The sequence below is a fragment of the Nuphar pumila genome, chromosome 12 (assembly GCF_984573655.1).
Source record: "Nuphar pumila chromosome 12, dmNupPumi1.hap1.1, whole genome shotgun sequence".
NCBI classification, from domain to species: Eukaryota; Viridiplantae; Streptophyta; class Magnoliopsida; order Nymphaeales; family Nymphaeaceae; genus Nuphar; species Nuphar pumila.
The window spans coordinates 36,748,044-36,808,991 of record NC_143260.1 but is presented as its reverse complement, the minus strand read 5'-3'; the positions used below and the strand labels follow the sequence as shown (position 1 = coordinate 36,808,991).

The following is a 60,948-nucleotide window of genomic DNA, read 5'->3' as shown; positions in this document are numbered from 1 at the left end:
TATTCAATTTTTTGACTGCCTTAGCACACATATGAGCATGATAGAATCACATATAGAGTTTTTTTATTGCCTTAGATCACACATGAGCACATGATAGAATCACATATAGTGTGTAATTTATTTCATTATATTTTGTTTATCAATACTGACTGTTCTTTTCTTGTGTAGGCTGCTAGCGATAATCAGGGTAGTGGAGCTGAAGGGACAGATAAAGACAATGAACAAGAAGACGCACAAAATCTTGGCGATGATTAGAGGACTGTGTTGAAGAAGTTCAATTTTTTTTATTTTTCCTAATTGTAATTGTTGAATTGTAAATAATTAAACTTCTTAGTTTTAAGGTGGAACGATTAATTATTATAGATACTTGTTATATGAATTTTTTTGTGTGGTTTGTTTTTTATTTACAGGAAATATAAATTGTACAGAAAATATAAATTGTACAGTTCTCGGTAATTAAATTTTAAATAATTTTTTTTTGATTTTTTTTCGTTTTTGCGACGGATTAGCGACGGATGATTCCGTCGCTATTCATATTAATCTAGCGCCGGCTTAGCGACGGAATTAAATCCGTCGCCACGCCGTGGTCGCCGTTTAGTACCGGCGGATTGGCGACGGAATATAGCGCTCGTTATTCCGTCGCAATTAGCGACGGACTTGGCGACGAAATTATTCCGTCGCCAGTTAGCGTCGAAATATTCGCGATGTAAGCATACTGTCGCCGCGTTGTCGCTAATCCGTCGCTAACATGGTTAGCGACGGATTAACGACGGATTAGCGACGGAATGTGGTCGTCGCTAATCTACTGCTTTGTTGTAGTGTTACCTATTATTATTATATTATTAGTAAACTTTTTTCTTTTTATGTTTGGTTGTTTATTTAAGGTTTCTCATTAAGGGTAACTGAAATATGTTTATCAACCAAATGTGTTTACGGATATGAATCAAGATTTTCATGGGTATTTTTTTTTACTTTTTTTTCAAAAATTTCATCGTATGTACGAATGCGATCTAGACGTTTGGTTTTAATGAGGTCACCCATCTAAGATCGCAAGACCTCCATAAAGCCCTCGTTGTCCTTTCTAATGCCTTCAGCCTCGCCCTTGCTGTCAAGCCTTTGCTTTTCCAAAGTGGCGACCTATAGAAACAAATTCTTGGATCATTCAATTAAGATGTATTAGAAGGATTTTTTAAGAGTTGAAAATCAATGGCTTAGAATTTTGATAAATATTAAAACATAAAAAATTACATTACTTAGTCCAATTACGATGATTGAACAGTAAATTCCTAACAAATGAACCATGCCGAATGCATCTGCATGGGTGGATTTAAAATCTCGATGCATAACATCAAACATATTTGATCCAAGTTTTCCTTCTTAATAGTGGACGGGCTGTCCTACTAGTACAACTTTAAAACAATTATTTGTATTATAAATAAGCTAATTTGAGCTTAACTCGTAAGTTTAAAATCCAAATTCTATTATTTTCAACTATAAGAAAATTATAATTTTTTGAGAGAGCTATCACGAGCTCAAATAATTTAGCGCAAGCATGCCAAGATCTCAAACTCAACTCATATCGACACAAGAAACGAGTCAAGCTTGAACACCCTTTGTTCGGCTCATTTACCAACCATATATAGTCTCATCCATCTTATCGATCAAATCAACAATGAGGGATCAAGAGTATTTTTATAATGCACAAATTATAAAGCAAAAAGAAAATGAAATAATAAAAAAGTTACGAGGTTCTATGCATATCTGATAAGTTAAGCTGTTTTTCTGCAAATTACAAATAATAAATCCACCTGTTCTGATACACTCCGACACTCGTCATTTATGAGGGGCCACGTGGACAAAGTAGCAGCGGTCATCCCGAGATATTATATTTTCGACCGTCAGATCAGAAGCGAGGAAATATTCGTAATTTGACAAACGCCCTATATCCATAAACACAGGACCTCGTTTCTCTTTTGAGCGGTAGCGGGAGAAAAAAAAGGTACTTTTTTTTTTAAATTTTATTTCTTTTTGTTCTTCTTTGCTGTAAAACCCTAACAAAACCATCCGCTAAATCCTAGAAGCGATCTATCTGTCTCTGTGTGTTGTGAATCTTCTTCCCTTGAGCTGATCGATCTCTTGTTTGACGGTCAACGTTGACGTTTAGTTTAACATTGGTTCTTCGATCGGTTGATGCGAGAAACGCTAGATTCGATCCTTGCCCTAATGACCCCTGAATTTGTTTCGATTGATCGGGTTAGGTGATGGTTTCGTCGATTCTGAGCGCTCGAGAGTTGTTTTCTTCATCGTCGAGATGAATCCGCGATGTGCGAGGGAAGGGATTGGGTTTTCCTTTCTTTGGTTGTTAGTTTCGGAGTCGCGGAATCGTTCTTCTTCGTCAATTAGAGTGGAATTAAGGTTTGATGGTGGTATGGGGCTATGTGCATTGGTTAGACGTGCTATGTGATTTTCTTTCTTTGGTTCTTCTTTAAATTTTTTCTGTTTTTTATACCTTTTTTTCTTGATGATGGTTAGTGGAATGCATCTGCTTGAGCTACATTGCCAGCCTATGGTTAAGGGATGTCTTTGGATCCCAATCTTCCTGTTTATGGTTGTATTCTTCTTTTTTATCTCTCACAAATGTATTGATATGGATCCACATGCATACACACATGAATATATTTATGTAGACATGTAAAATAAACTTTCAAATTTAACTTTGTATAAGAGGAAAATGAAATGGGTTGTTTTGTAGTTGCTTGCTGGGAAGTTGGTGGGAGTTGGAAAGGTTGATACTAAAGATTTTGGTTATTTATGCTTTTTATTGATGTCATGCTCGGCGAGATACTGGTAAAACTAACTGAAACATTGAGAGTGAAATGAATGGATGGAAATTTTATAAAGTCTAGTTTCTGAGATATTTTATATCATTTATAAAGGTTTTGTACATTTGTACAACCTTCGTCTCTAGTACCACAAAATTTGCTGAAGAATGCAAAGGCGAAGAAAAATTGATTGAGAACTTGGTGGTTTTCAATTCATGTGATATCTTCTGGATATCCCTTGAAGAGAAGTAGTGCATAAAATTCATTTATCTAAAGCGAAAATACCTCACTGTCCACAATCCTATCTGTGGAATGGTAACGGATTTCTGAGAGAGCTACCTCATATTCCCGGAAGTAGAAAGTTTAGTTGGCTATATGCTGCATAACCAATCATCCAACAGCTAAAAGAACTTCTTGCATTATTCCTGTTGTATTTTCCTTATGGGTCTGGATTATATGCAGTATGTTATACAATGTTTATTTTTTGTTTTAATATGATTGGTTTGTATATCTATAACTTGCTTTCTAGGTTTAACTGTCATTTTCTTGTTTTATTTTAATTAATTAATTACTCGATTCAACGATTACTTATTATTTGTCTTGTTCCAGTTAGGCGAACCAAACAGCTTTGTTGACTAGCGTTGCTTTTCACGTACGTTTATAGGTCTTGACCTTTTAGAAACTTATGCCTATGTTCAGTATTATCTTATACATTTCAAGAAAAAAATTATGTGTAGCCTTTTATAATTCATCATTTCTTGAAATGTGCTAAGAGGAAAAACGGTATCAGATGCTTACATTTGATATTGTGAGGTTTAGAGCTTTATTGAAAGCAATCCATGCGGATGGTTTTTGTTTCTCTGATAGAGAATGTAATTACGTTTCAAAAAACATTTTTATGCGGCATCACCATTTCATTAATGACTCATAGAGCCTTCTCTTTTGCAGTCCCAAACATGGGCATGCGGAAAATAAGCTGTCCTGGACAAAATCAAAAGAAAGAAATTGAGGAAGGGACCATCAGTTTGCACGTCTTTTCAGATTTATCCTATACTTCCCCAGCGGTTTTTCTGTACCTTTTGAAGGAATGCTATGCTCGAGGTAGGTAGAAATGAACTTGTGTCGGTTGAGTTCAGCCATGTTTTTGGAGCTACAATTCTTATTTTAGAAGTGAAATTGTGTTTTTATGAATTTACAATTTTCAGACTCTCTGCCACTGTTTCCTTGTTCCTTTCGGTTTCTGTGTAAATTAGGTGGCCATTTTACCTATGGATCAATGGCAACCACACATTATAATTTATAAGAATCTGCTGAATGTATTGTCTCTCCCCTTTTTCATCAGCATTATTTGCATTTTCTTGTGATTTTAAGTTTGATTATTGTGTCCTATGAATTTTTGTTGTATTTCATGTAGACTTAACTAATGTACCTCCTTTGCTACTTGGCTGTTAAATCAACGTCTTAAAAACATAAAGTGTCTGTTGCTTGAGCCATCATAGTGGGCTGCTTAGTTCAAAAAAGGTTTGGACTGCTGAAATGGAAGTGTTATATAAATAAGGTTGAGTGCATTCGGATTCCTGATTTTTTTTTTATTATGGGAACAAGTAACTTAGTAAACAATCAAGGTAGTTATTTGTTTGAGAAGACAAAAAAAGTAAGTTCTGTAATAATAAATGATACATGGCAAGAGAAGATTTTGAATTGTTGACCTTTTTGTTGAAAAAGGTTCAAGGTTTATTGGTTGAACCAAGCAGGTGAAAAGGGTCATGATCCGTAGACAAGTTAAGCCACAATGAAGGTACAAGTCGATGAAGAATGAAGTAAGATAAACTTCAGTCTAACTTGCTAACATCGATAGCAACAGTGATTTTTATTTGATTATGTAGAGAACATAATTGGGCAGGTACTAGGCAACTGGTAATCACTCTTGGAAATTTGCTTTCTCAAGTAGCAAAAGAAAGGAAAACACAAAGCATCGTACAACTGATGGGCAATGTATAATCCTATGCTAAAAATCCTAAAACCACATTTAATAGATGTATCTAAAAAGGCTTTATGAGTAGGGGTATGCATGAGCGAACCGAGCTTCGGCTGACAAAGCTTGTCTTGTTCGTGTGGAGCTTGAATGCTCTATATACAAACTCGTCTCGGGTTTGAGATCGAGCCAAATTGATTTATTTAAAAAGTTAGTTGGAATGAGTGCATAGAGGGTGGGATTTAAACCCCAAACCTCACTCGCAAATGACCAACACCCTACCGACTTGAGTGAAACCGCTTTTTGTGCTTATCTTAGTTGTCAAAGGCGATAGGCGGAACCTAGGCGGTGAGCCCCTAAAAAGGCTAAGTGGGATTAGGCAGATTAGTCGTTTCTCCAATTATTATTATTTTTTTAAAATACACAAAATATGTAAACAAACTTGTAAAAATTAATAGCAAATATTTATACAGCATAAAATCAATCAACAATAAGCAATAAACAAAACACATGTCATCAAATATTGTAAAGAAATTATATTAAATAACCTGCTAAAAAAATTAATAATAAACAAACAATTGAATAAACAAACTATACAACTAACAATGTGAATAAACAATATACAAAAAATAAAGTCATGTTACAAAAAAATTAACAACAATACACATAAAATAAGAAATATATATGAAAACAAATTATATATATAACTCAAAAATAGTCAACCGGAAATATAACTCAAACAGATTATATATATATATATATATATATATATATATATATATATATATATATATATATATATATATATATATATCAGACACTCCATTTTTCCCTCTATACACGTGTCCCCGTATCGACACACATCGACACCTGGACACACCATTTTATTCTTTGTACATACAAGTTTGTATTTAATTTATAATTATATTTTCAATTTATAACTTTATATTTTCAGTATATAATATATGTTTTAAATATCATATATATTTATATTATATTCAGTTTATTTTGAATTTATTTTGCATTTAAGTGATATTTAATATATATATATATATATATATATATATATATATATATATATATATATATATATTCCCGTGCCCACATTATTTGGAAATGCCATGTCGTACCCTCCATACTCGTACCCAGGTGACATAAATATATATGAAACACACAAACACAGAATATATATAATATACATATTATAATAACTGAAATACAAAATATAGTATATATACATATAATATAATTGAAATATATATAACCGAAAAACATAAACTATAGAAAAAAGGAAAAAGAAAGAAAAACAGGAAGAAGAAGAAAAAAAAAGGAAAAGCAAGAATACGAAGAAAAAAGGGAAAAAGAAAAAGAATAAGAAGGAAAAAAGGGAGGGAAGAGAAGAACAAAACCGAGAGGGATGGAGACAACAAAACCGAGATCGTAGCCCTCTTCCTTTTTTTATACCTCTCTTTTGGCACAGATGACCAAGTACTCAACCAAGTTAAAAAAATGGACAAACCTAGGCTTTAAGTCTAGGTGGAGTCAGCCTAGGTGTTGCCTAGGTGAGCTAGGCGATGCCTAGGTGGTAAAATAGGGCCCCCACTGCCCAAACCCAAAAGCCCAGGCAATTAGGCTGCCTAGGCACGCCCTTGACAACTAAGGTGCTTATTATTCAACAAAATCTCTACATATCCTAGAACTAGCCATTATACATCTCTATTAGTCGAGCTTAATAGGGCTAATCAAGCTTAATCAAACTTGTATGCCTAATCAAACTCGTCTTGTTTACTTGTTCAGGGCCAAGACGTGTTTAAACGAGTCGACCCCGAGCCGTGCTTGAGCAAGCTCTTTGTGCAGCCTATTTATCAGTACTTCAATATCTCACCTTACTTGGATCAGCTTATAATAAGAGCTAATTATTCTTAACCTGATGCAAGCTCAAACGACTTTGAGATCGATGTTTTGCCATTATGGCATTCATCATCAATAGTAATGACAAGTTCATCAATACGAGTAACATTTATTTAACCTTTTGGTTTATTCATAATTTTCTCAAGCTTCAATGTGCTACCATCCCAGTTGTCCTATTTATGTCACACTGTTCCCATCTTCGTAAGAGTCTAGGACAACAACTGATGCAGCGAGGATCGGAGTTCTGATGCTATTTAACTTATTTATTGAAAGGAACGAATTACAATGAAGAATAATGAAGAAAATATGGAATGAAAGTAATGGTTGCAGAAGAACAAATGCTGGCAGCCAAACAGAAACAATAAAAAATAAAAGAGCAAATCTTCAAAACTTCTCTGCTGCATGCAACCCTAGGAGAGGGTATTTAAAGCGTGCAACTGGATCCGGGTCTCGGGTCCGGCCTTGGGCCCGAGATGACTCCTCTTTGCTGTTGGATCTGGGATGCACGGTCCTGTGCTCGTCTGGAGTAGGTACGCAGGGGTACATCAGCCCTGCGTCTTGGCACCGTGTTCTGGGTCAGATCCACTACTTGGGTTCGATCCTTGGTCCCATCGTGCAAGTCCAATCCCCTCCTGGATCAGGCTGTATAGATTTGGGTCGATCCTGCTCTGCATCATTCTTCCCTGGTTGGGAAGAAGTCAACTCCGACGACTTGTTATTTAAGCATATAGATCAGAAACATTGAAGATAGGCGAAATGTGCCAATCTTCAGGCAGTTCAAGGAGGTAGGCATTTGAACCCAATCGTTGGAGGATCTTGAAAGGGCCATATTTTTTAGGACTCAATTTACCATAAGTACCTACTGGAAAAAGCTCTGAACGCAGGTAAATCCATACTAACTGACCAACTTGAAAATGGACATCTCGACGACCCTGATCCACGAAAGCTTTGTAAGCTTCATAACTCTCAACAAGTTTAGCTCAGACCTGTCTATGTATATCACACATGTACTCAACGACATCAAACACTTCCGGGGTTGGGTCTGGAAGACTAGACACAGGCACAAGATCTACTATTGGTGTCTGCCCATAAACCACTTGAAAAAGAGACTTGCCCGTGGACCGGTTGATGGAACTATTGTAGGCGAACTCGGCTTGCGGCAATACTAGATCCCAAGTTTTTACATTTTTACCAACTAGACTCCTTAGTAGATTCCCTAAGGTACGATTCACAACTTCGGTTTGTCCATCAGTTTGTGGGTGGTATGCACTGCTAAACTGGAGTTTGGTTTGTAATAAGGCCCATAATGATTTCTAAAAATGGCTCATGAAACAAGTGTCACGATCTGAGGTAATCGTGTGAGGCAATCCATGAAAGCGGGCCACGTCCTTGAAGTAGTATGAAGCTACTAACGAGGCGTCAGTGGTAGCCATTTTGGAAAACCGGTCAACCACCACTAAGATGGAATCAAAACTGTAATGAAATGGTGGTCTTCAACAAATGCACAAATAACTCACAAACAAGTGTCTATTGGAGACACTACAAGCATGACCCTTGAAAGGGTATAAAAGGAAGAACACTTGAAAAATAAATAATACTTTATTCATGAACAAAATGCTTAAGAAGCATGGTTATATACATTGAAGGGGTTCACCCCTATATATACAAAAAAGTGGGAGAGAGTTTGAGCTCTCCAAAAGAGACGTTGGATTCCAACATCTCTTAATATAGCTGTTGGACTACAGTCCAACAACATTTATTATTATAACTGTTGGACTATAGTCCAACAACATTTATTATAGCTGTTGGACTACAGTCCAACAGCTATTTGCACAGTCTAAGTTCCAACAGGAACTTGACTGGATCAAATATCTAGTTTCTATTAAACTAGATGCTAAAAAAGAAAATAAAGAAAAATAGAAAAAGAAAATAATAAAAGAAAATATAATAATATTAAATAATATATATATATATATATATATATATATATATATATATATATATATATTACAGTTTACATTTTAACACTCCCCCTCAAACTTACGGTACAATGAGCGAAAGTTTGTCTAAGAGGAAGTGAAATCTGGGAGCAGCGAGAGGCTTGGTGAAGAAGTCTGCTAATTGATATTCTGATGTAACATATGGCAGATCAATGGTTCTATGTAAGTATTCCTCTCTGACATAGTGACAATCCATCTCAATGTGTTTAGTGCGCTCATGGAATGTCCGGTTGCTTGCAATGTAGATCGCACTTTTGTTGTCACAACACATCTTTGAAGCTTGCGTTGCTTTAGCTCCCATATCCGCCAACAATCGTCTGAGCCAAACAACCTCCATAGTGGTGGTTGCCATGGCTCTGTATTCAGCTTCGGTGGATGAAAGAGAGACTTTCTGTTGCTTTTTGCACCTCCACGAAATTAAGGTTTCACCTAGGAACACACAAAAACCAGTAGTTGAGTGTCTATTATTGGGATCACCTCTCCAGTCAGCATCAGTATATGCAATTAAATTTAATGAAGATGAAGCAGACAAGAAGAGTCCTTGTGAAAGAGAGGATTTTAAGTATCTAATAATACGCAAAATCGCTCCCATGTGCACGGAGGTGGGAGCATGCTGAAACTGACTGACTGTATGAACCGCATGAGTTATATCTGGCCTAGTAATGGAAAGATAAGAAAGAGCTCCAACAAGCTGTCTATAAGGAGTAGGATCATCAAGAAGTTCTCCATCATCAATTTTCATTTTAACATTGACCACTTCTGGAGTGTCTACTTTCTTATCATCTGTAATTCCAGACCTGGAAACGATATCAAGAGCAAATTTAGATTGAGATATCAAATACCCCCGAGGGGAATAAGCAACTTCAATGCCTAAAAAATATCTTAATAAACCTAAGTTAGTCATTTCAAAGTGAGTTTTAAGAAGAGATTTGATATTTGCAACTCCCTGTTTGTCGCGTCCGGTGATGATCATATCGTCCACATAGAGAAGAAGAATAATGATGCCTGCATCAGATTTCTTAACAAACAAAGCAGTGTCAGTTAAACAAGGTTGAAAACCAATATCAAGCATAACATGACTAAATCGGTCATACCAGGCTTTTGGAGCCTGTTTAAGACCATAAAGAGCTTTTTCTAGACGAAGAGCTTTACCCTTAGGGATACTAATACCAGGTGGGGCTTCCATGTATACTTCTTCAACGAGATTCCCATTCAAGAAAGCATTTTTGACATCTAATTGAAAGATAGGCCATGTTCTAATGGAGGCCAAGGCTATTAAAGTTCTAACAGTGGTCATACGGGCCACAGGAGCAAATGTTTCTTCATAATCGATGCCATACTCTTGAGCATATCCTTTTGCTACTAAACGGGCCTTATATCTTTCCAGGGTCCCATCACTTTTGGTTTTGACTTTGTATACCCACCTACAACCTATAGGTTTCTTACCCGGAGGAATATCTTGTATCGTCCAAGTATTGGCCTTTTCTAGTGCATCCAATTCTATTTTCATGGCTTCTATCCATTCTATATGATTTTTTGCTTGAGAATAGGATGATGGTTCAACATATGATTGTATTAATGTAATGGCGGCCCTATATGTGGGTGAAAAAGATTCATAAGACACAAATTTTTCTGGAGGTTTAGAGATTCTAGACGTTCTTCTAGGTGAGACTTCATAGTATTTTTGTAATGCACATGGAAGATTTTGCTCTCTACGTCTTGAATATTGTAGACTAACATCCCTATGGATTTGCTCTTCATTATCATCATTTTCAACAACAATAGTACTTTGATCATTGTCAAGGTCACATCCAACATCACATTCATTGGATTTTGAAGTTGGATCAATTAAAAACGAGTATTCAGTGACATCCTTGGATTTTTCAAATTCAAAGAAGCTTTCTTTTTCCAAAAAAGATACATTTCTTGACACATATAATTTGTCATTTTGAAAATCGAAACACATGTAGCCTTTTTTATTATCAGCATATCCTAAAAAGGCACATGGGATTGCACGAGGAGAGAGTTTGTCATTTCTGTTGGTGAAAACAAAACATTTGCATCCAAAGACTCTTAAACTAGAATAATCTGGAGTTAAATTAACAAGCTTTTCTATTGGAGTTGTATTCTTTAATGAGGAAGATGGCATCCTATTAATGAGGTAGGTGGCAGTTAGGACCGCTTCAGCCCAAAAACTTTTTGGAACGTGATTTGCAATTAGCAATGTCCTAGTAGTTTCCATAATGTGCCGATGTTTGCGTTCGGCTAGGCCATTCTGTTGTGGAGTGTGTGGACATGATCTTTGATGTGTAATACCATGTAAATTGAGATAGTCTTTGAATTCGTTGGACATAAATTCTCCCCCTAAATCAGTGCGAAAAACAAAAATATCATTTTGAAACTTATTTTTAACCATTTTATGAAATATTTGGAAGTTAGCAAAGACATCATATTTATGTTTAAGAAAATAAATCCAAGTATGTCTAGAAAAGTCATAAACAAAAATGACATATGTATAACCACCTTTGGAAATAACTGGTGCGGGGCCCCAAACATCCGAATGTATTAACTCAAGTGGTCGTGAGGAAACAAAAGTTCTACTAAGAAATGGTAACCTTTTCATTTTGCCAAGAATGCAGTCTTTACAAGAAAAATTTTCAGAATTACAAAATTTTTCCAAACTTGGAAAATATTGAATTTCAGACATATGAGGATGACCAAGCCTTTTGTGCCATAAATCCAATTCTAATTTCTGAATATTATAACAAAATGCATTCTTGGGTAATTCTAAAAAGTCCATGTAATAAAGTCCTCCTTCTCTATGACCTTCCCCAATCAGCTTCCCTGACTGGCGATCCTGTACCCAACAACCATGAGAAGAGAAAGAGATATTACATCCATAATCAGATATTTGCGAGACAGATAAGAGATTCAAATTAAGTTTAGGGATATATCTAACTTCTGGGATAAAAAATCTTTTGGATTTTTGAAGATTTTCAAAACATCCTATTCCTTTTACTTCGAGAGATGTGCCATCGGCTGTAAAAACCTTTGACACACTTGAGTTATTTTTAAGACATTCGGATAGACTATTAACATTTGGGGTCATATGAAAAGAAGCACCAGAATCTAAAAGCCAAGGAAAGTTACCTGGACCGGAGAAAGATGCAACTGCCGCTCCAGTTGAGGCTTCGGTTGAGGAGGATACCCCTTTGAGAAGAGGTTGAAGGATTTCCATCAGTTGAGCCATAGACACAGGTGCATCTTGATCTTTTGACTCAGATTCAACAGATGCAACTCTTTTTTCTTCTCTTCTTTTTAACTTTGGACATTGAGGCCTATAGTGCCCCGGTTCATGACAATGATGATAAATAACTTTTCTTTTATCAAAGTCGCCGTTTTGCCTTCCAAAATGAGGCGGCTTGTAAGTACGAGTATGATTTCCCGGTCTAGATACAGCTAAAACAGAGTCATCATCAACTTTTGGAGTACTTTTTCTAAGTCTATTTTCCTCCATAGTGAGCTCTTCTATAGTATCAACAATAGAAGGAATTTTTCCACGATGTAAAAGGGCCGATTTGGTGGATTCAAACTCCGGCCTTAGACCATTCACAAATTGATAGAAATGTTCCATATCGAGTTGTTTTTGGCGAAGCTCGATGTCTTCGGCACAATGCCATTTGGGCTCAAGAAGCGCCAACTCTTCCCAAAGTTCGGACAACTCATTATAATATTCTCGAATAGTTTTATCTTTTTGAGTCATTGTCCGAACTTTATCTTGTAAATTGCATACATGTGCAATATCTTTAAGGGAATACATGTTTTTGAGGTATTCCCAAGCCTTATCGGCATGCTCAAACTTAGCTAGACTAGAGCATTTTTTAATGTCTATGCTATTGATGAGCCATGACATAATTTTTGCATGCCCTATCCTCCATTCTTTCCATTTCTTTTCATAAGTGGCTAATGCCTTACTCTTCTCTTCTTCCGTTAGAGGAACCTCTTTATCACCCTCTTTCTTGGTAAGAGATAGTTTAGGTTCCAAATCGAAACCATCCACTATACCCCATAAACCTTTTCCCCAAATGTGGTGCTTCATAATCGAAGCCCACATTACATAGTTAGTATCATTTAGCTTCATAGGAATGATGATGATCTTATCATTGTCATCCATATTTTACAAGGGTAAGAGAGGAATAAATAGGAGGAGAGAGAGAGAAAAATAAAAAGAAAAGAAAAAGAGTAGACAAAGGAATAAGAGAGGATACAAAACCAAAATTTTTTGTAGCACAAGTTCGCCTTTCTTCAAACAAATCTTCTTGAGCCAAGAACAAGGTGATGAAACACCTTTTGTAAATGTGGCACGGAAATCGAGGCGAAGCACTTCAAGATCTAAGGATTTCGTAGCTCTGATACCATGTAATGAAATGGTGGTCTTCAACAAATGCACAAATAACTCACAAACAAGTGTCTATTGGAGACACTACAAGCATGACCCTTGAAAGGGTATAAAAGGAAGAACACTTGAAAAATAAATAATACTTTATTCATGAACAAAATGCTTAAGAAGCATGGTTATATACATTGAAGGGGTTCACCCCTATATATATACAAAAAAGTGGGAGAGAGGAGAGCTCATTTTGAGCTCTCCAAAAGAGACGTTGGATTCCAACGTCTCTTAATATAGCTGTTGGACTACAGTCCAATAGCATTTATTATTATAGCTGTTGGACTATAGTCCAACAACATTTATTATAGCTGTTGGACTACAGTCCAACAACTATTTGCACAGTCAAGTTCCAACAGGAACTTGACTGGATCAAATATCTAGTTTCTATTAAACTAGATGCTAAAAAAAAAAATAAAGAAAAATAGAAAAAGAAAATAATAAAAGAAAATATAATAATATTAAATAATATATATATATATATATATATATATATATTACAGTTTACATTTTAACAAAAACGATGCGAGGTTCTGGGAAGACCCACAATAAAATCCATGAAAACATGTTCCCAAGGTCGCTTGGGGATGGGCAACGGAGTATACAAACCACTATTCTGACGTCGACCTTTGGACACTTGGCACACTCGACAACTTTGAACAAACTTGACAACATCTTTGCGTATTTTGGGCCAAAAGTATCGTTCATCTAACAGTGCGAACGTCTTATCATGTCCAAAATGCCTAGCTAATCCCCCTTCATGTAACTCGGAAATCAATTAAAGTCCAAGAGAGAATGCAGACACACATAACTTATTACCTTGAAAGAGGTAACTGTTATATATACTAAACCGTGGGTTGGCGGTGTCACTAGATGAGAGGCACCTTTCCCAGACTTGCTGGAAATCAGGGTCCGTCGGGTACAACTCCTTGCACTGCTCGAACCCGATGACCTGCACGAACATAGTCATCAAGTGCGTCAGCTACCTTGTTCAGAGTACCTGATTGATGTCGAATAGTGAATGTGTACTCTTGCAAGAAACTGACCCACTTGGCATGTCGAGCACTCAACTTCTTTTGACTATTCAAATATTTCAATGCCTCATGATCCGTGTATAAGATAAACTCCTTATAAATGAGATAATGCCTCCAATAACGAAGGGATTGTACCACGGCATAAAACTCGACATCATAAGTGGAGTACTGACACCTGGCCTGAGTCAACTTTTCACTAAAGAAAGCAATGAGTCTACAGTTCTGACTCAAGATTGCACCAATTTTCACTTTAGAGGCATCACACTCAACCTCAAAGACTACACTAAAATCAGGAAGGGTTAAGATAGGGGCACTAGTCATTTTCTCTTTGATGAGTGTGAAGGCCTTTCCCGCAGCAGACGTCCAATGAAAACTAGTACCCTTTAAGCACTCCGTGATAGGGGCCATGAGGGTGCTGAAGTTTCTCACAAAACGATGGTAGAAAGTGGCTAACCCGTGGAAACTACGGATCTCTCCTATAGTCTTTGGGGTAGGCCATTCTACAATCGCATGGACTTTGGCGGGATCTGCCTTAACTCCATCAGACGACACAATAAAGCCCAAAAATACAACACTTGACGTCATAAACTCACACTTCTTGGCATTCACATACAACTTCTCCTTCCTTAAGATCTCGAGGACTTGACGCAAATGATTTAAATGATCAGACAATGAAGAACTATAGACCAATATATCATCAAAATATACTACGACGAACTTCCCTATACATGGACGCAATACTTGGGTCATCATGTTCATGAAAGTACTCGGGGCTTTCAATAACTCAAATGGCATGACTAACCACTCATACAACCCATCACGGGTCTTGAATGTTGTTTTCCACTCATCCCCCTCTCGGATACGGATTTGGTGGTATCCACTTTTTAAATCGATTTTAGAGAAAGTAGAGGCACCAACCAACATATCAAACATGTCATCCAACCGGAGAATGGGAAAATGGTACTTGACAGTGATGCGATTGATCGCTCTACTGTCGACACACATGCACATGAATCCATCTTTCTTAAGGGTGAGAAGGGCTGGCACTGCGTAAGGGCTCACACTCTCACGAATGAAACCCTTTTGCAGTAACTCTTGAACGTGTCTCAACAGCTTGGCATGCTCTGATGGATTCATGAGATACGCGGGGAGGTTAGGTAGACTCGACCCCAGGACCAAATCGATGGCATGCTGCACCACCCTCATCGACGATAGACCATCAAGAAGGTCGTCTGACATAATGTCGCGAAACTCCTCAACAAGGGGCACGATGTCTGCGAGAACAGGCAACAACGTACTCATAGACGGCTTGACAACCAGAGCATAACAATAACCGTTCTCCTTACAATGGTTCAAGAAAATTCGGTATGATAGGCCCGCGAGCCGGGGAACTCGCTCAGGCTTGTCCACAGTGGGAAAACCGGTCTCCTTGATAGGGAGAAGGATTATTTTATGACCCTTAAAAATAAATGAGTATGTGTTCCTACGGCCATCGTGAATGGTCTTGCGATCAAACTGCCAAGGACGTCCCAAAAGAATGTGACACACACTCATAGGGGCTACATCACTCCACACCTCATCGTAATAATGCTCCCCCATAGAGAACCGAACTAGACAACGCTGGGTAATGGGAACCTCGTTTTCTCTTTTGATCCACACTATCTTGTATGGTTGAGACAATTTCTCTGTTTTCAGGTTCAAGGTTGACACGATACTCTCGGACACCATTTTCTCACATGCCCCAGTATCAATGATAACATCACATGCATGCCCCTCACAGTTGCACCAGGTTCTAAAAATGTTATTTCGTAACCATTTTGCAGGGGTCGACTCTCGGGGTGCGGTCAAAACATGACGGATAGACAATAAAATTTCGATGTTGCTATCGAACTCTACGACTTCCTTCTCGTCATCTCGTTTAACCAACGACTCACCCTCACTCTCACTATCAGACGCTGACTCAACAATACCCTCGATGAAATGGGCATTCTTGCTCGCTGTGGGGCACTTGGACGCAACATGTCCTAACTCTTGACACCTAAAGCAACGGATGGTAGACTCACTAGGCTTGACTTTGGATCGGGTATGGTACGCGGGCCCAGACTGGTCAAGTTTGCTAGGGTCTACTTTAGGGGTGGACTTTGAGTCTTCCTTCCTAGGGGAGCTTGCTCCCCTGGTTGGGAAACTCGACTTGGGTCGACTGGACTGGTCACTTCGGGAGGCTCTATATTCCTGCCTCCTTTTCAAATTTTCTTCTACATTCATGGCATAACTGCTGGCCTGATCTAATGACTCGACTGTGACACAACTGAAGTCATCAGAAATAGCAGGACGGAGACCAGAAATATACCTCGTGACCTACTGGCGGGTGGTCTCCTCGATCTGCACTCACAGGGATAGACGATGAAACTCAACAGTGTATTCTGCCACGGTACAGGTGCCTTGACGCAGGGTTAGGTACTCCTTGTAGGCTCTCTCGGCGTGGTCTGAAGGCACGAACTTAGACTGCATCAACCTCTGCATCTCTTCCCATGTCTGTACACGCTCTTGCCCTTGACGTTCTCTCGACCTTTGCAGCTCCACCCACCATGTCTGTGCTAGGCCCCTTAATCGAGTGGACGCTAGAGAGACACGACGATACTCAGCCACAGTGTGGTAGTCGAAGAAGAACTGCACGATGTAAGCCCAGTCGAAGAACTGCTCGACGTCGAATCATCCCGCGAACTCTGAAAGGTCCAGCTTCACCCCGTAGGTGGTGGAGTGCTCCTGTGCCATGTGCTGACGGCGATTTACGATCCCTGGAGGGTGCTCATGCCAGAAGATGTCGTCCTCCAAGTCAAGAAAACCCTCGTTATTGCTGTCTCGATCAATGCGCTGTTGAGGGCGTCGATCCCTATCACCCTGTGGCTGGCGCTCTGGGCGCGCCGACTCACGTTGTACCTATACTATTGCTGTTGGAAGCGGTCTCAGTCGGGTCTGTAAGGAAACGACTTTGAATATATAAGGTTAAATAATGAACCAATACACATGCACATCAAGTGCGAATATACCCACTAAAGGGGAAAACACAAGCACATAATGTTGCTAACACATAAACTCACAAAGGGGCAAAAATGCCTATAAGGCATAAGTTAATATTATTGAAGAGAGGAAGGGTGTAACACCCATTACATGGAGCAAAAGCTCCTCCAAAGGAGTGAGTAAATTACAAGGGGGAGACCCCTATTTATAACACAAGAGAGGAGCCACACAGGGGGCTCCTAAAAAGAGGAAATGACTAAACTACCCCTATGCCTAATAATAGAGAAATATATATTTTATATATATAATTAGGAAGATACATATGCATATATACCATATATGTATATGTATCATCCTTTATATATATAAAATATATATAAGATTACAAAGATTGAATGATATATTTTAACACCCCCCCCTCAAACTTTGCGTGGGGGAACAAAAAGATTGATGAATGCAAGAGGAAGAATCTCAAGCCTTCAAGCGCCTTTAGTCCGAATGCCTTTAAAATTTGCAAATGTCTTCCTCCAAAGCCTTTAACGATGAGCACCTTTCATGATCTATCCAAGGTACTTCTTTTCCTCTCATTTTCAAGATCCTGTGGAACAAATCAAGAAAAGGTCCAAGTAAAAAATATTTTTGCACTTTAATCAAGTGAAATATTCCAAATAAGATGAATTAACCAAAAATCATATCATATAATTCATCCAAAAGTAATGGTGCAAAAAGATATTCTATGCATAGTAAAAACACAATTATTTTATTTGAAGCACAGGATTTGCTGGAACAAGATAATTACTTATGTATGCAAAATGATTTTAGAAAACCAATTTTTCATAATCATATACTATGTTGAAGAGGGAGCAGAAACAAATTACAAGAATGCATAATGCATTCATAAAGTCCAACATTGGACAAACATAACCTCATAACGAGGAATAACATAATGGTCCACAAGGGACACCACAAGAAGCCTACGAAGAGGCATAAGTTGCACATAATTTATTGCATGAGGGCCAAAAGGCCATAATGAGCATATGCATATAATATCATGAAATGAATCTACACCTAAAAGAGTCATTAATGATTATGCTCCAATCATACTTTAGTCAAGTAATATTATATGAACCGATAAGATAAAAAGACAAGTGTTATTGATTTTAGCAAGTCCTTTGAAAGCGATTTTAAGAGGGAAATGCTCAAAAGAGTGTATAAAACACAAGAGTTCAAAAAGTTTTAAGTCCACTTAAGAGGCAAAATAATGAGAGTTATTTGAGTAGAGAACCTTACACATTTAGGAACATCTCACTCAAATGATTGCAATTACAAAAACTCATTTTGCATATCAAATATAAAAGGTGACCAAAAAATCAATTTGATTTTAAAATATGCATATTAATGATATGATTCACTTGTATCTTTAAAAGACAAAATATGAATGAAATTTCACAAATTTCAACAATAATTCATCCATTACAAACAACTACCTCATTAGTCCTCCAAAACCCCCAAATCAAGTGTGTAAGCTACTAGATCAAGAACATAAATATAATGCCATTAAAGGCCAAGGACACACACAACGGTGTGTAAAAGAACCTCTTGTCTACATGTAATAATACTTGAAATGAGTGCATCAACGATAAGAACAAGAGAATGCACGCCAACATGGATCAAAAGCATCTCTTGTTTACGTAAAAATACACTCAAGACCAAGTATGTTTAGCTACTAGAACAAGAGTATTAAGTCAACCATGGGCTAAAACACAATACATCTCTTGTCTACATAAAATGACACTTGAAATGAGTAAAAGAAGCCAACCATGGGCATACATCTCAGCGACTAGAACAAGGACACAAAAGCCAACATGGAGTAAAATCACACACCATGGTGTGAATCAACGTGCCTTGTCTACATATAATAACACTCAAGACAAGTGTGTTCAGCTACTAGACCAAGAGAACAAAGCCAACAAAGGGCTACCAACACACAATTGTGTAATAATGTCTTGTCTGCATATGATGACACTTAGATAAGAGGTATAAGAGGAGAAGACTTTTGAGACAATAAAACTTGTAATGACAAACATATAAATAAAACTTTGGACAATATTTTGAAAATAAATATGTGCACATATGCACAACAAGAACACTTGGAACACTTGTGCACAAAAGCATGTAAAAGTATCTTTAACAAGATACTATAATCGATGAAACGATATAAATGTAAGAACATACACATACCAAGAACACTTGGAACACTTGTGCACAAAAGCACAAAACACGAGATCACAAATGTGCAAATGCACTCATAAGATTCATAAGCAATAAAAGGTTGGGCAATAATCCCCAACACCCTTGAATTAAATATACCTTAAAACATTTAAGGTTCCAAGACACCATATATCCATCACATTTATATATAAATAAGAGCATCCATAAGATCAATGGCCAAAAGAAAACGAGTGACACACTCATAATTAGAGATCATATAACAAATCATTCTAGAGTCCCAAGGTGCCCATAACTCACCTCAAAAACCATCTTTAATATGGTAATTGGACAATCTAAAATGACATAACACAACGTGCCCTTAACTCACATCAACAATCATCTCTAATATAACAATAAGGCCATACAAAAAGGATTGATGCATCATATAACTTGTGATTGATAAAAATAAATGTCATAATGAATACTTAGGGAAATCATTTTCCAAATATGTGATTTTACAAAGAGGGCCGATTCAAAGGTCCAACATAATTAATCACAACAATATGCCTTCTAATAATTTTGCATAAATACGAAATTATGTTCAATCATGATCATTATCAAAAGACTTAATAAACACATCATGAAATATTTAAGCAATGTCATGTGTGAGGACGGATTTGGAATAATCCAAGAATCAAATCAAGCCTTTATAAATTGCAATTATATGCATACCAAGATGTAGAATGACAATAATCTTAAATGAGCAAATTTAGGACAACATGTAACAAGATATTGCAGAAGCACTTATAATGATAAAAGAAACAATCTCACAAGTCCACTAAGGGACAAAACAAGCCCTAAGGAAGGCAATATATATCATCTCTTTATTGAAAAGAGAGTACCATGTGAAAATGTACACTTGAACAAAATACACAAAAAGCATAATAATAGCAAACATGCAATAATGCATGTATTTTATAAAAGGAGCAAAATGCTTGAGACTCTCAAGCTTTCACAAAGATGGTAATATTTTAAAAAATCTCATAAAAAACCAATATTAAAAAGAAGCTTATAACAATCATGAAATCTTCTCAAAGAGTATATACTCATAAGAAGATTCACAAGGATCAAAAGGCCTCTCAAAGAGAGATCCAACAAACAAAATTCTCAAATGAGGGTACATACGAAAGGAAGAGGGAAAACTTTATTAAAGTGGAGAAAATCCCAAAGAGAATACTAGGATTGCGTTATGGCATAAATCTATAAACAAAAATTCATAATATTATATGACTTAATAGATTATAACCAATGACATGAATATGTTTTAAATATAAGTATGCAACATTAATGAAGACCATAAATCTTATAATAAAACATATTCTTGAAATTGAATTGAAGAATGAAAAGAGAATAACCATATTTTATGAGATCATTTTTAAAACTTAATTCAACCGATATTATAAAAATGTCTTCTTAATCAAACATTGCTTGTATGAAAAAGAGCTCATTAGGTAGGAAAATAAAACATCATTTTTCAAAGACACATGTTATTATGAAAAAACCTCATATAGGACATTTTAGAGGGTAAACACATACCTTTAATATGAAATAATTATGATGAGAGTATGTGAGCAATGCTACATCTCTCACAAACATTTTACTTCTAACATAACTTTCTTTAAAAAAACTTATTTTTCAAGAAAAGACATACGAAAGAGAATAATATAAAAAGTTCAATGGAATTGTTAAGAATCCAAACTCATAATGACATGGAGAAAAAAACATATCTAATTCTTTATAATGCTCAATACTTAAAGAAATATAATGCATACCAAATATTTTTAAGAAGCAAAAGAGAGAAACACATATGCAAAAACATATCTAATTCTTCATAATGCATAATACTTAAAGAAATATAATGCATACCAAATAATTTTAAGAAGCAAAAGAGAGAAACGAGAACTTCACCATTCTTCTTTAAAATTTCTTGAATAGCACGCTTCCCAATGCAACAAAGAGCAACTCGATCCCAACCTTGCTTTGATACCATGTAAGGAAACGACTTTGAATATATAAGGTTTAATAATGAACCAATACACATGCATATGAAGTGCGAATATACCCACTAAAGGGGAAAACACAAGCACATAATGTGCTAACACATAAACCCACAAAGGGGCAAAAATGCCTATAAGGCATAAGTTAATATTATTGAAGAGAGGAAGGGTGTAACACCCATTACATGGAGCAAAAGCTCCTCCAAAGGAGTGAGTAAATTACAAGGGGGAGACCTCTATTTATAACACAAGAGAGGAGCCACATAGGGGGCTCCCAAAGGAGTCGTTGGGAGCCCCCAACGGTCACATTTGTGACCGTTGGGGGCTCCCCAACGACTCTTTGGGGAGCCTCCCTAGGTGGCGCAAACCACAAAAAATGAAAAAGAAAAAAAGAAAAAGAAAAGTAAAATTACAAACACATTCTAAATGGAATATGCGTAAAAAAAGGAAAATGACTAAACTACCCCTATGCCTAATAATAGAGAAATATATATTTTATATATATAATTAGGAAGATACATATGCATATATACCATATATGTATATGTAGCATCCTTTATATATATAAAATATATATAAGATTACAAAGATTGAATGATACATTTTAACGGGGTCCGTGCAGGAAGAGGAACTGGTTGAAATCGTTGCTGAGGATCGGTTGGAGGAGGTGGTCCCAACAAAGGTGGAGGGACTGAGTGTGTATTAGAGTTAGGGTTTGGATTTGGATGATAGGTTTGGTTTTGGTTAGGATTTGGGTTTGGATAATAGTTTGGGGTTGGATTTGGATAAGGTATGTGGACTGGATTTTGGGTTGGAATAGGGGTCTGGATTTGGGAAGAATAATGGGTTCGGATTTGAGTTGGATTTGGTTTTGGGTTTGGGTAGGGGTTTTGGATTTGGTGTTGATTGTAATTTGAATTTGAACCCGATTGGATTTGGATCAGGTGTGACCCTAAAGTAATCGTCGGACCCAGATTTGGATAGGTTGGATATAGGATCGAGTTGTGGGGGTAAAGGGCTTGGTTTGAACTCGATCCACGATCCATATGATTATGGGTCTTGTTTTAACCCGACTCAAAGTAAAACAAGAGCTCTGTCCGGGTTCTGGGTCGGTCTCGGATCTCATGCTAGGGTCAAAACGGTTGGGTTGGGCCAGATCCGGAACAAACCCCGAACCGGGCCCAACTGGGTAGGCTGGACGATGGGGTTCAAGGCTAGGACCCGATCCTGGGGACCCAAAGGGCGGTCCCCCGGACCCTATCGGCCCCGCTATGCCTAATTCTGGACCGGACCCTATCGGGCCCGAACTGGCCCACATGGTTGCATCTCCCCGGCCCACTGATTGGCTGCAAACGACCCCCCACGAGCGGGCCCTAATGGGGGTGGAAAACCAGCACCGTCACCCGTTGTCGGGATCGTGCTGGCGGCTCGACCCGACGTCGGGTTTGGTTCACGTAGGCCATTTCTGGCCTGCGGGATCTAGACCGCCGGTTGGGGCCATGATTTCACGCTCAGGCTGGCTATCGGAGACCCATCGACGGTCGTTCTCCCCGGCGGGTAGACACCACAGTTTTGATTGATCGCTGTCAACGGAAAAGACTGCAAAGATGGTACTGATTGCTGGAGGGTCGTGCGACCGGCATCCCTGTGCAGGCTCGCTTCGATGAACTCCGGTGGCACGGTTGACAGGTGGAGGTTCGCTGGGCATGGGTCGACCGCCACAACACTCGAGAGGCCAACGATGTCGTGTGATGGTAGGGACCTCGCTTGGGTGAAGGCCGTAGAAGCCGACTCGGGGGCGTTGCTTAATCCGGTGCTCCTCTTCAGCATGGCCGCATCGTGCGCCTCCACCGATGATTCGAGGGCCACGATCCTGCCCTCTACTCCATCCAGTTGCTTGGACATACCTGCCACATCCTTACTTACGCACAACATGTTCTCTTGGATCTTTGTCATCATGTCGATCATGCACATCATCGGATCTTCGTTGACGGTACCCGATTCCTCACGCTCCTTTCCGTTCGTAGGATCGTTCCTCGCCTCTTGCACCATGACGTTGACCAAGGAGGAGGCTTGGTGCTTTGATACCACTTTGATGTAGCGAGGATCGGAGTGTGAGAAATCAGATGTGGGAGTCACCTTACTATCGTAGCAAGAGATAGAGAGAGAGAGGTAAGAGGGAAGAGAGAAAAAAATGTTGGGCGGCAATGATGTCTTCTCCCCTTTCCATTGATATTTATATGTTGTACGAGTGGTACAATACAGTACAATAGTACAATACAGTACAGTATGCTGTACAATACAGTACAATACAGTACAATAGTACAATACAGTACAGTATGCTGTACAATACAGTACAATACAGTACAGTAGTACAATACAGTACAGTATGCTGTACAAGTGGTACAATACAGTACAGAAATATATTCATTTACATATACATATTTAACAGCCTCCTTCAAGTTGAGGATGATCTTCAATCATGCTCAACTTGCCCTTAAGTAACCAAAATTGATGACTAACCAATCCTTTGGTGAAGATGTCTGCTACTTGGTCTTCTGATCTGACATACGAAGCCTCAATTTCTTCTGTTTCAATCTTTTGTCTAACAAAATGCTGATCAATCTCAATGTGCTTCGTGCGACAATGATGAATAGGGTTAAAAGAAATATTAATGGCACTTTGATTATCACATAAAAGCAGAGAGGAAGAGATAGGTTCATTCAACTCTTGAAGAAGATGCCGTACCCAAGTGACATCAGCTGTCCCTGCTGCCATTGCCCTGTACTCTGCCTCAGTGCTGGATTTAGCAATGGCCTTTTGTTTCTTACTACTCCAAGTGACAATATTTGGGCCAATAAAAACACAATATCCTGAAACCGACCTACGCTCATCAGGGTCCCCACCCCAATCTGCATCACAATATGTAAGTAAACGGTGTCCTATAGTGAAGCTTTCATCTTTGTGATAGAGCAATCCATCTCCAATAGTCCCTTTCAGATATCTGAGAATACGCTTAATACATTCCATATGACAATCAGTGGGAGCATGCATAAACTGAGATGCTTGATTTACAGCATAAGCAATGTCAGGTCTTGTAAATGTAAGATATTGCAACATACCAACAATGCGGCGATATAAAGTGGAATCATGATATAATTGGCCTTCTTTTGCACTAAACTTATGATTTAAGACAGATGGGGTGCTGAGAGGTTTACAATTAATCATACCAGTGGTGTGAAGAATGTCAAGAGTATACTTGTGTTGACTTAGAGTGAGTCGATCATCTTGTCTATCGACTTCAACTCCCAAGAAGTATCGCAATGGGCCTAAGTCCTTCATCTTGAATTTGGCCATGAGTAAAGACTTGACCAAGACAATATGTGCATCATCACTCCCGGTGATAATGATGTCATCAACATATATAAGAACCCAAGTAGTAACATGATCATTCTTATACATAAATAAAGAATGATCAAGTATACTCTTAGAAAAGCCATGCTGCTGAATTTCCATGGAGAAACTCTCAAACCAAGACCGAGATGCCTGTTTTAAACCATAAAGAGACCTTCTCAATTTACAAACCCATGTAGCCGCATCATGTTCACTATATCCAGGAGGTTGCTCCATATACACCTCTTCCTTCAAGTCCCCATGTAGGAACGCATTCTTGACATCCAACTGGCTAAGAGACCAACCATGCTGAAGTGCCAAAGTGAGGATCACACGAATGGTGCCAATTTTGACAACAGGGCTAAAAGTTTCCTCATAATCTTACCCATATTGTTGTGTGAATCCGCGTGCAACAAGGCGAGCTTTATATCTTTCAATGCTACCATCTGGTTTACGCTTGATCTTGTAAACCCATTTGGAACCAACAACATTTCTATCAATAGGTCGAGGAACAATATCCCATGTATGACATTCATGAAGTGCTGCCATTTCTTCGTTCATAGCTTCAACCCAAGCTCGAGAATGGGCTGCCTGATGGAAAGTAGACGGCTCTTTCTCTTTGGCCACATTGGTTAGAAACAACTGAAAGTCAAGAGAAAAATTGTTGTAACTAACCCAACGATGGATAGGATGCCTTTCACGTGTGGATCGTCGAAGAGGGGGAGCCTCGTGAGATGGAGTTGAAGGGGCTCCTCGACGGGCATAAACCAAACCTGAAAACCGTGAAGGTGCATCCTGGATGATGGAGTTGTCTGCTTCAAACTGAATTGGTTCATCAACAACAGGATCTATGATAGAGTCATATAGCAAAGTATCACAAAGCCATGGATCATAAGTAGTTTGCTCATATACCCGAGAAGTATCACAAGTGCTGAAATGGTCATCATCAAAAACAACATTTCTAGACACCTTAATCTTACCCAAAATAGGATCATAACATCTATATCCTTTATACCCATCGGCATATCCCAGAAATCTGCACTGAACTGCTCTGTCCTGAAACTTGTTACGTAAAGAATGATCCACATGGACATAACAAATGCATCCGAAAGCATGCAAATCATCATAAGAAGGGTGAGAACCGTGAAGCAAATAATAAGGAGACTGATCTCCTAATAATTCCATAGGCAACCTGTTAATGATATGCACTGCAGTGTGAAAGGCCTCAGTCCAAAGAGAGAAAGAAATATCAATATTGTGCATCATACTTAACGCGGTTTCAACAATATGCCGATGCTTACGTTCTGCTACTCCATTCTGTTGTGGAGTGTAAGGGCAAGAGGAGTTACGTGTGATGCCATGGTCCTTTAAATATTCACTAAAATCATGAGATATGTATTCTCCACCACCATCACACTGGAAATAAGTGATATTTGAATTGAAAAGGTTCTGAACAAGAGCATGGAATTGTTTGAAAAGTTTGAACACTTCAGATTTAGATTTCATAAAGTAAATCCAAGTGTAACGAGTGAAAGAGTCAAGAAATAACACATAATAACGAGAGCCAGATAGAGATGAAACAGGAGCTGGGCCCCAAACATCAGAGTGAATAATTTCAAATGGCTTGGAAGCTCTTTTATTGATACTTTGAAAGGGAAGTACATGACTCTTGCAGACATTACAACTAGGACACTTATGATCTAATTTGACTTTGGGAATAAAACCCTGAGAAGACAATTTGTCAAGGAACCCTTGACTACAATGACCTAACCGACGATGCCAAGAAACTGGCTTATTACATTGCATAACAGAAGAAGACTGACTCAAATAAGCAGGAAAAGATGGAGACACGGTAGATGACGTCTTCAAAGTCCCGGGGGCTGCTTCGAAGACGTACATGTTTCCGCGTCGTTCACCCTTAGCGAGCATCTTCTTGGTTCGAAGGTCCTTAAGACAAACAGAAGACGGAGTAAATTCCATGGATGAATTTGTTTCATCAACCAATTTAGAAACAGATAAAATGTTTTTCTCAATGGCAGGAGTGAGTAAGACATTTTTCAATGGTAGTGTAGATTGTGACAAAGAGAGAGATGCATTTCCAGTATGAGAAATAGGGTGGTGGGAACCATCTCCCGTGACAATAGTGCCAGTGCCAATATAAGGAACCATGTTGGAAAGTTTACCTGCATCAGAAGTAACATGTGCGGCTGCTCCAGAATCAATATACCAAACTCCATCATCATTCTGACGCAAATTCATGTTGTTAAATGCAGTCATCAGAATTTGTTGCACATCATGTGGCAACCCTGCACTCTGTCCCTGATCAGTACCCTGATGTGCTCGAAAATTTCCTTGCGGCTGCCCCTGAAACTGTCTAACATTCATCTGTCCAGCTCTTGGTCCTGGCCTCCCTGCCTTGTTGCGATTCTGTGGGTTGTGCCAACAATCTGCTTTCACATGGCCACGCTTGTTGCAATGGAAGCAAGTAGGGACACGGGTACCTCTAGTGGCAGGTGGAGCAGTAGGAGTAGGAAGGAGTCCTCCACGGCCCATATGAGCAGCAGGTGGACGAAATGAGGTAGACCCAGATGTAAACATGACAGGATGAGGATCATCAATAAGATGATCTTGAGTCAAACTAACTTCATACTGTAGGAGTTTGGCCTGTAAATCCTCAAAGCATGGAAGTGTAGAGGCAACCTGTAATGCAGTGCAAAACATACGATATTGGGGCCCAAGGCTTCCCAATACCTGCTGAACAACATCTCTGTCAGAAACAGGATATCCAATAGCGGCCAACTGATCAATGATAATTTTGATATCCCCTAGAAATTCAGTAATGGTCTTAGTTCCCTTTCGCATAGATTGGAACTGCCATTTCAGTTGAAGTGCACGTGATTCAGAAACCTGTGAATAAGAGTGAGCAAGATGTCTCCATAGTTCTGCAGCAGTAAAATGGTCAGAGATAGTTTGTAATATACGATCAGATAACGTGGCAGTCAAATAGGCAACCACAGATTGGTCCTTCTGAAACCAAACATCATACGCAGGATTTGGAATAGCAATGCAACTCACCTTCCCATCATTACCAGTTACCTCTTGCGTAATAGTCATAGGTGGGGCGGGTGATCCCCCATCCAGATGCCCGGAAAGACCATGACTTCGGATAAACGGCAGAATTTGGCGTTTCCAAAGTAAGTAGTTATCATGAGTTAATTTGTGAGAAACAAGTTGAGAAAGAAATCCGGGGCTGATTTTAGAATCCATAAGGAAGAAGATCAAAGATGAATCAAACAGCACGACAGAAATTCGTAGGTTGTACGGACAGAACCGTACGGACAGAAATTTTTGAGTTTTGGAAATCACGATTTTTTAGTTAATCGTGCAGAATGTACGATTTATCAACTATATTGCAAGAAATAGATAAGAAATCACAAGAAGTTTGAGAAAAGAGGCACTTTTGAGAAATGAGGGTTCCCAAATTTGGGGAAAACAGAAATTAGGGTTGATAAAATTGGGGATAACAGAATATGTAAGAAGGAAAAGATGCACGATATGAGGAAATGAAGAAACGACGTCGAAATATAGTGATTCAACGGAGAAACAACAGAGAAAAGATGAAAAAAAAACACTTTCCTTGAGAACGCCAAAAAACGCACGTCAAGGTCCTTAGGGGCCTTCCAGATGATCGTGATTACCACGCCCTTGGCTCTGATACCATGTGAGAAATCAGATGTGGGAGTCACCTTACTATCGTAGCAAGAGATAGAGAGAGAGGTAAGAGGGAAGAGAGAAAAAAATGTTGGGCGGCAATGATGTCTTCTCCCCTTTCCATTGATATTTATATGTTGTACGAGTGGTACAATACAGTACAATAGTACAATACAGTACAATATGCTGTACAATACAGTACAATACAGTACAGTACAGTAGTACAATACAGTACAGTATGCTGTACAAGTGGTACAATACAGTACAGAAATATATTCATTTACATATACATATTTAACACGGAGTTCCGATGCTATTTAACTTATTTATTAAAAGGAACGAATTACAATGAAGAATAATGAAGAAAATAGGGAATGAAAGTAATGGTTGCAGAAGAACAAATGCTGACAGTCAAACAGAAACAAAAACAATAAAAAATAAAAGAGCAAATCTTCAAAACTTCTTTGTTGCATGCAACCCTAGGAGAGGGTATTTAAAGTGTGCAACTAGATCCGGGTCTCAGGTCCGGCCCTGGACCCGAGATGACTCCTCTTTGTTGCTGGATTTGGGATGCACAATCCTGTGCTCGTCTGGAGTAGGTACGTAGGGGTACATCAGCCCTGCGTCTTGGCACTGTGTTCTGGATCGGATTCACTACTTGGGTCTGATCCTCGGTCCCATCGTGCAGGTCCGGTCCCCCGCCTGGGTCAGGCTGTATGGATCTGGGTCGATCCTGCTCTGTATCAACAACATTGTAAGACTTCTGCTTTTTAGGGTTTCAGATGTATGCATCCTTGCGTAGTTTATTTCTGCAATATTTGCTCCTTATCTACGCTGTAAATTCTTATGTTTTCTATAATTTGTGTATATCTATGCCTCTAGTTATGGAATAAAAATATCAGGCTTCCATGAGTTGAATGGTTTATGCTGATGGAAGCTTTCTTTTGTTAGGCACACTTAAGGCAACTACAAAGTTTAGAATTCTTCAACGGCAAGTCTTGAAAGCATTGCATAAAGTTCCCCAACCTGGGCCTGTTTCTTTTGTTGTGAAGTGCCTCTATGTCTTGCCCCTTCATGGACCTCTATATGCTGAGGGATTTAGTCACTTGTTACTATCCTCCTTGAATCGTTTGGAAACTGAATACAAGTCATCTTCAGATCGTTCCATTGCAAAGAGCATTGCTGCAAAGTTATTTCTTGATATACTTGCTTGCTCTGTCATCCATGAAGAGCGAATTCTTGTGAAGATACTAGAATCATTTGATGTCACAATGCAAGACATTGGAAAAGCTTTTTCTGGTTTTGAATTTTGTGATGATAATTCAAGCAGTGAGAGGTCCTTTGTTGAACAGTATATTGTTCGATTAGTGAAGTCCAAATCCTATGCTACTGCTGTCTCCCTTTTAGAAAGGTTTTCCATCAGGGAATGTAGCAGTCAGTCGCTCCTTCTTTCAATGGTGGACAACAAACAATTTAGAGTTGCAGAGAAGTGGGCAAAGTTTATGGGGAAGCCAATGCTGTGTTTGCTCGTTCAAAAGTATATTGATATGAACTTGTTGAAACATGCTTATATTATGATAAAAATGAATGATCTGCGATTGGAGTTTCCAGATACGTGGCGTCTTTATAAGGAGCGGTGCGTGGTTTTATGGTTTGGTTCTCTACTTCCCCTTGTTTGCTGCTATAGCCCTGGGAAAATGAGAATAAATATTGCCTTTGAATTCCTTTATTTTTGCTGATTTTCTTGAATTTGACACTCATAAATTAAGGTAATAGGTATTTTTTGTAGTGCAGGTCATTAAAGAAACTAGTAGAGAAAGGATGCTGGGAAATTGCAGAGACAAAGACCAATAATGATCTGCAGCTTGTGGAATACTTGGTATTATTTGCACACATATGCAAACACATATTTTTCTTTAATTCCCATCTTGTTTTGGTTAAATATGTGTTTGGTATCAGTTTGTTATATCAATTCTTGTGTTAAACTAAAACTTTAATGAAAAAAATCTCTGGTAGAAAATATTGCTAATTACAATTGTAGCTTAGAAGGATTATCTTAATTTCTCTAGTCTCTCCTTGACCATGGTTTCTATGATTCTTCTCTTCTAGGAATTCTGTCAATTGTCTTATCTAGGGAGGCTTGGTGGATAACTTCTTCTTGTTGTTAACTTAATATTGTTAGCTGATGGGTGCTACCGTGCTTCAAAATTGTTTCATTTAGCTGTTGTTTCAAGGATTATTGTGTTACAGAATGCATGCTTTATGGAGTCTGTTCTATTGGCCTCATCATCTTCAGCATTAGAACTTTCATCCTCCAATAACTTGGAGTTTAACAGTTGTACTACTGATAGTTTATCCATTTTGAGATATTGTATGTTATTGGAGAATCATGTTCTTGTAGCAAGAAACTGCAGCAGTTAGTCACTGGCCTAAATTGTTTTAGAGATACTGTGGGTTCATTGACTTTTAGCTGGTACAAGAATTGGTATTCTTGGACATGATAATCTTAATTGTGATAGTACACGGCAATGCCTATGTGCCAAAAGGTCAGGAGTTTCATGGAATGATATCATTGTGTTCAATTCGAGTACTTGACCAAGGTTGATTTGCTAGGTTAGTTGTTTTAGTTGATTGATAGATTTCTTGACAAAGTGACAATCATTCTGCGCTTTTGCTCTCTTATTCCCTACTTCTTGATGTTCATGTCCGTAACTCTAGAGAAGAGGAGTGTTAAAGTTTCTAATGTATTTCAGTTCTATATCGTGTTCTTCTGCATATTTTATCTATGCATAGTTTTGGGGCATTTTGACCTCTCTTATGTTCTCTTTTAGTTTTATCTTGGTAATTTGAGTATTTAATTCTATTGCATGCTTCTTGCTTTCTTTTCTTTTCTTCTTTTTCTCTTTGGATGTGTGTTCATGCATATGTTTGTGTCTGGTGTTTGTGTGCCTTTGAGAGAGAGCATTTTCAAACTAATAAAAACATTTTCCAGTTTCTCCATAATTTTCATAATCTAATATTAAAAACTCTGTGCATCTTATACAAAAGATAAAAGTGCTTTTGACTACTAAAGAATCATTAAGGCAGCACTTTATTTTTTAATACTTTTGTAAATCATGGATATGTTTTTTGAGTTACATATGCTGCTTTGCTATGTCACACGGATACTCCATTTTGGCCCCCATATAGTCATATAGAAAACTTCATAAATATTGCTGTATCCTTATACGTGCAGCCGTATCTATGTGAGATAGCTGCTTTGCATGTATTTTTTGATTTTGGAAACTTAATTTTGTAGATATCCTAGATGTTGTCACTTGTTTCCTTGTTATTATTCTCGTTTAGTATGCTTAGCGAATTTCTGTTGTTTCCTGATGTGAAGGTCTACTTGGCATTAGAATCTGGCTTTACTGGGAAGGTCACTGAACTCTGTGATAAGTACTCACTCGATGGATTTCAACAAGCAGCAGGTGAAAGCTATGCCTCCGATTTTTCGATTCCATTGAAATCCTGATTTGAGAGTGTTTTGCTGATTAGAATGGCTGTTTGTGATAATGTTGTGCATTTTTTCTTTTTTTTGCTTATTTTTATGCAATATTATTGTTTATATGCTTTCTTTTTTGTCAATGAGATTTGTAATGCACAGTGCATGATAGGATTAGGAAATTTGATGCTAAGTATTAAAGTAAGACTGTGATATATACTATAAAAAAGGATTATTGCACACTACACAGCGAACTTGATAGTACCAGATTACCAGTACTATCTATTTGAATGCTACTATTTTAATGGCTATCGTTCAGTTCAGATTGAACAGATCGTATTTATGGTCCTTTTTGTTGTTCAGTGTGATATGAGAGGGTAAATGCATCTGATGTGATATTTGAATCATATGCTTTTACATCGCCTTTATGGAGCTCGTTTTGTGCAGCACATGCTGAAGCTTCTCCTTCTGAAGCTCGGTATTTGTGTCTTTCGGATTTGGTCTCCACAGAGGATGTTATTTGGGTAGACACGGTGGATGGGTTGCTTGGTGCCACTACCTGCCTTGAGGGGATAAAGGTTATTGGTATGGATTGTGAATGGAGGCCTAATTATGTCAAGGGCAGCAAACCTAATAAGGTAAATGTTATAAGATCATTATATTGTTCTCGATGTGAAGCATCACACTACATTGCATGTATTTCTTCTAACCTCCATTCTACTCTGTTGCTTTCATTTTACGTCTCTTTCTGTTGGCCTTACGTCATATTAGCTTTTACTGGAATGAGTTTGCTAGATGTTTGAGCTGCTCATGGGAACCATAGTGTGAATAGTAGAAACAGTGCCTGTATCAAGTGCATCCTACCCATCAAAACTTAAACATTTTTTCCCTTTTCCCACACATTGTATGATTTTTGCATTGATAATTTTGTATGAGATAATCATTTTGCAGTTTGCACTCAAATGTTCTTGTGTTGTCTTGTTAGAGCTTTGTTGCTGAAATATGATTTTTCAATTAAAGAATAATGAGTTTTGCAGTCATGTGAAACTGCCTGATATAAACATGCATATTTATGTGCGTGTATCAGATACATATTTATGGCATGTTGAGAGCGGGTGAGTGATCCAAAAGAACATTCCACCCTCCTCTTCCTCTTCCCCAACCCTCACCCCAAAAAGGAAAAGCATCCGTACATCCACACACATGCACACGAGAAAAAGAAAGCCACATAATTTTGAATCCCATGACCTATGTCACATAAGGGTGCGACATGGCAGTTTAAAACAACTTGGGTGGGTGTGTGTATATATATATATATACACAGAGAGAGAGAGAGAGTTGCATGGACTTATTTATTTATATAATTTAGATATACTTGGTTAGGATTGACCGAGTCCAGTTTCATACAGAAATGGACCCCAGTGCGGTTGACCTCACTAGACACTGCACAAGCTATTTCCATGTGTCTCACCTGCACCCTTGTGGGTGTGACTAAGGATGTGCTGCCCTTTTAGAAGTGTCTGTGACTGTATGTTACATAGCCATGACATTTTCTCAGTGGAGTATGGAATATCCCGATTTATAAGGAGCTTCACTCTATTCAATTAGAAGTTTGTTTCAATCTAGATCAGTGCCTTGCCCATCATTATTCAAGTGGGAGGAAGACCACATCATTGGGAATTGTGGCAGTAGGGCTGCACACGAGCTGGGTTCAAGCTGAGCTTGGGCTGGTTCAAACTCGGCTCGTAAAAAAATTTGTGGCTTGAGCTGGAGCTGAGCTTGAAAATAAGCTGTACATGATCGGCTCGGGTTGAGCTCGAGTCGAACATTTTTACTTCATAAAAAAATGTTGAAATGGACAGAGCTACTGGGATTCGATCCCAGGACTCTCATCTAAAAGGCCAATGTCTTACCCATTAGGGTAAGCAGTATGTAATGAGATATTGCGGAAATATAAAGAGTGCATACAAGCACTTACAACAATGAATAAAAGAGACAATATCACAAGTCCACAAAGGGACAATACAAGCACAAGCCTTTAAGAAGGCAACAATATAAAAAGCCTCTTATTGAGAACAGAGAAAGCTCCCAAGAATAATGAATATACAAGGGGTTCACCCCTATTTATACAAGACGGAGAGGAGAGAAGGAGAGGCCAAAGGCCTAAAAAGGAGAGCCCAAAAGGGGGCTCCCATAGAGTCGTTGGGAGCCCCCAACGGTCACATTTGTGACCGTTGGGGGCTCCAACGACTCTATAGTTGGAGCCCCTTTTGGTCCTCAAAAATAACAAAAAAGAATTGTAAAAAATAAAAAAGAAAAAAATACATTTTATCAAAAATCGAAAATAGTTGTTTTCTAAAACAACTATGTGAAATTACAAAAATACCCCTATCGAGTATTGATGTAATATATATATATATATATATATATATATATATATATATATATATAAGAGATACATTTTAACACCCCCCCTCAAACTTTACGGGGAAATGGCTGAAAGTTTGCCAAGAAGAAACATGAAGCGAAGAGCCGGAAGAGCTTTAGTGAAGAAGTCCGCCAACTGATATTCTGAAGTGACATATGGTAAAGCAATAGTATCTCGTAAGAATTCGTCACGAACATAGTGGCAGTCTATTTCAATATGCTTTGTACACTCATGAAAGGTATGATTGCTCGCAATGTAGATGGCACTCTTGTTGTCACACCATAATTTTGAGGCTTTGGTAATATCAACCCCCATGTCTTTAAGCAGACTGCGAAGCCATACAAGTTCCATTGTCGTGGTTGCCATAGCCCGATACTCAGCTTCAGTGGATGATAGTGAAACTTTCTGCTGCTTCTTGCATCGCCAGGCAATCAAAGAGTCCCCTAAAAAGACACAAAAACCAGTAGTTGAGACTCTATCATTGGAGTTACCTCCCCAATCGGCATCAGTATAAGCAAGAAGATTCAAGGAAGAAGAGGAGGATAGAAAAAGCCCTTTATTGATGGTATTTCGAATGTAGCGGATGATTCGAAGAACAACACTCATATGCACAGTTGTAGGAGCATGATGAAATTGGCTAACTGAGTGAACCGCATGAGTGATATCTGGTCTGGTGATGGTTAAATAGGTAAGAGACCCAATGAGTTGTCTGTAAGGCATGGGGTCTTCCAGAAGAACCCCATCCTCCAACCGTAATTTGGCATTAATAACCTCGGGAGTCTCTACTTTCTTGTCATCAGAAATCCCAGACTTAGAACAGATATCTGCAACAAGCTTCATCTGTGACAAAATATATCCTCGAGAAGAATATGCAACTTCAATTCCAAGAAAATATCTAAGAAAACCTAAATCAGACATATTAAAATTATTTTTTAACATATTTTTAACATCAATAATACTATTTTGATCATTCCCAGTGATAATCATGTCATCAACATAAAGCAACAATATTACGATACTAGTATCTGCATTTTTAACAAAAATAGCAGTGTCAGTATAACAAGAATGAAATCCTAACTTTACCATGATATCACTGAAACGATCATACCAAGCCTTAGGAGCTTGTTTAAGACCATACAATGCCTTCAAAAGCCGAAGTGTTTGACCTTGCTTAATATTAATTTCGGGTGGCGGATCCATGTAAACTTCTTCACTTAAACTTCCATTTAAAAATGCATTTTTTACGTCAAGTTGATAAATAGGCCATTTTTTGGTTGATGCGACAACTATTAAGGTCCTGACACTGGTCATTCAAGCTACGGGAGAGAATGTTTCTTCATAATCAATGCCATATTCTTGAGAGTATCCCTTAGCGACTAATCTAGCTTTATATCGTTCTAAAGAGTCATTTGAAGACCCAGCGACAACCAATAGGTTTTTTGTGTGAGGGTAGGTTAACTATTTCCCAAGTATTGGTCTTTTTTAAAGCATTTAGTTCAACTTGCATTGCTTCAACCCAATGTGGTATAGATTTAGCTTGATTATAGTGAGCCGGTTCAAAATAAGAATGTAGGGTTATTAAACACGCCCGATAGTTGGGGGTTAAGGAATCATAGGATACAAACCTATTTGGGGGTATTGATATTCTAGAAGAATGTCTAACTTGTGGTTCCTCAGTGGATTCAGAAATTTGAGAGTATTTTTCGAGGGCACTAATAGGATTTTCTTGATTTCTTCTTGAGTAAACATTTATATTAGTATCACTATCATAAACATTTATATTTGAATCACTATCATTTGAGGGTGTTATGTCAAGATGGGATACCTCACGTGTATCATCTATGTTTTCAAGAAAATCTTCTTGTATGTCATCAATAAGATCATATAAGAATATATAATCAATTTCATTTGTTTCTTTTATTTTATCAAAACCGTTCTCTTCTTCTAGAAATGTTACATCTTTTGAAACATATAGTTTATCATTCTTAAAATCATAACATCTATACCCTTTTTGATTTTCACCATATCCTAGAAAAACACATTCAATTGCTTTTGGAGATAACTTATCCCTTTTATGTAATAGGACAAAACATTTGCAACAAAAAATACAAAGACGATTGAAATCAGGTGAAAATTTTAAAAGTTTTTCATAGGGAGAAGCATTTTTTAACTTAGAAGAGGGCATTCTATTGATTAGATAAGTTGAGGTTAGAACGGCTTCGGCCCAAAACTTCTTTAGAATATTCCTAGAAACAAGTAATGTTCTAGCGATTTCTATAATGTGCCTATGTTTCCTTTCCGCTAGGCCATTTTGTTGGGAAGTCCTAGGACATGACTTTTGATGGCAAATGCCATTTTGGGTTAAATAGTTTTGGAATTCGTGAGATAAGTATTCGCCACCGGAATCGGATCTTAAAATAGATATGTTATTTTGAAATTGATTTTGAACCTTTTTATGAAAATCTTTAAAGAAAGTAAATACTTTCGATTTATGACTAAGAAAATAAATCCAAACATACCGAGTGAAGTCATCAATAAACGTAACATAATATGAATAGCCCCCTTTAGACATAACCGGAGAAGGCCCCCAAACATCCGAATGCACCAATTCAAAAGGTCTTGATGAAAGAAAAGTTTTAGTTGGAAATGGAATAGACTTCACTTTTCCAAAAATGCAATCTTTGCAATTAATTTCTTTTTCCTTACAAAATTTGTTTCCAAAATGTACATATAATAGAGGTCTCCCTTTCTATGGCCTTGCCCAATCCGCTTCCCGGACCGGAGATCCTGCACAAAGCATCCATTAGATGAGAAAGATATTTCACATCCATGGTCGGCAATTTGAGAAACCGAAAAGAGGTTTAAATTTAGTTTGGGAACAACTCTTACTTTTGGAACACAAAAATTTTGAGAATCTTTAAAAGAGCCAATACTTGAAATTTTTAAAAAGGTTCCATCGGCCGTAGAGACACAAGAGTCCTTTGAATTGGTGCAAACATCAATAAGTGCATTTTCATGGGGGGTCATATGAAAAGAAGCTCCAAAGTCAAGGATCCAAGAATACGTACCGGGTGATGATGTCGAGGCAATAGCCGCACCCGATGTGGAGGAAAAAACTTTTAGTATTTGTTGGAGAGCCATAGATATTTGCCCAAGAGTTTCTTTGATGTAATTGTTCTTGCCTTCATCTTCTTTGGTGGTAGTTTCTTCAAGAGAGGCCACCTTAGGCTTGAAGGTTCCAATAAGCTTTGGGCAAGCGGGTTTAATGTGACCCGGCTCATTGCAATAATGACAAACAATCATTTTTCTTCCTCCATTGTAGTTTCCATGTTTCCCAAAATGAGGAGGTTTATAGATTCTAACATTGTTACCCGGTTTTGATACGGCAAGGACTTCATCAACATGTTTACTCATGCCAAGCCTTGTCTCCTCTTGAGTGATTTCGGCAATAGCATCCTCAATAGGAGGAAAAATAGATCTATGGAGAAGTGAGGATCTCACTTGCTCAAATTTGGGATGTAGCCCAAAAAGGAATTGAAACAATCGCTCTTGTTCCATTTGTTTTTGCCTTAAATCAATATCTTCCATAGAAACCCATTTTGGCTCCAAAAGAGCCAATTCATCCCATAGTGGGTTTAGGGCACTATAATAGTCTTAAATGCTAGAATCACCTTGCTTGGTGGTTCTAATCTTTTCTTGCAAGAAGTATGCTCTCGCAAGATCCTTTTGGGTATACATACTCTTCATAAAGGACCAAGCCTCATTGGCTCTACGAAATTTAGTTATATTAGCACATACCTTAAGCTCAACATTTTTCACAAACCACGCAAGGATTTTTGCGTGATTGCTTTCCCAATCTTCCACTTCTTTTTGATGATTTTCAATGGCCTTGAGGCGGGCATCTTCTTCAAGAGCCTTTTCTTGACCTTCTTCGTCCTTTGTGAGCATAAGCTTAGGTTCCGGAACGGTACCCATGACAAAACCCCAAAGCTTCTTTCCTTTGAGATTATTTTCCATTGCCGATGCCCACATCATACAATTCTTTCCATTGAGCTTGAAAGATAGGTCAATCTTTGCCTCCATGATGTTGCCAAGAAGTGAGAAGATATCCACTAAATATGAGATACACGAACCACACCTTTCCTTCAAGAATCGAGTGGCTCTGATACCATGTAATGAGATATTGCGGAAATATAAAGAGTGCATACAAACACTTACAACAATGAATAAAAGAGACAATATCACAAGTCCACAAAGGGACAATACAAGCACAAACCTTTAAGAAGGCAACAATATAAAAAGCCTCTTATTGAGAAGAGAGAAAGCTCCCAAGAATAATGAATATACAAGGGGTTCACCCCTATTTATACAAGAGGGAGAGGAGAGAAGGAGAGGCCAAAGGCCTAAAAAGGAGAGCCCAAAAGGGGGCTCCCATAGAGTCGTTGGGAGCCCCCAACGGTCACATTTGTGACCGTTGGGGGCTCCAACGACTCTATAGTTGGAGCCCCTTTTGGTCCTCAAAAATAACCAAAAAGAATTGTAAAAAATAAAAAAGAAAAAATACATTTTATCAAAAATAAAAAATAGTTGTTTTCTAAAACAACTATGTGAAATTACAAAAACACCCCTATCGGGTATTGATGTAATATATATATATATATATATATATATATATATATATATATATATATATATATATATATATAAGAGAGACATTTTAACACAGTAAGCCGTTCTTTCTATTGGTTTTGTTAGAAAAATAGTATATATACTAAATTTAACACCCCATATGCTTACATGAACCGAGCTGAATCGGGCTAATCGAGCATAACTGAGCTCGACTACCTGTTAAAGATCAGCTTGTTTACCTATATGGAGCCTGAACCATTGTTCAAGCTCGACTCGTTTAACTTTCCAGCAGAGTTCGAGCCAAGCTTAAATGGGTTGATCCTGAGTGAAGCTCAAGATAGCTTGGCTCATTGTTCAGCCCTACATGGCAGTAAGAATTCTTGTTTGATAAGATTTTGTTATGCTTCCCTCCTTGATCCAATGGATGCCACATATCTGGAAAAAAACTATAGGGGACCATTCCCAAACCTGAGATACAATTACTTTTGTATGAATGGCATCATTGGACAGCCTCCCTACTCTTTCTTACCTTGAAAGAGTAGCTTCCACATGGCATCTAGGTATTACGAAAGGTGTAATGAAACAAGTGCACAAATACAATGCCACAAAGTGGCTACAAAGGTGCACACTCACAAGTACAAAAGCTTCTAATGGGCCAAATACAAAGAGCGACTAAGGGCCAACACACAATCTCTTGAAAGAGAGCAAGAACGCATAAAAAATAATAAGGCTTTTATTCAAATATGCTTGGCAACAAGCATAACATATACAAGGGAAGGGAAAAAGGAAGAACTGCCTTTAAATAGGCACTCTATGCTCAAGGGGATGTTGGACCAACATCCAACATAGGTACAACAGTCGTTCTGCACACCTTTTAGCAACTAACCGGGCTTTGTTTCTTTCTAGAGTTCCATCACTCTTAGTAAGAGTATTGACTTTATACACCCATCTGCAACCTATAGTTTTCTTACCTTTAGGCTAAGTCACACGGACTCGGCTAGGGAGGTGCCGCACCCGAATCGACACGCCCTGACACGGGTGCGGCTTCGGACTCGGCCTGGACTCTGTCAACGTCGAGTCAGACTTGGTCAACGAGTCGAGGCCGAGTCCGTCTACATTTTGGACTCGGTCAACTTTGACTGAGTCCAAAAATGTCCATTTGTCCCTAAAAAACGTTTTTTTAAATATTTTTTATTTAAAAAAAATATAAAAAGAGTCACAATGCACAATCACAGTGCACAATGGACTGTGATGCAGTCACAGACTGTGACTGTGCACAGTCACAGACACAGACACAGACTGTGTTGTGTCTGTGGACTTTTAAAAAAAAAAAAAATATATATATATATATATATAGCCGAGTCTCCGTGTCCAAAAATTTTAAAATTACGCCGCACTCGTGTCGCACCCGCACCCATATGACATAGCCTTTAGGAAAAGCAGATACTTCTCAAGTCATGAATTTTTTGAGTGCTCCTAATTCTTCATTCATAGCTTTTACCCATTCAAGATATTTTTTTGCTTGCTTATATGTGATAGGCCAAAATTCTAGTTAGACAAGCCCTATATTAAGGTGAAAATAATTCATATGAAACAAATCTATCAGGGATTTTCTAAGTTAGAATACATTTCTAAGGCATTTGGTTGAGTAGCATTGTCACATCTTCTATATTGAATTAAGCTAGGTCCTCCAATTTCAATGTTTTCACCATCCTGATTTGATTGAGGCTCTTAATCTCTATTGTTCTCATACGAAGAATTACCCTTATTTTGAGGCAAATAATTCAAGCAAAAAAGAATACTCAAGTCTTTTTCAGGCATATTTTGAAAAAACTTTCATTTTCCAGAAGGCGAACATTCCTGGATATATATAGTTTGTCATTTTTGAATCAAAATATGCAAACCCTTTATGAGTTTCTCCATAACCAAAGAAAATACATGGTATGGTTTTGTGATAAAGTTTATCAATTTTGTTAGTGAGAACAAAACACTTACATCCAAAAGGCCTTAATATAAGATAATCTGGAGAAATTTTAAAAAATTTTCATAAGGAAAAATGTTTTGAAGCTTAGATGACAAAAGTCGGTTGATGAAATATACGACTGTCAAACATGCTTCAACCCAAAAGTGTTTTGGGACATCTTTTGCAAGTAAAAAAGTTCTAGTAGTTTCAATTATGTGCCTATGTTTTTTTTTTCAGCTAATCCATTTTGTTGTTGAGGAGTATAGGCAGATAATTTTTGATGAATAATTTCATTATTTTCAAAATAAGTTTTAAAATCATTTGACATAAATTATCTCCTCGAGTCGAAGCGGAAGATAGAAATTTTGGTCTCAAATAGGTTTTTGATAAAGTTATGATATTTTTTAAAGTTCTCAGAAACCTCATTTTTGTGCTTAAGTAAGCATATCCATGAGTATCTTGTATAGTCATCAACAAATATTACATAATAAGAGAAACCACCTTTAGATAAAATAGGAGAAGTTTTCCGTTCATCTGAGTGCACTAATTCAAATGGTTTAGAAGAAAAGAAGGTTCTTTTTGGAAAGGAAAAAACCTTCATTTTGCCAATAATACAATCTTCACAATAAAATTTTTTATTACAAAATTTGCTTAAATGGATAATTTTGACAAACTAAGTTGTCCCAATCTTTGATGTCATAAAGTTAAATTTACATTTTGAACATTATAACAAAAATTCCTCTTTAGAAGAAGATGATCCATGTAGTAAATGTCTCCTTCTCTATGCCCTTCACCAATATGCTTCTCGGATTGGAGATCCCACACAAAATACTTTTTGGATAATGAGACATACACTCATGGTCGATAATTTATGAAATAGAAAAAAATTTAAATTTGGTTTTTGGACAAGCTTAACTTTTGAAATAGAGAATTTCAAAGTGTTTTTAAATTTTTCAATGCTTTTTATGCTAAGAGATGATTTATCAACGGTAAAAACATTTTTTGTGTTGAATTAGTGCAACATTCGGAAAGTAAAGAAGAATGTGGAGTCATATGAAATGAGACTCTAGAATCTAATAGCCACGAACCTTACCAGGAGGCAATGATGTAGAGACCGCAACACCAAAAAGAGAAGAGTTTTTTATTAGTGGATGAAGGGCTTCCCTGATTTGAGAGAATATAGTTTCAATAGATTTTGAATCTTCATTGGTTCCACTTCTTTTTTCGTGAGACGCTTTCATAAATGATACTTTTTTGTCTTTTCTTCCTTTGATCTTGGGGCAAAATGGCCTAATATGGATCGATTATCCATAATTGTGACAAGTCAATATAGTTCTTTTTTGTTGTCATTATATCTAGGCTTTCCATTGTAAGACTTTTAAAAATGGGGTGGTTTATAAACATTTGTATTGACATTCGGTCTTTAGAGGCAAAGCAACATTGCTCGTAAGCAGCTCTACAAGCACGCATTAGTGTGTGTATTTTATCTCAAGTGCATCTTGCTCAACTGCATGTTCTATGCCACGAGAAACACATTATCCTTTGTCTCTTTAGATTCAGACATGAATTTTAGTCTTGTCTCTTCCATGCATACTTGAACCAAGACTTCATGTAAAGGAAGAGGTTTTTTCCTATGAATAATATTGACTCGAATTTGTTCAAATTTGGGTTTAAGTCCTTTAAAAAATTGAAACAATTATTCCTCATGCCCTGCATTTCTTTCATTCTTAAGCATCATTTGGAGTCTCCCATATAGGCTCAAGGTTATCCCATTGATCCCAAAGCCTCTTGAGGGTACTATAGTATTCCTTCACGGTTTTATCACCTTGTTTGCAATTATGGACATTGTCTTTAATATCTCATTTGTATGCCACATCTTTTTGGGTATATGTTTGTCTAACATATTCCCAAGCTTCATCTTCTCTTTTAAATTCAAGAATATTGGAGCAAGGCTCTTCATGTATACTACTCATAAAGAGAAAAAGAACCTTGGTATGACCTACTTTCCACTCTTTATAGGTTTTTTTGTAATCAATCATAGCCTTTTATTTTTCAATGGCCTTAAGGCTTTGTTCTTTAGATCCACCATCGGTTCCAATAACCAATTTTGTGAGAATTGTTTGTGGTTCCAATGCGGATCCATTAATAAAATGCCAAAAATCTTTACCCATGAGGATTTTTTTCACCACCGCGGCCCACATGTTACAAACCGGCCATAACAGAGGAAAGAATAGAGATAAGAATGAGAAGAAAGAAGAGGAGAAATAAAGCAAAGAAAAAGTGTGAAGCAATGAGCCAACAATCCAATGTTCTGCAAATCCCATGTAATGAAACAAGTGCATAAATACAATGCCACAAAGTGGCTACAAAGGTGCACACTCACAAGTACAAAAGCCTTTAATGGGCCAAATACAAAGGGCCATTAAAGGACAACACACAATCTCTTGAAAGAGAGCAAAAACACATAAAAATAAATAAGGCTTTTATTCAAATATGCTTGGCGTGGAAACTTATTTGAGGTGCACCAGAATCGAGGTAGAGAGAGAGAGAGAAAGAGAGAGAGAGAGAGAGAGAGAGAGAGAGAGAGAGAGAGAGAGAGAGAGAGAGAACTCATTAATTCTATTAGGGCTAATCTCCTCATTAAATAGAGAGACGCCACTATATAAAAAATTACTTACACGTCCCTCTTTATTTATGAAATATCAAATAACTTACCTTTTAGAAAACTTACGCTTAAAACCTCAATAGGATAGTTAATCTCAACACTCCCCCCCCCTCAAGCTGGAGCATAGATATCAATCATGCTCAGCTTGTCACAACATTTTGAGAAATTTGGTCTAGCAAGAGGCTTTGTAAACATATCTGCAACTTGGTCCTCCGACTTCAGATATTTGGTAGCAATATGACCAGCTTGAACCATATCTCTTACGTAGTGACAATCAACCTCAATATGTTTTGTCCTCTCATGAAAGACTGGATTGTTCGCTATATATGTAGCTGCCTTGTTATCACACATCATTGTCATAGGAGATGAAACCTTCACCTGAAGATCATTTAGTACAGTTCGAACCCACATTAATTCAACAGGTGTTTGAGCCATAGCCCTATATTCTGATTCTGCACTTGACCTAACAACCACAATTTGCTTCTTCTCCATGAAATTAGGTTATTTCCCATAAACACACAGAATCCTGTGGTAGATTTTCTATCCACTACAGATCCTGCATAGTCGGCATTAGAGTAAGCCACTATTTCTAGGGTTCCACCTTTCTTGAATAATAACCCTTTTCCAGGAGAAGATTTTAAGTACCTGAGAATCATTATTGCTGCATTCCAGTGTACCTCAGTTGGTTTGTCCATAAATTGGCTAACCTTGCTTACTGCTAAAACAATATCAGGTCTGGTCACAGTCACATATAGTAGCTTTCCTACCAGTGAGCGATAGCTTTTGCTATCAACAGGTTTCGACCCTTCTTCAAACAACTGAACTTTATGGTCTATGAGAATATTTGCTGGTTTAGCTCCCAACATTCCAGTCTCTTTTAATAAGTCAAGAACATACTTTCGTTGAGACAAAACCATTCCTTCATGGCTCCTGGCAACTTCTATACTCAGAAAATATCTAAGTGAGCCAAGGTCTTTTGTAACAAAATGTTTTTGAAGATGAGCCTTTGTAGCTTCAATGTCTTTCATATCATCTCCTGTAAGAATGATGTCATCCACATATACCACCATAACAACTATACCTGAGTTAGTTTTCTTAATAAATAATGTATGGTCTGTCGCCGACCTATTAAAGCCAAACCTTGACATCACTTCAAACAACTTTTGAAACCATGCACGTGGACTTTGTTTCAAACCATATATCGCCTTTCTTAATCTACACACCTTCTGACACTCCCCCTCAACCTCGAAACCAGGAGGTTGTTGCATGTATACTGTCTCAGACAAATCCCCATATAGAAATGCATTTTTCACATCTAATTGACACAAACTCCATCCATGGTGAACAACTACGGAGAGAACAAGACGAATGATACCCATCCGTGCAACAGGAGAAAAAGTTTCAAAGAAATCAATACCATAAGTCTGAGTATACCCTTTTGCTACTAATCTGGCCTTGTACCTTTCAATAGAACCATCTGATCTGTACTTTATTGTATATACCCATTTGCATCCAACAATATCAGCATCCACTGGGGAATCAACTAGATCCCATGTATGTTGAGACAATAAGGCATCCATTTCTTCTTGCATAGCCTGCTTCCACCTGTTATCGAGCTTTGCTTGTTGATAGTTCAAAGGAATAGTTTCAGCCGATAAGGCTGAAATAAATGCTTTCATCTGATTTCCAATTCGGGCATCGAACACAAAATGAGATATGGGATATAAGGTACATTGTCGGGTCCCCTTCCGGAGAACGATTGGCCTGTTATCATCATCATGAAGGTCACTGTTGTCAGTAGTACTTACCTCAGGAGAAGAAGAAGATGAAGGCCCTGGAGGAGATGGAGTTCTACGCACATATACCAATGGAGGATTATGAAACCGTGAGGAAGATAAAGCTTGGTTAGGTAATGAGGGTACATATTCCAAAGGAAAAGGAGGTACAGGAAGTAGAAAAAAATCAGCTGGATCAACTTGCATTTGAGTACCGGTACTAGAGTAATATGGAATGGATTCCAAGAAAGATACATCCGCACTGACATACTCTCGCCGAGAAATTGGATCATAACATCGATACCCCTTTTGATTTTTAGGATAACCTATAAACATGCATTTTGTAGCTTGAGCAACTAATTTACCACGGTCAGGTCCAAGTTTGTGCACAAAACAAACACACCCAAATATTTTAGGTGAGAACGAGAAGAGTGGGGCATTAGGATTTAGGATATGTAGTGGAATTTGATCTCCCACGGAAGATAAAGGCATGCGGTTGATCAGATAACAAGCAATGATAATCACATCACCCCAATATATCGCAGGAACATTGGATTGAATCATAAGGGTACGTGCGACATCAAGGAGGTGCCTGTGTTTGCGCTCAGCCACACCATTTTGTTGCGAGGAATATGCACAAGTAGTTTGGGGTTGAATACCATGGTCTTGATAAAATTGCAACAAGGCTTTGGTTTTGAACTCAAGAGCATTATCTGTGCGAACAATCTTGACAACAGATTCAAACTGAGTTTTTATTTCAAGAATTAAGGATTTGATAATACTTGGAACTTCAGATCTTTCTTTTATTAAAAACACCCACGACAACTTAGAAAAATCATCAACAATAACAAGATAATATCGACACTGAGTCCTGGTAGGAATCTTACTAGGACCCCATACATCTGCATGAAGAAGTTCAAAAACTTTATGACTGGACTGACTCTGACTAGAAGGGAATGAACTCCGATGATGCTTGCCCAACTGACATGCTTCGCACTGAATGATGTAGTAGATGAAATTTGAGGGAAGACATAACGAAGCTTTGACAATGAAGGATGACCAAGACGACGATGCCACTGAACATGACTGAATGAGTGTTCTACTGTAGCATAAACATTGCCCACTGGATGATGTAGGTAGTAGACTCCATTTTCTTCATAGCGTCCACCAATCTTCTTCCCCGTCAGCAAATCCTGAAAATGACAACCCATCGGGTTAAATATTACTCTACAGTTTAGTTCTTTTGTAAGACAACTAACAGAGAGTAAACTTTGAGGGAATGAAGGAGCATGAAGAACATTTTTCAACTGCAAGGAAGAGGATATAGAAATATTTTCCTGACCAACAACTGGTGAGGAACTCCCATCTGCTAATGAGACTCCTCGATGAGCAATAATATCCTTTAGATCTGAAAAGAAAAGCGAATTCCCACATGGATGTCTGGATGCACCAGAGTCAATAATCCACTTACTATCATTCAAATGAAGATGATCCCCTGTTGAGTAGGCCACACCAGCTACAGGAGAAGAGGAGCTTGAAGGACGACGAGCTATCAGCTCATCATATTCTGCTCGACTAAGGGTGATACTGTCACTTGCAAAAGTGTTATCATTTGCATTTGCTACCTCTAGTGTAGTAACATTCGCTTTTGGAACATTAGGCCTTGATGCAGAAGAGGTTGGCCGTCCATGCTTATCCCAACAACGGTCTTCTAAATGTCCAGATTTTCCACAGAAAGTACATTGAAGTTTGCCTCTGCCTCCCATACCTCTTCCACGACCTCGTCCTCTAATAGTCTAAAAATTTCCACGTCCATAACTGGATGGGACAACTAGAGCAAATGACTGGGACATAGGTTGAGCTTGTGGAAGAGAAATCACAAGTCTACTCAGACGATTGTATGCATCAGCAAGAGTAGGTACATCGGATCCAGTCAACATTTGAACTTTTGCAACAGAGAATTCTGAAGATAAACCTGTGAGAAATCGAGCAACCATAGTCTGTTCTTGATGATCCTTGTGCTGCGGACAACAAAAAGGTCTGTGGGCATTGAGTCTTTTAAATGCTGCTTTGACAGAGGCATAATACTGAGCCAAGGTCTGATCTCCTTGCTGCAAATTATATATCTCCTGTTCGACTTGCAGGATACGACTCACATTAGTCTCTTGAGAATACGTATCTCGAAGGTTGTCCCACATCTGTTTGGTTGTATTATAGTAAATTAGACCATCTGCAATATGAGGTTCGACACTATTCATGATCCATGACATAACGATGTCATTATCTTCGTCCCAAGTAATATATTTTTCCACCTTTTCATTTGGTTTAGTTTCTAACATAATATGTTTTCTACGATGTCCAAATACCGACATCATAAAAGTTCTGGACCACCTGGCATAGTTAGTTTCATTCAATCTTACAGAAGAACCATATGAGAAGGGATTTGCAAATGCCTTATACTCCCCAATATCATCATTTTTGGAATCAAGTTTCGAAGCTTCACCCATACTGAGTAGTATTAACAAGATAAGAGATATATTTGATGCTAATACAGCTAGTAAAAACAAATAAAAGGTTCACTTTCTTAATCACTCAGATTTTGACTCTGGGATGTTCATCAAGCACACGGCAGTTGACACAGGAACAGCGTGTTTGATGATCACGTGTTAGCCAAATCTACGACAACATAATACTGTTTCACCATATCAGAAATCAGTTCACGCCAGCAGAGCAAGAAAAATAGTGTGTTTCACGATCATACGACAACCTAATTCACGACTTCATTAGGTTATTCAACCCACATCAGAAGCAATAAAAAATTAGATCAGGAATGTAGTTCTGAGAAAACCAGAACAACATCGAACACGACCTCCAAGGACAAGATTACTTTGTTCAACTGCATACGACACATGCATCCCACGACTGCAAAAAAAAACTCTCAACTACACATGACACAGAAATCACACCAGCTCCCACGAAGCATGATTTACAGTAAGTCATCAAAAGAAAAATTAATTTTCCCGACATTCAGATCCTTGGTTTGATAGAAAATACCCAACTCTGCCGCAACCAGATTCAGTTGACACCACCATCACCGTGACATTTAGATCTGGTTATAGATTTGTGTCATGACACAGATATGTAATCAGATCTATGCAATTAGAAGAAGAACAAGAAATACGCACCTGTTTATTTTATATAATTTTTTTTTTAGCCTTTTTGGTGTAGGTCGATCACGTGCTCACGCTCCCGAGATCCACCGCTCTGATACCATGTGGAAACTTATCTGAGGTGCACCAGAATCGAGAGAGAGAGAGAGAGAGAGAGAGAGAGAGAGAGAGAGAGAGAGAGAGAGAGAGAGAGAGAGAGAGAGAGAGAGAGAGAGAACTCGTTAATTCTATTAGGGCTAATCTCATCATTAAATAGAGAGACGCCACTATATAAAAATTACTTACACGTCCCTCTTTATTTATGAAATATCAAATAACTTACCTTTTAGAAAACTTACGCTTAAAACCTCAATAGGACAGTTAATCTCAACACTTGGCAACAAACATAACATATACAAGGGAAAAGGGAAGGCAGGCACTCCATGCTCAAGGGGCTGGTCCAACAGCTAGTTGGACCAGCACCTGACACAGGTACAACAACCATTACAAAATAAAAGGAAAAAATAAAAAGAAAATAAAAACTCAAAGTCATCAGTCCCTAGTGGACTGACACCTGTTACAAGCTGAAATTATTGAAATACCCCTGATGGGTATTTCAGTTTTCATACACAGTAAAAGACATATATATATGTGTGTGTGTGTGTGTGTGTATATATATATATATGTCACATATACATAATACAATATATTTTAACAAAAGGAATGGAAAATCAGACATACATCTTCTATACACATGCTTACTCTTCAATATGCTGCTTAAATAGGCATGGCCTGATTGGGAATTTTATAATTGAAATATCACATCCATGAGATATTTGCTGGCTGCTTGAAGAAAAAGGCTAGGAAATGGAAAATAGCTTGGAGGTGGTTTGGTTGTTTTGGTATGGCATGTGAAAATATAATAGGGTCTTCAATGAAGAAAGAGAAGATTTACAGTCTATTGATATAAACACAGTTGTTTTTCTATGCTTGAGTAAAATAGGAACCACTCATATGATTGATTTCTTTCAACTTTCTTCACATGTTGTTTCTCTTTATATTGTTCTATCTGTTTGGTGGCAAATCAGCACTATTATTTTTGCTTTGATTTTAACCTTTCCTTCAAAAAAAAAATCTCAAGGGAAACCAAAAACTGGTAATTTCATTTTTTTTGACCTACTAGCTCTGTTCTGCTTAACATTGTGAAAAGTGTGAAGGCAATTCAAGATTCTATGACACCGTGAGGTGAGGTGTAAACCTCAAGTTGGTAAAGCATAAATCACTAAAATAATGTAAATCTAACAAAAGATTATGTATGCAAATTAACAATCCACAACTTACAAATGGTGAATCAACTTTTGTAAAAAAGTGTGAGGTGTAAACCTCTAGTTGGTAAACCAGGTTCGAGGTGTGGTGGTGATTTCAGCAATAATATAATCTGTTGTTGCTTTGGTAAAATCTCTCGTTTGCATTTGAGTATACATTATGAATTACCTTGAGATATACAGCCCCGCTTACCTAACCATCTTCTCTCATTCTTTGGCTTACAAAACCTTGTTAGTGTTACTGCAATCTGGAGATGAAATTGTTTCATAAAATGAGCTGTTGCTACTCATGTAAGGGTCAACTGAATTTAATGCAGAAAAATAAGGGCCAGGTATGAGAGAGTTTTTTGGTGCTTAGAATTGGGGTGATTAACCCTGTCCCCCTTTTGCGCTGAAAGTTTCCAACTGATTGATCATTTTGTTTCAATGTTACAGCTTTCCTTCTAAATTCCACTTGTACTTTGTTCTGCCCTATGCTGCCATGCATGCATATTTATAAAATCTTTGCTGTGCAGGTGTCTATTCTGCAGATTGCTTTTGACAAGAAAGTGTTCATCTTCGACTTATTAAAGTTATTTGAAGTTAGTCAAAATGTCATGGATGACTGCTTTAAGCGTATTTTACACTCCCACAGGATTTTAAAGCTTGGTATGCAAAAAGATGAAGGCCGTTGAGTAAGAAGTTTTCCTCGTATGTTCTCAAAATAGAGCACTAATATTCTAATAAATGACCTTTTTGTGGTATTTAGGATATAATGTGCAGTGTGATTTCTATCAGTTATCACAGTCCTATGCAAAGCTTGAGTGTTTTCAGTCGTATGACATGCTGTTAGATATCCAAAAGCTGTTCAAGCAACCTAGTGGAGGTCTCTCTGGCCTTGCTAAGGTATTTTACTAGAGGCCTGTCACTTGTCCTGGGTGTGCTAGTTGTCCCTACAATCTAATGGTTTGGTGGTTGGGCTGGTGTTAGTTCTCATGAGTAGTTCTTTGAGGATATTCTCTGGAAAGTTAACAAAGAATTTGTAAAGGAACATAGAATTCTTAGTGAAAAAACTTGAAATATAAAAACGAAATAACATCTAAACTTTCTACAACTTTTTGAATGGTACTGAATGCTAATTATTGGAGAAAACTTGAAAATATTGAGATGCCAAGTCTGAGAGTGGTTCACGAAACCTTTTCTCCCTGCATTTCCTGTCAGAAAATTCTGGGAGCTGGCTTGAACAAGGCAAGGCGTGACAGCAATTGGGACCAACGCCCTTTAACTCCGGGCCAGGTGCATTTCAATATATGTTTTTGCTCTCAGTTCTTCTTTCATGGTTCTTTTGTTCATCCATTGAATTAGAGGGTTTTGGTTACTTGCATGACATTATGAATGTATGTCTCTTCGATAAAATTAATCAGTGTGCAGAGTATTCATTTATTTTCAACTGTTAAACTGTATTACTGATTTTATCAATGGATGATTCTCAGATAGAGTATGCAGCTCTTGATGCTGCTGTGCTACTGCCCCTATTTCACCATGTTTGCAGCCAACCTGAATCTGAAGCTACCGAAGAAAAGCAGCTCAAATCTGAATGGCGATCATGTATTGTGAGTAATTGATGCTGCTATTCATCTTCGACTATAACTCTGTCTCAGGACTTGGAGTTGCCAGTGGGATTGTGCTTTTCATGGGTTCCAATGGCTTAGGTTAGGTCTGTTACCGACTGTAAACAGAAATACATCACCAGACCTGACTAGCTCAGGTGATTGGAATCCAAGTCCCCATTAGGGCTCTTAACGTAAGTTTGGTGGAGGGGGGTGGAGGTTGAGGAATAGTCTCTGTCCGGTTCAGGTTGCACCTTCAAACGCTGATCATAACGAGCCCTTCTCATGTTTATTTTGATGAACAGGCGTCTTCAATGAGCAACAAGAAAAATCCCAAAAAGACATCTTGAATGCTGTTAATACATGCTCAGGCAGCCCCAAACTTTGTCGTCTGAACTGAGATTTTGCTTCAAAAGGAAAAAAAAATCTTACAATGGTCTGCAGGATTGGCCAGTTTGTTTCTGAATGCTTTTCAATGGTCTGCTTTTATACAAAAGCTGTGCCGGTTTTTGGGTAGCTGAAGTTTGTTAAAAAATGTACATATTTTGCATGTTCCCTGCCAAGTTCTTGGTCTACTAACCCACTTTTCTGTAGGTTGTATATATTTACCTACACAGCTTTTTGTAAAGACTAAGGGTAGCAATACCAGTTTTGCTTTTTCATCTTTGTTAGACGATCAAATATTACGAGAATTAAGATCTTTTGTTCATCTCTCTCTCTCTCTCTGTGCAGTGTTGATATGTTATCGGCTATGGCCGTTAATAGTTAGTATCATTCTAATTTTTTGTCTTGGTATCTATGAGAATCTACCAAATCTACAGGTGTTGTGTAGAATTCAGCTATTATGATGGGAAGTAAATTGGAGATATTTGTTAGGATATTAATGATGGTGCTAACAGGAAGCTTTTTCAAGGGCTTCAGGGTGTATTTGCAGTTTTGCTTTTCAAGTTTTTGAAGAGCTATGTATATGTGTTTGGTGTTGGATCTCCATGCTTATAATGGGCACACTTTAGTCTGCGTTCATTAAGGATTTTAGGGTGTGTTTGATTGCGTGTCCAAGATTGGACAGAACATTAGAATAGGTAACTGTTATTCGTCCAGTGTTTGTTTTGACTCAAATAGGAAATCATATTTTTCATATTTGAAAATAATCTGCAAGAAAATAAAACATAAATAAATCTTAAACTGCATGAAAATAAATCATAAATAAACCAAAAAAACCAAGCTACAAGAAAAATAAACCATAAAAACAAAGAAACCATAAATAAACCAAAACAACCAAGCTACAAGAAAAATAAACCATGAAAACAAAGAAACCATAAAATTAATTATAAAAACCCTAATTCAAACTCTAATAAAAGAAAATACCTAATCAAATTAAACATAAAAAAACCGTAATTAAATAATTTTGGTTCAAAGCCTTAATCAAAGAGATTTTTTATTTTTTATATTTAATTGAAACCATAATTTGAAAAGCCTTAATTTGAAACACTAATTGAAAACTTAATTTGAAACACCAAACTGAAAATCCCTAATTAAAAATCCTTCATTAGATCTCTAATTCAAACCCTAATTTCAGAGAGAGAGAGAGAAAAGAAGATGAATAAGGGAAAGAGAGAGGGAGCACGTGGTGTTGCCGTCTGCAGGGACGGTGATTCGGGATTTACACCACTCTGCTCAATTTTTTTAAGTGATGGTACCTCCGCCCCCTATTCCAAGGGTGTGTGTGTGTGTGGAACAGTGTTTCACTGTTCTGGTAACACAGTTCTCCACATCCACTGTTTGGCATGCCGTGCGTCTGCGGCGTTCTGCGCGATGGGTGCACAATCAAACACACCCTTAAGGATGCGTTTGATGCACCTAATGCAGGCTGCCCGGGCAAGAGTGCATTGATTTGCAAGGTAACACTCCCCAGAAGGTTTTGTGCAGAGTATTGCAGTAGATAGGGCTGGGAAACCAGTGTTTGGCTTGTAAAGATCTTGTTCGAGCTCATAAATTAGACCCGACAGTTTAAAGATGAAAATAAGTGTTCAACTAGGTGTCACGGGCCTATTTCTTTCAATGGGCCAGCGCGGCGCGACGGTCCTTCCTTACCGCCGCAAGCCTACTCGTCAGCTCGCTTACCGATCGCGGAAGCTTGTAATCAGAGTGCAAGAGAGCAAGAGAGAATAGAGGGAGAGAAATTGCAATCACAAGAAGCAATCACAACGAGGGTGAACAAAAGAAAGCTCAACACATTTACTTCATTCACAATTTTGCCCGCAGGCTATTACAATTCAAGTATACGGGCTGCCCCTTTGGGGTATTGATTCACCTGAACCGGGCAACTTACATCAGACTCAACAAAAGCAAAACAGACTCTAAGCGCAACTGTACACTGTAAGTTGCAAGGGAACATGCTCCCCCTTCAAATCATGCGCCGTCCTCGGCGCCATCTGTTTCGTGGTAAGCCCTGACTTCAGCCGGGTAGCGGCTGTTCATTCGAAATGCAGGCTCTCACGTTGGTTCCGCTGTTTCCTCCCACTGCACCAAGTATTTCTTCGCTTGTCCCAAGTAGTTGACCTTGTGGCGAAGGATCTGACTGAGGTGCTTCTCGGCCCGTTGTGATGTCGGGGCCCTCTGCATGATGGGAGCGCGTTGTGGCACACTGCGTTCCGGGTCTCCATCATCTGGATAGAACTGCTTGAGGTTGCACACGTGGAACACCGGGTGCACCTTGAAGTCTGGGGGCAACTCCAGCTTGTATGCCAGTTTGCCTACCTTCTTTGTGATGGTGAAGGGTCCCTCAAACTTTCTGAGTAGTCCGCGGTGCCGCCCACGGAAGATGCCTGTGCGACCAGGATATAACTTCACCAACACTTGGTCCCCAACTTGGAACCCTGCAGGTCGACGGTGTTTGTCCGCCCACTTCTTCATTCTCTTTGCCGCTTTTTGTAAGAATGCCTTCGCCAACTCATTTTGCTCGTGCCAGTCGCGAACAAACTGATAGGCGAATGATGGCCTTCCCTTTTCTTGTGTGGCAAGAGTGTGCGGAGTTAGTGGTTGTTGCCTCGTGGCTATCTCGAACGGACTGTGGCCTGAAGACTCGCTCTTCTGCAGATTATAACAAAACTGTGCCACATCAAGGAGCTTCACCCATTTTTTCTAATTGGCACTAACAAAGTGCCTAAGGTACTGCTCCAATATCCCGTTGATACGCTATGTCTGCCCATTTGTCTACGGATGAAAGCTTGTTGAAAACAGCAACTCAGAGCCAAGTAGCCGAAATACTTCATGCCAGAACTTGCCCGTGAAGCGAGCATCGCGATCACTCACAATGCTCTTTGGTATGCCCCAGTGCTTCACCACATGCTTTACGAACAACTCTGCAGTCTTCTCTGCAGGGCACTCCTTGGAAGCTGGGATAAAGGTGACATACTTTGAGAAACGATCCACCACAACCAAAATAGAACTGATGCCCTCTACCTTCGGTAGACTAACAATAAAGTCTATGGAGATGCTATCCCAAGGACGTTCTGGAATTGGTAGAGGCTCAAGGAGACCGACAGCCTTCTGGTTTGTCCCCTTATCTTGCTGGCAGATGAGGCATGTCCGCACATACCCCTCAACGTCGTCTCTCATCTGCGGCCAATAGTAGCCGCGCTCAAGGAGTGCTAAGGTCCGCTTCTGACAAGGATGGCCGGCCCATAGTGTATCATGGCACTCCTTGAGTAGCTCTCGGCGAAGACTTCCCCACCGTGGTACAAAGATGCATCCCCCTTTTGTTACGAAGAGGCCATCCTGTAGCCAAAATCGCCGAGTCTTCCCTGCCTGCGCCAGAGAAACAAGGTGTTGTGCGGTCGGATCCTGCTGCGTACCCTCGCGGATGCGACTCAGCACTGCACCCTCCAAATGCACTTCAGAAGACTCCGCGTGCACAGCTGCCAGTTCGGCCCTACGGCTCAAGGCATCCGCCACAACATTGGTCTTCCCAACCTTGTACTTCAAGGCAAAGTCGAACTCAGCCAAAAACATTTGTCATCGAGCTTGTTTAGGCGTCAACTTCTTTTGTGTCTGAAAATAGCTCGTGGCCACATTGTCCGTCTTGACGACGAACTCGGCACCCAAAAGGTAGTGCCGCCAGGTCCTGAGGCAATACACAATAGCGATCATCTCACGTTCGTGCACTGTGTAACGCCTCTCTGCATCCTTCAGCTTGCGACTCTCATATGCGATCGGATGACCATCTTCCATAATAACTCCGCCAATGGCAAAGTCTGAGGCATCAGTGTGGACTTCAAAGGGTCTCGAATGATCAGGCAGTCGCAGCACTAGCTCCCTCACTAAGGCTTTCTTCAAGCCATCGAAGGCATCTTGGCACGCTCTTGTCCAGAGCCATACCCGATTCTTATTTAACAAATCTGTGAGGGGCGCAACAATGAGGGAATAACCTTCGATGAAACGTCGATAATAGTTTGCCAAACCAAGGAATGACCGCAATTCTGGCACTTTGCTTGGCGGAACCCATTCATGGATGACCCTTATCTTCTGCCCATTCATACGCAGCACACCACGCCCCACAACGTGGCGAAGGAAGCTGATCTCCTCCTGCCCGAAGAGACACTTCTCTCGGTTGACACAAAGGTCATTCTCCTTCAGCACCCGAAACATTGTTCGCAAGTGCTCGACATGTTCCTCCATGTTGCTGTTGTAGATCACGATATCATCCAGGTAAACTACCACAAACTTGTCTAAGTAAGGGTAGAAGATCTGGTTCATTAAAGTCGTGAACGTGGCTGGAGTATTTGTCAACCCGAATGGCATTACTAGAAATTCGTAAGCACCATAGCGGGTGACACAAGTTGTTTTCGGCTCATCACCTTCGGCAATCCTCACCTGCCAGTAACCCGATCGCAGATCTAGCTTGGAAAAGATACGGCACTACCTAGCTGATCGAACAAGTCCGCTATCAATGACAATGAGTACTTGTTCTTCACCGTGATCTTGTTCAAGGCACGGTAATCCACACATAACCGTTTAGAGCCATCATGTTTCATCTAGAAAAGGACCGGGGCACCAAATGGGGCTTTTGATGGATGAACAATGCCTGCGTCCAACATCTCGTCTAGCTGCTTGCGCAGCTCCTTCAACTCAGCTGACCCCATACGGTATGGAACCATTGCAGGAGGCTTCGCTCCCGGGGTCAACTCAATCTTGTGGTCGACCTCGCGTCTTGGCGGAAGACGCTTTGGCAATTTCAAGGGCATCACCCCCCGAAACTCCTCCAATAGTGGGGCTAGGGTCGGCGGCACTGCTGCTTCTACCTTCCCTTCATCTGCACGCACTGCCACTAAGAATGTCTGCTCCCCATGCTTGACACCCTTCTTCAGTTGCATTGTCGATAACACGGAAGACTTGTCTTTCTGCGTAATGCACTGCACTGTGTGTGACAGGTCTGACCCCATGATCGTCAACGTGTTAAACTTTGGCAGCATCATAACATTCTGGCTTCGCAGAAACTCCATACCCAGAATCACCTTGAAATCGTCCAGGGGCACCACAGAGAAGTTGGCTTTGCCGACCCAACTCCCCACTTGAGTAGCCACATCTCTTGCTTCACCAAGGATGGGCTTGGCCTCATAGTTTACTGTTTTGATAGTCCTCTGCTTTGGCCTAGTTTTCAAGCCCAACCGCTCTGCCTCTTCCCGCGAGACAAAGTTGTGTGTGGCCCCCGAGTCTACCATTGCTGAAGTAGACTTTCCATTCATAATGACTTCTACGTACATAAGTTCCTTACTGACCTGCATGTTCTTAGCTGCGCAACTTCTAGCTGTGTTAATCGATCGCATGACTCTCATCCTTGGTTGCATGGTCTCAGTGTCACTGCATTCAGTATCGCTGCATTCTTCCCGTGCAGCATTGGCTTGCCCGTCGTCCTTTACAAGGCGCTTTGGGCACTGCCTGGCGATGTGTCTATCGCCGCAGAACCAACATGTCACAACCGCACCCTTGTTGCTGTTGTTATGCTTTGTGAAGTTATGTTTCTTTTTGGATTGATGGCGTGTCGACGCCTCACCTTTATCATTGTGCTGCTCATCCTTCTTGCCTCCGTGGTCAGGCTTCTTTCCAACTTTGGTTGATGGGGTGAAAGGCTTGCGCTGAGTGTCAACTAAGCGCTCAGCCGCCACATATGCATATTCCAAAATACGGGGGTTGCTCCTTTCCACTTCAGACTGTGCCCATGGTTGAAGTCCCACAATGAACCAGTTGAGCATGTCGTATTCTGGCATGTTAGGTATCTCCAGCATAAGCTTCTGGAACGTTCTGACATAGTCTTGCAGCGAATCAGTATGTTTGAGCTCACGAACCATTCGGTAAGCCTGTCTCTGCGCATTTCTTGGCATGAAGTAGTTGCACAACTCTACTTTGAAGTCATCAAAGGTGTCTATCACACATTGACCCCTCTCCATGTCATTGCGCTTCCGCCTCCACCAAGCGATAGCATCACCATCAAGTAAGGCCGTTGCAGCCTTAATCCTTAGATCTTCAAGGGTCACATTCTGGATATCCAAGTAGTCTTCTACTTGGAACAAGAAGTTCTCAATGGCCTTGCTGTCACGAGAACCATTGAATTTTGTGGGTCTTGGCACATTAATCCTTGATGGCCTCTCACCATTTCCGCCATTTAGGGTCACCGTCCACTGCAACGTACGGTTCCTCAACTCAAGATCGGTCACTGTAGTCGTCAATGAAGTGACCTGCCCCATTAGTAAGTTCACTTGCTCTTGCAGGCTCGCCACCACATCATTCAATCCATTGAATGATTCACATGCGCGTGAAATCGCTTCATCATGCGAAGTCACATCTTCCACCAGCTTGTTAACAGTTGCAGCCAACTCTTCTTGGCCCCGAGGTGAACCCATCTCCTCAGTTTCGGCAACTGCCTTGCCTTTAGTGTTGCGCAAGTGTTGATAAGGCGCCACGATGTCTTGCTCACAAATCGCAGCCTGTCGGCGTGTCTGTCGACACCGACTCCGGAGTCCCTTCCCCAGCACGAGAACGGGCTCTGGTACCACTTATCACGGGCCTATTTCCTTCAATGGGCCAGCGCGGCGCAACGGTCCTTCCTTACCACCGCAAGCCTACTCGTCAGCTCGCTTGCCGATCGCGAAAGCTTGTAATCAGAGTGCAAGAGAGCAAGAGAGAATAGAGGAAGAGAAATTGCAATCACAACGAGGGTGAACAAAAGAAAGCTCAACGCATTTACTTCATTCACAATTTTGCCCGCAGGCTATTACAGTTCAAGTATACGGGCTACCCCTTCGGGGTATTGATTCACCTGAACCAGGCAACTTACATCAGACTCAACAAAAGCAAAACAGACTCTAAGCGCAACTGTACACTGTAAGTCGCAAGGGAACACTAGGTTTGGCTCATATAAACTCATTTAAGTAAGAATAAATATGTTCTAGACGTCATATAACATATTACATTGAAGCATTTTGTTTGCAAACAATGGGTTTAGAGATAAAAATTCTTTGGATTCTAGTTTTGAAACCATTTATTTTTTTGAAATTCTATTACTTCCAGACTTTCAGTTCTAAAACAACGTAATATTTATCTGTTCGTGTGTTCCTTGTTATGAGGCTTGAGTGATCCCGAGAACTACCCGGCGGTCGATGGGCGTTTGATGTGCACTCCTTCAAGGCCTAAGGGATGGGGAGAATTATTCATTGGGCGATTAATGAGGGAATGTTTTAAGCCAGGAATTCGTTGGCATTGTGCAGTGGGATGTGCAGAAAAGTGGCAGGTTCTGGAATTCTTTTTTTGTTTTATGACTCGGAAAAACGTGGCTGGTATCAAAGACCTGGTCCTACGGATCACAATCCGGTGAACCAATAAGAAGGAAACACGGGCTGGTTGAGTGGGCCTGACTCTAAACTATAATCAACGATTGCGTGAAAGGGGCAGCTAGGGAAGTTTCCTAACAGTGAATCACCTGACCTATGGGGTGCGTGTGTGGTAAGGATTAGAGGCATTCAAACACACACACAAAAAAAATAAATCACACGCGGAACGATCAAGAATCGGACAAATCGGATTGTGGGGTTCATTGGGGCGTTTTACCAAACAGTTGGTGGACGCTGCCAACGGATAACAGAACAGCGTTCGGATGTACACGCCCCCACACGAAAAAACGTGAACTTTTTTGGACCCTGTTTCTAGTCACAGTAAATGCAGAAGAATATAGAACTCCCTGTTATGAATCAGATTGAGCACTACATAAACAAACCAAATAATCCAGTTTCTATTGATGTCAAACGGGATATGATTTAAAACAAAGGCATCACAATCAAGGGCATACGAACGTGAATCAGGAAATTTTCAATATGTTTCATATTGAACATGTCTGAAATGGAGTCAAACAGGTTCCAAACTGGAAATTGTTTGACATTGAAAACAACAAGGGCGTTCCAGCCGATTAAATGTAGGTTCAAACAGAGATTTTAACAGTTTGAGCACACAGAATATTTAAACCAAACAATTTCTAAATGCAGGCCAAGTGATGTGCGTGCGGTGTTAGGCGAAGAGTCGATGCAGCACACATGTTCCTGTTTTCATGTATATATCTGCTCTCACACACACAGGATTTGCAAGCAAACAGATTGAGCTTCCACTGGCACTCTAAAACGTGAACAATAAATCCTAGTGTGCAACGTTAACTACTGTCAAGATTTCCAATATTCAGACCAGTAAAATTAAGAATTTCATATTCACGCAATTATTTCCTGCAAACTGACTATTCTTGAATCTAAACTCAAACAGAAACTTCAGATTCAAGATTTAACAGACCAACATCCAAGAAAGAGTTCAATCACTCTCAAGACAATCTAATAGCCACAAACACAACAATAAAGATGGCAGAACGGCTTAGATTCGGCGTCCACTATGCTGGCCAAGCGGGAAAAAGGGCCGTTCACCGCTTCAACAGCTCCAAAATAGACCAAGATGGATCTACGTCCGGCCGAAGATCTTCACGGTTGCACACACAGCAAATGCAGCCACCACTGATGGGAACGAAGAGGCTTCTCACCCTCCCATACGTCCTCTCAAGAGGGCTTCCTTATCACAGCTTTAAGGAAAAGAAAACACGACAAAAAGCTGATCACTTTTTTTAGGGTTCTTTCTTTTAAAAACCAGATTAGAGTAGAGAGAGAGAGAGAGAGAGAGAGAGAGAGAGAGAGAGAGGAACCCATGTGCCTAATGGGTTGGGTTGGGTTGGTTCAAACAACTCTTTTGTCACGTTCTTTTGTGCTCAATGGGTGGATTTGGGCCACCCATTAAACCCAATTATTTTTAAAATAAAAATAAAACTTACC

General features: G+C 39.0%; 1 protein-coding gene across 2 annotated transcripts; it reads left to right on the top strand.

Annotated features, from left to right (window-relative positions):
• The first annotated feature begins 1,989 nt into the window (after window positions 1-1,989).
• Window positions 1,990-52,299, top strand: LOC149820705 (Polynucleotidyl transferase, ribonuclease H-like superfamily protein). Of its 2 annotated transcripts, XM_089983668.1 has the most exons (11): window positions 1,990-1,999; window positions 3,771-3,923; window positions 29,534-30,218; window positions 30,377-30,461; window positions 31,965-32,052; window positions 32,514-32,704; window positions 50,516-50,648; window positions 50,749-50,885; window positions 51,201-51,275; window positions 51,473-51,592; window positions 51,895-52,299. In XM_089983668.1, the coding sequence occupies exons 2-11, from the start codon at window positions 3,779-3,781 to the stop codon at window positions 51,937-51,939; spliced, it is 1,704 nt and encodes a 567-aa protein (XP_089839794.1). In that variant the 5' UTR covers window positions 1,990-1,999; window positions 3,771-3,778; the 3' UTR covers window positions 51,940-52,299. The 2 variants fall into 2 exon arrangements, with proteins under 2 accessions (XP_089839794.1, XP_089839793.1); XM_089983667.1 differs by lacking the exon at window positions 1,990-1,999 and having other exon boundaries at window positions 3,687-3,923.
• The last annotated feature ends 8,649 nt before the right edge of the window (window positions 52,300-60,948 follow it).

Excerpts from the sequence above, each read along its gene's own strand:
- LOC149820705 (XM_089983667.1), top strand. The coding sequence starts at position 3,743 with ATGACTCATAGAGCCTTCTCTTTTGCAGTCCCAAACATGGGCATGCGG. Across the intron at positions 50,649-50,748 it reads CCACAGGATTTTAAAGCTTG|GATATAATGTGCAGTGTGAT; the intron begins GTATGCAAAAAG and ends TGTGGTATTTAG. Across the intron at positions 51,593-51,894 it reads CTGAATGGCGATCATGTATT|GCGTCTTCAATGAGCAACAA; the intron begins GTGAGTAATTGA and ends TTTGATGAACAG.